The sequence below is a fragment of the Artemia sp. Qi Xiang Cuo genome, chromosome 5, assembly GCF_049724085.1.
Source record: "Artemia sp. Qi Xiang Cuo chromosome 5, ASM4972408v1, whole genome shotgun sequence".
In the NCBI taxonomy this organism is placed as follows: Eukaryota; Metazoa; Arthropoda; class Branchiopoda; order Anostraca; family Artemiidae; genus Artemia; species Artemia sp. Qi Xiang Cuo.
In genome coordinates, this window is record NC_142798.1 from 46,311,366 (window position 1) to 46,383,454 (window position 72,089).

The 72,089-nt window shown below is 37.0% G+C and overlaps 2 protein-coding genes across 2 annotated transcripts in view; both read right to left on the reverse strand.

Annotated features, from left to right (window-relative positions):
• Hydr1 (abhydrolase domain containing Hydr1) overlaps positions 1-587 on the reverse strand; it is a 175,549-nt gene extending 174,962 nt beyond the window's left edge. The window contains exon 1 of the mRNA XM_089089648.1: positions 328-587. Within this exon, the coding sequence (XP_088945774.1) occupies positions 328-438 (111 nt within the window). The 5' untranslated portion in view covers positions 439-587. The remainder of the gene's footprint in view (positions 1-327) is intronic.
• A 12,268-nt stretch (positions 588-12,855) lies between these two features.
• Positions 12,856-55,218, reverse strand: LOC148952189 (KICSTOR subunit 2-like). Its single transcript, XM_089088870.1, has 8 exons — positions 54,988-55,218; positions 51,770-51,909; positions 51,150-51,290; positions 47,049-47,187; positions 31,306-31,487; positions 28,843-29,005; positions 21,667-21,768; positions 12,856-13,068 (listed from the first exon to the last, which is right to left on the reverse strand). Exons 1-8 carry the CDS (start codon positions 55,216-55,218, stop codon positions 12,907-12,909), a joined length of 1,260 nt encoding a protein of 419 aa, XP_088944996.1. The 3' UTR covers positions 12,856-12,906.
• Positions 55,219-72,089: the final 16,871 nt, after the last annotated feature.

Here is a 72,089-nt window from a genome sequence, read left to right on the forward strand (position 1 = left end):
CAATTGTATAGACTATTGTCAATGCAGTTTGCCATGCGTCACTCTTGTTTAAAACCCAGTCACTCTTGTTTAAATTGAATCAACAGTGACTAAATCAAGAAATGGAAAGACATGGGAGATATACAATTTAGGCTATATACTTGCACATTAGAAGGATTTGGGGTAAAGTATAGTGGAATCGCTTTCAAAATTTATTAATTACAATTTTTCTGCATATTATGAACTAAGAATTGTTTTCTTAGCCCCACGTTTTACACTCAATAGCCCCAATTCTAGGCCTATCGCATCTCTGGTACTAGCCTTCACTGCCCTAAAAGTGGTGCTTACCTTGACGGCGTTAGTGAGATAATAAGTACAAAATCCAACAAGTGAAGCAACAAGAAGGGTTAATTTGCCATCCAACAAAACACTCGATGTCAACGAACTGATTACTTCCATCCCAGACCGTTTATTTATCCGTATATTCTTGGCCGACGGAGCTCCTGTCTTGGAAATCTTTCCCCAGTGAAAAAAATCAATGCCTCTGGTTCCAGCAATACAAAAAAACTAAAACATTACGTCATGCGCTACAATCTATGACCGAAAATTGATCACTCGCTTTAAAGAGCAAACTATGCGGATGTATAACTGTTGCCAACCGAATAATTTATATCAGTAGATAAAAACTCGGCGTAAATGATTAGTGCAAAGTCTACGGCACGAATCATAAGAATAAAAAGAGCATTATACAACATTGCCAACACGGTACAATTTTACCGTTGTCGGTACAATTCAGAGATCCTGGTACAGTGCGGTACATCTGGAAATTTTTTGGTACCAACAAATTTTCCGGTAGATTGAGGTTTTACTTGCTTCTGTCTTGCTCGAATATCTGTTAAAGCTTCACTTTATCGAAAGCTTTCTTCTCTTTTCGACAAATTTTTAATCTGCTGTTCAGATGGTACAAAACAATCCCCTTCGGTAGAATTTTAGTGGGAGGACTGGTACAGTTTATCCCATAACATTGGCAACGCAGGTATTATGCTACTGCCAAGAAGCGAACGCAATGACACAAATATGCTACGGTTTGTGTTGGATCAAGAATTTGACATTAGAGTTTGAGTCTAGGCATTCAGCCCCCAGACAATACCCCCCCCCCTCCCCCGCCTGCGGCTGGTTGGTCTCCAATCATTTTTTGACTTATAAAAAAAGGAATAGAACTCTCAATTTCTAATTGAATGAGTACCCTCCGGAGTTTTTGTGACCATGAGGTGGAGTGGGGATGAGGAAGGGGAAGTCCCCTTCCAATACTGAATAAATTTTGCTTATTTTGGGGTTTAGTGTTACTCTTTACTTTCATAACAACAGCTTAGACAAGAAATGTTCCCAGAAATCAAGAGAGGTTAAATATCAATTTCACATTTATGATACATTGTTTAAACCCCCCCCCCCCCACCTACCCTCCAAAAAAAAAAGATCCCGAATATGGCCACCAATCAATTTCTACCTCTATCCTTCCCTTGTCTCTTTCTTAGAACAAATTCTGTATTTATCTCAAGGCTCAATGAGAATTGGGATGTTTCGGCATTTAAAATGCACCCTTTGAGGCATCTCCCTCCCTTCCTAACTAACAAAAATATTTTTCAGGTCTAAAAAAATTTCACTGTCATAGGTAAATTCTTAGTTGTTTTGTGATTCCAAACATTTGCATATAAGGGCTTCAAACCTCTTCAGTGGGGTTCTATGATTGTTTTGTAGTTAGGGGGGGGGGGGCGGGAGATGCCTCAAAGGGTGTCTTTTAATACCAAAATATCCCAACTCTCAGTGAGTCTTCAGAAAAATACAGAATTAGTTCTAAGGAAGAGACGAGGGGAGGGTGGAGGTAGAAATTGATATATAACCCCTCTTGATTTCCGGGAATATTTCTGGTCTCCAACGTTATTGCGAAACTACAGAACAATACTAAAACTCATTTTTTCTCATGTTATTGAGAAATTAAACTCAAACTCATGCTATTTTGTCGGGTGGGGTGGGGGGTAAAAAAAATTTGAAAAACATATGTGAAAAACATTTGTGAAATTGATATTTAATCCCTCTTGATTTCTTGGAATATTCCTTACCGACGCTGCTATTATCAGAGGCAACGCTATAGCGTTGCCTCAGGGCAAGGGTTTTAAGTTATGCCCTGGGGGCAGATAAGTTTTTTTATAGAAGTCGTTGTCGTAAAAGCTTCAAAACAGGCTCAATCGCTAGGAAATTAAAGGGCTGGGCACTTTTTAATAATATACAGTTATTGGTGTGTAAATTGCCCCCCCACCCCTCCCAAGCCCATAATGCTCCCAAACTCATCCAATCACAATGCTTAGATAGCCATTTTGTTCTGCGTAGTTGATTTAAAGATAGAAAATAAGTCTTTAAAGAGGACATTCTTCCAGAGCCCTCGGGAAAAGGGATTTAAGTTATGCCCTGGGGGCATATTAGCTTTTTATAGAAGGCGTTGTCGTAGAAACTTCAAAAAAGGCTCATTCGATTGGAAATTCAAACAGCTAGCGCCCTTTTTAATAGTCAAAAGTTATTGGCGGGAAAATAGCCCCCACCCCACGCCCATCATTCCCCCAAACACAACCAATCAAAATTTTTATAGAACCATTTTGTTCAGCGTAGTTGATTTCCGCATAGAAAATATAATTTTGAGGAGGACACTCCCCCATAACCCTCAGGGCAAGGGTTTTAAGTTAGGCCCTGGGGGCATATACGGTTGTTATAGAAGGCGTTGTCATAGAAACTTCAAAACAGGCTCATTCGATTGGTAATCAAGAGTTCTAGTGCCCTTTTCAATAGTCGAAAATGATTGGAGGGCAACTAGCCCCCCCACGCCAATCATTCCCCCAAACACATCTAATCAAAATTATGAGATAGCCATTTCGTTCAGCGTAGTTGATTTCCAGATAGAAAATATATTTTTGAGGAGGACACTCCCCCACAACGCTCAGGGCAAGAGTTTTACGTTATGACCTGTGGACATTTAAGGTTTTTGTAGAAGGCGTTGTCGTAGAAACTTCAAAACAGGCTCATTCGATTGGAAATTAAAGGGCTAGTGCCCTTTTTAATTGTCGAAAGTGATTGGAGTGTAACTAGCTCACCTCCCCCCCCCACGCCCATCATTTCCCCAAACACATCCAATAAATGTTTTCAGATAGCCATTTTGCTCAGCGTAGTTGATTTCCAGATAGACAATATATTTTTGAGGAGAACACTCCCCAACAACCCTCAGGGCACGGGGTTTAAGTTATTCCCTGGGGGCATATAAGGTTTTTATATAAGGCGTAGTTGTAGAAACTTCAAAACAGGCTCATTCGATTGGAAATTAAAGGGCTAGTGCCCTTTGTAATAGTCGAAAATGATTGGAGGGCAACTCCCCCTACTCCCATCATTCCCCCAAACAGATCCAATCAAAATTTCGAGATAGCCATTTTGTTCAGCGTAGTTGATTTCCTGATAGAAAATGTATTTTGAGGAGGATACTCCCTCACAACCCTCAGGGCAAGGGTTTTAAGTTATGCCCTGGGGGCATATAAGGTTTTTATAGAAGGCGTTGTCATAGAAACTTCAAAACAGGCTCATTCGATTGGAAATTAAAGAGCTAGTGCCCTTTTTATTAGTCGAAAGTTATTGGAGTGCAACTAGCCCCCCGACCCTCCCCCCACGCCCATCATTTCCCCAAACACATCCAATCAAAATTTTCAGATAGCCATTTTGTTCAGCGTCGTTGATTTCCAGATAGAAAATATATTTCTGAGGAGGACACTCCCCCACAACCCTCAAAGCAAGGGTTTTAAGTTATGCCCTGGGGCATATAAAGTTTTTATAGAAGGCGTTGCCGTAGAAACTTCAAAACAGGCTCATTCGATTGAAAATTCAAGGGATAGTGCCCTTTTTAATAGTCGAAAATGATTGGAGGGCAACTAGAAAGGCCCCCCCCCGGCCCATCATTCCCCCAAAAACATTCCGATCAAAATTTTGAGATAGCCATTTTGTTCAGCGTAGTTGATTTCCAGATAGAAAATGTATTTTTGAGGAGGACACTCACCCATAATCCTTAGGGCAAGGGTTTTAATTTATGACCTGGGGCATATAGGGTTTTTATCGAAGGCTTTCTTCTAAAAACATATAACCCGGATCTTTCGTTTGGAAATTAAAGGGATACTCTATTTTTCATTTTGTAAATGTTTTGGAGTGACCCTAGCGCTCCCCCCTCCAGCCTCCTTCATTCCTCAAAACATATCCAATAAAAATTTTTAGATAGCCATTTTGTTCAGCGTAGTTGATTTCCAGATAGAAAATATATTTTTTAGGAGGATAATCCCCCCCCCCCATCAGGTAAAGGGTTTAAAGTTATGCCCTGGGGGCATATAGTGTTTATATTGATATTCCTGTCGTAGAAACTTCAAAACAGGCTCATTCGATTTGAAATTTCAAAGGGCTAATTTCATTTTTAATTGTTGAAATTGATTGGAGGTTAACTAGCCCCCCGCACCCCCCCCCACACCGATCCTTTCCCCAAACACATCCAATCAAAATTTTGTTCAGCTTAGTTTATTTCCAGATAGAAAATATATTTTTGAGGAGGACACTCCCCCACAACCCTCAGGGCAAGGGTTTTAAGTTATGCCCTGGGGGCATATAAGGTTTTTTATAGAAGGCGCTGTCGTAGAAACTTCAAAACAGGCTCAATCAATTGGAAATTAAAGGGCTAGTGCCCTTTTTAATTGTCAAAAGTGATTGGAGTGCAACTAGCCCCCCCCCCCCCATGCCCATCATTTCCCCAAACACATCCAATCAAAATTGTGAGATAGCCATTTTGTTCAGCGTAGTTGATTTTCAGATAGAAATTTTGTTTTTGAGGAGGACCCTGACCCATAACCCTCAAGGAAAGGGTTTTAAGTTATGCCCTGGGGGTATATAAGGTTATTATTGAAGGCGTTGTCGTAGAAACTTCAAAAAGGCTCATTTAATTGGAAATTAAAAAAGCTAGTGCCCTTTTTAATAGTCGAAAGTGATTGAAGGGCAACTAGCCCCCCCCCCCCACGCCCATTCTTCCCCCACACACATCCAATCAAAATTTTGAGAGAGCCATTTTGTTCAGCGTTGTTTATTCTCAGATAGAATACGTGTTTTTGAGGTGTAAACTCCCCCACAACCCTCAGGCAAGGGTTTTAAGTTATTCCCTGGGGGCATATAAGTTTTTTATAGAAGGAATAGTCATATAAACTTCATAAAAGTCGCATTCTATTGAAAATTCAAAAATCTAGTGCCCTTTTTAATAGTCAAATGTGATTGGAGGGCAACTAGCCCCCCCCCCAAGCCCCTTATTCTCCCAAACACATCCAATCAAAATTTTCAGATAGCCATTTTGGTCAGCATAGTTGAATTCCAGATAGAAAATATATTTTTGAGGAGGAAACTCCCCCACAACTCTCAGGGCAAGGGTTTTAAGTTATGCCCTGGGGGCATATAAGGTTTTTATAGAAGGTGTTGTCATAGAAACTTCAAAACAGGCTCATTCGATTGGAGTGCAACTAGGCCCCCCCCGACGCCCATCATTTCCCCAAACACATCCAATCAAAATTTTGAGATAGCTATTTTGTTCAGCGTAGATGATTTCAAGATAGAAAATACGTTTTTGAGGAGGAAACTCCCCACAACCTTCAGGGCAAGGGTTTTAAGATATGCCCTGGGGGCATATAAGGTTTTTATAGAAGGCATTGTCGTAGAAACTTCAAAAGGCTCATTCGATTGGAAATTCAAAGGGATAGGGCCCTTTTTAAAATAGTCGAAAGTGATTGGAGATAGCCATTTTGTTCAGCGTAGTTGATTTTCACATTGAAAACATATTTTGAGGAGGACAATCCCCCACTGCCTTCGGGTCAAGGTTAGAAAGTTATGCTCTGGGGCTATATAAGGTTTTTTTAGAAAGCGTTGTCGTAAAAACTTCAAAAAAGGCTCATTCGATTTGAAATTCAAAGGACTAGTGCTGTTTTTGATAGTCAAAACTGACTGGAGGGCACCTAGCCCCCCCACCCCTCGCAGTCCCCCCAACATGGCCAATCAAAATTTGGAGATAGCCATTTTGTTCAGCGGATTTGATTTCCAGATAGAAAATATATTTTTGAGGAGGACAATCCCCCAAAACCCTCAGGGCAAGGGTTTTAAGTTATGCCCTGGGGGCTTAAATGGTTTTTATAGAAGGCGTTGTCGCAGAAACTTCAAAAAGGCTCATTCGATTGGAAATTCAAAGGGATAGGGCCCTTTTTAATAGTCGAAAGTGATTGGAGATAGCCATTTTGTTCAGCGTAGTTGATTTTCACATAGAAAACATATTTTTGAGGAGGACAATCCCCCACAACCCTCAGGGCCAGGGTTTCAAGTTATGCCCTGGGGGCATATAAGGTTTTTATAGAAGGCGTTGTCACAAAAACTTCAAAAAAGGCTCATTCGATTGGAAATTCAAAGGGAAAGTGCCCTTTTTAATAGTCGAAAGTGATTGGAGGGCAGCTAGCCCCCCCCACACCCCTCATTCCCCCAAACACATCAAATCAAAATTTTGAGATAGCCATTTTGTTCAGCATAGTTGATTTCCAGATAGAAAATATGTTTTTGAGGAGGACAATCCCCCAAAACCCTCAGGGCAAGGGTTTTAAGTTATGCCCTGGGGGCATATAAGGTTTTTATAGAAGGCGTTGTTGTAAAAAATTCAAAAAAGGCTCATTCTATTGGAAATTCAAAGGGATAGTGCCCTTTTTAATAGTCGAAAGTGATTGGAGATAGCCATTTTGTTCAGCGTAGTTGATTTTCACATAGAAAACATATTTTTGAGGAGGACAATCCCTCACAACCCTCAGGGCAAGGGTTTTAAGTTATGCCCTGGGGGCTTATGATGTTTTTATAGAAGGTGTTGTCATAGAAACTTCAAAAAAGGCCTCATTCGATTGGAAATTCAAAGGGAAAGTGCCCTTTTTAATAGTCAAAAGTGATTGGAGGGCAGCTAGCCCCCCCCCCCACACCCATCATTCCCCTAAACACATCAAATCAAAATTTTTAGATAGCCATTTTGTTCAGCATAGTTGATTTTCAGATAGAAAACATGTTTTTCAGGAGGACAATCCCCCACAACCCTCAGGGCAAGGGTTTGAAGTTATACTCTCGGGGAATATAAGGTTTTTACAGAAAGTATTGTCTCATAAATTTCAAAAAGTCTAATTCGATTGGAAATTAAAAGGAATAGGGCCCTTTTTAATAGTTGAAAGTGATTGGAGATAGCCATTTTGTTCAGCGTAGTTGATTTTAACATAGAAAACATATTTTTGAGGAGGACAATCCCCCACAACCCTCAGGGCAAGGGTTTTAAGTTATGCCCTGGGGGCATATAAGGTTTTTATAGAAGGGGTTGTCACAGAAACATCAAAAAAGGCTCATTCGATTGGAAATTCAAAGTGATAGTGCCCTTTTTATAGTCGAAAGTGATTGGAGGGCAACTAGCCCCCCCATCATTCCCCCAAACACATCCAGTCAAAATTTTAGGATAGCCATTTTGCTCAGCGTAGTCGATTTCCAAATAGAAAATATTTTTTTGAGGAGGACAATCCCCCAAAACCCTCAGGGCAAGGGTTTTAAGTTATGCCCTGGGGGCTTAAATGTTTTTACAGAAAGCGTTGTCGTAGAAACTTCAAAAAAGGCTCATTCGATTGGAAATTAAAAGGGATAGTGCCCTTTTTAATAGTCGAAAGTGATTGGAGGGAAACAAGCCCCCCCATGCTAATCATTCCCCCAAACACATCCAATCAAAATTTTGAGATAGCCATTTCGTTCAGCATAGTTTATTTCCAGATAGAAAATATTTTTTTGTGGAGGACAATCCCCCACAACCCTCAGGGCAAGGGTTTTAAGTTAAGCCCTGGGGGCATATAATGTTTCTATAGAAGGTGTTGTCGTAGAAACTTCAAAAAAGACTCATTCGATTAGAAATTCAAAGGGCTAGTGCCCTTTTTAATAGTGTAAAGTTATGTTATTTGGGTCAAACGCACGAAAATAGATGAAAATTAACTACCTCGCAAGCGAAAAAACAATCGGTGCGAACCATATATACATTAATAAATCTTATATAGCTTTAATATATTTTGTTATTTTCCCCCCAGAACAGCTTTATATGCCACGGTTAAAAATAAAATTTTGTTAATAATAGTTGAAAGTTGTTAAAAATAGTAACAAAACTCTGGGGTCGACAGAACATCCCAGGGCTCAGGGGCAGGAAGGGATTCTCGTATAAACTTCAGAGATAGCTCATTTGATTGGAAATTGGAAGTTCTAGTCCAGCTCTTAAGAGTCAAAATTGATCGAAGGGCAAATAACCCCCACACACGCCGTTTTTCCCCACCCCTTCCTTTGAACTAATTCTGTTTATACCTGAAGGTTCAAAGTTCAAAGTTCTGATAACAAAAAACTCCGGTGTCGAAACAGCCCATCAGGGCCCGGGGGTAGGCATTTTAAGTTATGCCCTGGGGCATAACTTATTAAGGGGGGTTTATAACTTATGGGAAGGGGTTTTGTATGGGAAGAAAACATAGGAAATCTATTATAATTATCCAATTATAAGGTTAAATTACAAACTCTGTGATAGATGGAAAATTGCTTTGGCACCCAAAATCCTATTAAGGTCAATTCCAAACAGTCGTGATCCCTTTGTGTCAGCAAGTGAAATGGTCTAAACCCCCTTAATGGAACTATTTTTCAATCCATTCATTGTTGTCAATCGCTGTCCACAAGTTATGCAAGCTGTCTATTGTTCATATATAACGTTTTTATCAAAGAGGTAATCGTATTGACTTTGAAAAAAGCCTCATTCGATGTAAATTGAAAGTTCTAGATCTGTATTTTAAAGTCAAGAATAATCGGACAGTAAATACCCCTCCCCCTCATGCCATAAAAACTTGAAACTTTTTGCAATCAAAAACGAACAAAAATTAATTTAAAAAAACTTTCCGAAAAATAAGTTTTTCAAAAAAAAGTAAAGGCCATTTTAAACTTAAGCTCATGAGATACAAATACTTGTTAAAATTCAAACTCAAAACGACCAGAAATTACTATTAAAGAATAAATGAAACCCAAAACGAACAGAAATTAAATAAACAATCATAGCAAAAAACATACAACAAGTAATAATATAAATGAATAAATAGATCTTAAAGCAAGCAATGCTTGGATTGAATATGAATATCAAGCTTAAAACGAAAACAAATATTTTTTTATTAAAGTATAAATGAAACATAAAACGAACGGAAATTAAATAAACAATCAATACGAACAAACATACAATATATATTATTGTAAATGAATGTATAAATCTTATAACGAGTGAAACTTAAAATTAATATGGAAATCCAGTTTGGATTGAATAAAAATAACTACAAATAAGAGTATGGATATCGTCTGGCTGTAAGAGCGTAAAACGTACTACTTTATTGGTGCTTTACTGAAATTGAATAATATTATAAGTGTTTTCTATTTTAGCCTACTGAATGTCGAAAGTAAATATTGAAATTACAGCAAAATTTTGAACTGATTAACTTTCAGCAATTAATATCATTATGCATCAAATATTCATTCTAACTTATTATTTCTTTTCAAGATTGGTCAAGACAAATATAGTTTCACTACAAACAAAATTTGGATACTGTCCCCTTCTTTAACTGTAAAACCTAAACCCTTCTGTGTCATTGGTACTTCACTGAAAACGAATTACTCGTATATTACAAATTTATTATTTTCTAGTTCTTACAGCATTGAAAATGAAAATAAAAATTACAGTGAAAATAATCTTGAACTTATGGATTTTTCAACAATTAATATCATTATATATCTAATATTCAATTTGATTCTGTTTATACTTTCCAAGACTTTTCAAGACTCATATGGTTTTGCCATTTTTTTAACTCTGCCATTTTTTTTTAACTAATCGTGTTGGTTTGTTATGAAAACATTCTATGTCTTCTAGGTATTTCTATTTGAGCGAAAAACTGCACCTAAAACTTTGTGGAACATGCATTTTCTTGCATGAAACACCAAAATATAATAAAATGTCAAGTTTCGGAGTGTTCCACCACTCGCAAGCAATTGCCATTGGTATTTTTGAATTCGCATGGTCAATTTAGGGAGTGGAGGGTAGGCTAATTCTCGTAGCAGCCCCATTCCGTCGTGGTATGATTCACATTTTCAACACCTGGCGTCCGGACTATCGTAGAATCTACCAAGCATACAACTACCCCAAATCAGTATCAATCAATAAATGAAACCCAAAACGAACAAAAATTGAAATAAATATTAGAGTCAAACTCAAAAAGAGCATAAATTAATATGAGTAGGGTTCAAAACCCCTATGCTTTCTAAAAGCCAGTATATAATTTGTACTGTACTGAAAAAAATTCAAATGAGTTTACTGAAAAAAAATGTGCATTGTCAATTTAATATAAATATGGTAATATTTATTCCCTAAAATCCTAATTAATTTTTGATTTCTTAAAGTTACAAAATTGAAAATATTTCAAAGAATTGTTTTCAGTAAAGCACCAATGACGCTGTAGGTTTTAGGCTTCTGTAGTGAGGCGATACCCAAACTCTTGTTTGTAGTTATTTTTATTCGATTCAAACTTGATTTGCATATTCTTTTTAAGTTTCACTCGTTTTAAGATTTTTTATTCATTTACATTAATATATATTTTATGATTGTTCGCATTGATTTTATCTTTAATATCCCTTATTTTTAATTTTCATTTGTGCTTTAACGGGCGAACATTTGTGTTCGTTTTATGCTTTATATTTCTATCCAAACCGAGCGATTTACGCTTACAGTACTGGTCTTTCATTTACGGCATTACTTGTTGTAATTTTTTGCAAAGACTTCTCGTGTAATTTCGGGCCGTTTTGGGTTTCCCTCGTTCTTCAACATTAAATTTTGGTTGTTTTGTATTTGTATGTTAAAATGTATTTGTATCTACTTATATTAATTTTAAAAATGCCGATAATTTTCTTTGAAAAACTTATTTTTAGGAAATTTTTTTAAAATTAATTTGAAGAAAAGAGGGGGTGGGGGAATTGTTACCCTCAGATCACTTTTGACTCTTAAAAAGGGCACTACAACTTACGATTTCCAATCGAATGAGCCCCCTCCAAAGTTTATACGACCAACGATTCCATCTGAAGTGCCTTTAGGAAAAAAAAACAATAAAAACGTTCAAGCCTTGCGGCTTTTACTATAGGCAACGCTATAGCATTGCCTCTGATCCTTCTATTATGGATTCGATTGTTTTAAATTAACTATATTTAGTATCGGAGGTAGCGAAAACTTGATAAAGACCTCATTGGGTAAAAACTTGAATTATAGATTTAAATTAAATCTTTGGTATTCCGTTTCATACCTGGTATTTCTAGAACATCCGACATTAGCGTACATTTTTTTCGTTTAAGCCCAATTTTCATGGGTTCAGCCAGATCTTTCTCCATCCCCTCGCCCCTAGAACCTCCAAATATGCTCTCCATTATTTCTGGAAAAGTTTCCAATTGCAAGCCAAACCAAGATTGAATTTTAATAGATCGTTGTTTAATTTTAGTATTATATTTACCAACCTTAGCATACGTTTCCTTTTCCCGGAAAGTAATTTCTTTTCAGGCTACTTTTCATGCCAGATTTTTAATTGGTCAAATAGAAGTTTTGGATTTGCGTGCCCCCAGTGTACTAAGAGGTAACTTCTAATTTGATATATTATTTAATCATATGATCATTACAGGATAAAAAACATCAGAGGGTAAAGCTTTGAATTGTAGATTTAAATTAAATCTTTGGTATTCCATTTTATACCTGGTATTTATAGAACATGCCGATATTAGCGTTCACTTTTTCGTTTAAGCCCCATTTTCGTGAGTGATTTAGTCTGATTTTTCTCCATACGTTATTTGCCATAGAATTTCCAGTTGCAACCCACTCCAAATTTTAATTCTTACAGACTGATGCGTCTATTTTGAATATTATATATGCTGACCTAAGCCTAGGTTTCATTTTTTCGGTAATTTTTTTTTTTTTTAAGGCTAATTTTCATACCAGATTTGTAATTAGTCAAACCTACTTTTTGGGTTTGCGTACACACAGTGTACTGAGAGGTAACTTCTAATTTAGTATATATTATTTGATGTTAAATACATTCCAAGACCACACTGGCTATATATGACGCATGAAATCAAGAGAGGAAAGGATATAATAAATGAAAAATAGAATCAAATAGGTGAGGAAACGAGGATTTTGTCAGCCAAAATATGAAGACGAAGAACAAGCAAATATGAAGACAAGGATCTCCGCCAAGTCGTCGTCAGTGCTCATAAAAAAAAAAAATCTAACCTTTCGAAGTGAAACCTAACAAGAGCAGCATAGAGCTCTTGTTAGGTCCACTTCGAAAGGTTAGATTTTTTTTTTGAGCACTGAGGACGACTCGGCGGAGGTTTTTGTCACTTCTTTTTTGATAAGAAATGAAAGACATAGGGCAGCCTAAATTTTTCTTATAAGGGTTGCCTTTGGAATGCAGAAGCCGCTTAAGATTCAATTCAGATGTTTGAGAGTCACAAGCCTCGCTTAAATTTTTCCTCATTTTCTATTTAAATAAATTTTAAGAAAAGTGGGGCCACGCAAATACACCGCTAATAGTGAAATATAGGGGGTTAAAGCTGCATATGACTTGTGACTCTTGATTTGGACGCTCATGGCATAAGCATAGGTTCAATATGGGATTGAATTAAAGATTCAAATGGGTATATTAAGAATAAACGTTCATTAAATTTCTATATTTAAAAAATATAGAACTATCTACTATAAATACACGATAGTTATTTAAATCCTCTTAAGCTGGAAAAAATCTTCGTACATCGCAGTTGGGAAGACAGATCAAACATAAAACTTGATATGAAGTTGTCCTTCTCAGATTTTCTACCATGAAACACCACCACTAAAACTATCTTCGGATCAACACGAATGAAGAAATAACTATTCTATAAGAAAAGAAAACATATTAGAGATGGCAGTACAGTGTTAATAACAAAGAACTAATATCAGATTGATAGGATTGACACCTTGCTTGGCAATACGGGTCCCGGGATTTTATTCTCGCTGCCACAGGGTTATGTGACAGGCTGTTACATGTCTCTGCCAAAGAGTTCCAGCAACTGAAACACCGATTCGACGCCCTATGGTCCATCAATGGCTCTGGAGAAACTTTATCCTTTAAGTATTAAATTAACTAGCCTTCAGGACAGTCTTCACTGCCCTGACGCGGTAGAAAATATTAGCCACACCGAAGAACAGTAGAGAATATAGGGGTGAATCAGTGAATCACGCGGTCTTTTCCCGTACAGCGCTCGAATCGCTTTATTCTGAAGTATTCTTATCTGGTCAACCACAGACGGGAATATTCCAAGCCACGCCGAAGAGTAGTAGAGAATATAGGGGTGAATCACTGAATCACGCGGTCCTTTTCCGTACAGCGCTCTAATCGCTTTATTCTGAAGTATTCTTATCTGGTCAACCACAGACGGGAATATTCCAAGCCACACCGAAGAGTAGTAGAGAATATAGGGGTGAATCATTGAGAAATATAGTAATCTGAGTATATGGTAAGGTATATAATTTTTCAGTTTTCTCAGGATGCCCAGGCGTGAAAGTGCATACCTGCTCAACATGTTTCTTAAAGCTAAAGGTTTAATCGACGAATATTCCTAAGTATTCCACATATCCACGACGCTTTATTTCTCCTTAAGAATAAGTGATATTCTTGGTCCAAGGATAATAGTTAGGTGTACGCGAGAAAATGACAAGATTACTCTTTACGGGATTAACCTGTAGTTTCTTAAGCCTCATCCAGACACATCTGGATGGGGCTTTCTTAAGCCTCATCTCCAAAATGCAAGCAATCAAGAGATTGCTTGCATTTCGGAAGTGTATCAGCCAGACACAAAAGCGATGTATCGTCTGCAAACATAAGAGCCATCTGTATCCTTATAAAACACATTGCAGATTTTGTACTTGGATTCACTTATCGATCTACAAAGGTAATCAACAAAAATCAAAATAATAGTAGTCCAAGCACCGATCCCTGCGGAACACCACAAGTAACTGGTAGTGTTGACGAGATTGATCCATTTACAAGAGCACATTGTTGTCAATTTACATGAAATCCACGTAAATATGCTAGTGTAGGTCCTCTAATTCCATAAAACTGACACTTATGCTAAACTAACACTGTCAAAAGCTTTAGTTAAATCTAAACATATCGCAGCAACCTTATATCCTCGGTCTAATGCGGAATTGATCAACCTTGTCAAATATATTATGATTTGCTTAGTTGTGTGTCCGTATCTGAATCCAGATTGTGTAGGACTAAAAATATCACGACCCTCTAAATAACACATAATCTATTTTCATAACATTTCTCTAAAATACGTGACATCAAACAGTTCGTGGTAACGAACTGTAAGTAAGGAGCGACCCGGCTCAATAGTAACCGAAACTCCGACCCAATGTTCCTAGAATTTCGCGAAAGGGCTTATTGGAACGGAAATTAAAAGTTCTAGTGCCTTTTTTAAGTGATCAAAAATTAAAGGACAACTAGGCCCCCTCCTACGATCATATTTTTCCCACAGTCACCCCATCAACATTTTGAGATAGCCATTTGTTCAGCATAGTCTAAATATCTAATACCTATGTCTTTGTGAATGACTTAATCCCCCACAGTCCCCGGGGGAAGGGATGCAAGTTATGAACTTTGCCCATTGTTTACATATGATATTGGTTATTGGTAAGTATACTGACGTTTATTAGGGGGAATTTTTTCTGGTGGGGGGTCGCGGGGATTGGGTTACGTGGGAGGATCTTTCCATGCAGTAATTTTTCATAGGGGAAGGGAATTTCCATAAAGGTGGCACTGGATTTCCCAGTATTATTTAAAAAGCAATCAGAAATTCAATAAGAAAAATAAGTTTTTTCAACTGAAAGTAAGGAGTAACATTAAAACTTAAAACGGACAGAAATTAATACGTATACAAGGGGTTCTTCCCCTCGTCTGTATCTTGCTCTTTAGGCTAAAGTATTTTTTAGTAATTTCATAAAAGCTATGTATTCTAAATAAACGGCATTTGTGATTCAGGGTTCATTCTTAAAGAATTGGAACAAAATTCGAACTTTAGCGTAAAGAACGAGGTATTGACGAGGGGGCGAACCCCCTCATATTACGTAAATGAGGAAGTTCGGCCCCTCGTCACTACCTTGCTCTTCTCTTTACGCTAAAGTTGAAATTTTGTAAAATGACTGACGACACTAGTGACAATCACTTTGTGTTATTTTCCAGTTAGTCTTAGCACTAAATTTTACCTGAAGAAGGCGAATCAATATTATTTTTCCGTAGCATTGGGCTAAAGATATTGTATTTTTTTAGGTTGTGGTTGTTATTAAATAAAAAAAAAGTTTTTTTCCAACGAACCGAAATCATTACGTATATCTTTTAAAGATCTTTTCTTTCATTCATTTCAGTCATTTGAGAATTGTTCAACTTTTGACTTTCATTTTCTTAAAAATAGTTTCAACCTCTTTGGCGATTTTGTTATAATGCCTTGCAAAATTAGTTTCACAAATATTACTAATTTAAGTTACGTGGGAAAATCTTACCATGGAGAAATTTCTCGTGGGGGAAGGGATTTTTCCATGGAGGGGGAGCTGGATTTCTCGACATTATTTAAAAAATGATCAGCAATTAAATAAAAAACAAAGTTTTTTAACTGAAAGTAAGAAGCAACATTAAAATTTAAAACAAACAGAAAATATTAGGTGTATGAGATGGGTTGCCTCGCCTCAATAGCTCGTTCTTACGCGAAAGTTTCTTTTTTAAATTTAAAAGAGGTTATTATTCTATTAAACAGCCTTTACGATTCAGGAGTCATTATTAAACAACTGAAACAAAAATCAAACTTAGGTTATTATAAGGCTATTATTAGTTTAAAAAAAAGTAAAATTAATGTGCAAATTTCGTTTTAATTATTCATGTACGGTGAGCCAAAATCAAAACCTACATTAATTCTAGAACGTTCAGAAATTAAATAAAAAAAACAATTTTTTTTTAACTGAAAGTAAGGAGTGACATTAAAACTTAAAATAAACAGAAATTATTCCGTATATGAAAGGGGTTATCCCCTCCTCAACGCCCCGCTCTTTACACTAAAGTTTTTTATTGTTTTACAAGGTAGAGTTGAGAGAAAGAGTCAAACTTTAGCGTAAAGAGCGGGGCACTGAGGTGGGGACAGCCCCTTTCATATACGGAATAATTTCTGTTCGTTTTAATGTCGCTCCTTACTTTAAGTTAAGAAAACTTGCTTTTCTTATTTAATTCACCAAAGAGGTAACTGTGCCATGCTAGCAGATCTATTTTGTTCTTTAACGATTTTTCAAATTCGTTCAGTGGTAGTAAATAAATTGAAATTCACAGGGAAATGAAATCGAATGCGGCTTAACTGAAGGCTATCAATACTTCAAAGATGGGATGGAGTCCCAAAAACCTGGAAATAATAATTAAAAAATATGGTATTCAGTTTTAGAAATTTCCCAGCTTGATCGGAGAGAGGGAACCAGGTTTCATGACACTATATACAAATGGAACAGGGTCTGGCGTATTCCTCCCCCCCCCCTCCCCGTGAAAAATCTCCCCCAGGACAATTCCTCCCTTAGCGACGTTGTGTCATATTTCGAAGACCTCCAGGAGGAGCCCAACAGTGATTTTGCCGAGTTAACGGACTACTTCGGGGACACTTCGAAGGAGGAGCCTGACAGTGATTTTGCCGATTTAACGGAATACTTCGGGGACACTTCGAAGACCTCCAGGGGGAGCCTGACAGTGATTTTGTCGAGTTAACTCTTCGGGGAGACTTCGAAGACCTACAGCAGGACACATGGTGTGATTCTGCAAGTTAACGGACTACTTAGAGGACACCTATATATGTCGTCTAAGATGGAACCAAAGGATAACCACCACCGTTTTCTCCTGACCTATGGAATACCCGCAATTGATGTGCCCTGAGCCTCACGTGAAGTGACATGGTGGAGAGCTGGCACTCTCGGATGCATGGTTTCACTTGCTGTCACCATTTGAACTCCTGGCAGTTCTTGAAAATCCTGAAACGCGAACAGGGCTATATGAGTAATGTTGTCACTAATTTAGCCTTTGCAGTATCCCCACGCCCAAGAAAACTTATGTCCGCCTTAATCTTGGGGTTTCAAAGATTTTGCAAATATATGACTCCCAGGCGTCCTTGCCATTTTTGAAAACCATCGCCCATAACATTAGTAGATGTTTTTTTTTATTTCGCGTTAATACCCAATATTTTTTTTTAATGAACAAGGTTTGATGACTTTTTGAAAACCTTCTTCATCTAAATAAATTGCTTATTTAATTGGAATAAGTATATATAGTTTTATTTATACAAGCAATCATAGTTTAGAGTAAAAATCCCAAATAAATGGCGCTAGTACTTACAACGAAAAAAAAGAAGAAAAAAAAGAGACTATAACTGACACGTAAAAAAGGAACAGACAAATTGGTGAAACGGTTTGTTCTTGGAGTGGATAGTTGTAGTGTCATTTTCTTAACTGCCTGTGTACTAATTTTATTTTTGACAATTGATGGTAGAATCTCTCTATAATTTCCTCTGTTAAAAAGTAATTGGCTAAACGTACAAATCAAACCAAAACACCGTCCGTGGAGGGACGGTATATGTAAGACAGATAATGCCGATCCATAACTTACATATGCCTCTAAAAGAATAACTTTAAAGGCTCTTTTTTGTAGTGACTCAAGTTGATTGCTTAGGTAACTTGTGTTGTTGATTTGAGGGCCAAATATAGGGCAAGCATACTCGAGAACTGGTCGGATGTATGTAAGATAAGCCGTCTTAAGTTGGAACATAGAAAAACCGAAACAACGTTGTAAGATAAGGGTACTCATCGCACCATTCGCCTTTTTAGTGATTGTATCAACATGAGCACTAAACGAGCAGTCAACGGCAAATGTGACACCGAGAATTACAGCCGAAGATACACTAGGATATGGTGGAGGAGGACTGACAAAGTCTCTCTTAAGAGGATTAAAGCGAAGGATTTTGTTTTTTTCTTCGTTGATCTGAAGGCTATTGATAGTAGATTGGTCTTTAAAGTTGCTCATTATTGCATCGCTGAATTGGGGAACTGCCTCTGATTTTTCAATAAGATATTTCAGAAGAACTGATAAGTCGTCTACATACTTAAACCTGTCCTCAAACTCAGCAAGGACAAAGTTTATAACTGCTAAAAACAACAGAGCTATAAGCTTCGTGCCCTGTGGAGCCCCACAAGTGAGATCAGCCCATTCGAAGTTGATGTCTCCAGTGAACTGGCTATAGATACACTGAAAATGGTTTTGCAAAAAAAAAATCTATCAATAAAAGCAGAATATACTTGTGTGTACCCTTCGCACGTAAATTTATCACAGCTATGAAATAGCGAATAAGGTCAAAGGCTTTTCGGTAATCCACTAGGAGAAGATCGACAATCGTACTTCCTCGATCAAGCCACTCGACAATAAGGTGATACATTCTCACTAAGTAAACAGTTGTGCTGCTTCCTTTCAAGCATCCGTACTGATATGGGTTAAGAGAAGCAGAAATCTGTGACACTAGCTCGCGGTATATAAACGTTTCGGCCACCTTAGACGGATTCGGGGTTATTGAGATGGGCCGGAGTTGGTCGCAAGATTTGGGACCCTTCACTTTGGGTATGACGCGAACGTACGCTCTCTTCCAAGCACTAGGGAACACTTGCTCTTGGAAACACTGGTTAATAATGGAGGAGAGTGGCTTGGCAAGGAAAAATAGCGAATTCACACAACAACTTTAAAAGAAATTCGCCAGGGTAGGATGCACAGTTCCTATTCAGCTTCTGCAGTTCTTTGTAAACGGCAAACTCGGAAATTTCACCTACATTATCAATCTCTGTTTCAGTAATGAGAGAATCGATTTCTGAACTTGTGATTGACGAAAAGGTGGTACATGTGCCCACAAAAAAGAAGTTCACTTGTGGATCTGTCGTAAATAAGGGTATAATTTGATCTTTCACATAGTGTCTCCTCGCTCGCCTCTTCAGTTTGACAATATGGTTCCGTAACTTGGCTTAAACAACTGAATCGCCATTGCTGTGAAGCCGGCAGCGAGGCTTAATTAGGTCCTTGAGGTCACTTGTGATCCATGATTTATCAGTATCTGTAACCGTAATGACTTTAGTCGGGAAATAAGCATGGAACTTCTCCTGAAGTAGGCTATTTAGCTTACTCACTTTGACGTTGATTTCTAGCTCGGAGCAACTGTCATCAAATTCGTCGTTGCCGATCCAGCGACCGAACGCATAAATCGAATCTCTTGTTAGTGGTCGTAAAGTAATTTTGACTCGTTAGGTTTTGGAGATTGCTGAATTTGCTTCCCAGAAAATTATGAAATGATCGGAATTCTGGAGGAGTTCTAGGGACTGCGGTGCATCATAGAAGTCTGTAAGGTTCGTTAAGATCAAGTAAAGTATGTTGCCACTCTGATGGGTCGGTATTGCGACAACTTGCCGCAAATTCAAGACACTGGAAACCCACTGTTTGTTTGTTTGGTTAAAGTCACCAGCAATCACAAAGGTAGGAGAGGTATACTTTGGGCGTATTTTGTCTACGAAAAACTGTATGTGCTCAATAATTTCTTTCCTGTTTCCGGCACTCTCAGGGTAATAGACTGAAGCGACTATCAAATGTTGTTCTCCTTGATTATAATTTCGAGTTCGTCAATTTTATTGTTCAAGGAACGCGCGTTACACACGAGTATATTAGGCAGCTTTTGTTTAGCTGAAAAACGCTGTGGACGTAGAGCAATCGGCGTTTTGTTACAGTCGCTAATCACAACCGGTTCACTATACCAAGGAATGAGCACAGGCTGCGTTTCATGAGTAGGAAAGCAATTTACTGGTACTAGGCAACTTGGTCTACGCGGCAGGGCTTTAGTCTTTGTCCTAGTCCAAATTGACAATGGTATCTTCATCCCCTTTTTGAGCCTACTTCCACGTTTCCCGCATTGAGGGCGTTTGATAGATGTTGTGGCTATAGTAGAGCCATCTGGTGGCGCTTTTAGACGCCCAAATTGCAGTAGGTTACAAAATGTATATGGCGCCACCACCAAGCAAGGTGAATAAAGTCCAAATAGGATGATCTTCTCGTATTTAATTAGCATGAAATACTAAACAAGGCCAGGAGCACTAAGTCTTTGGTTACTTACATCATCACTGCAGGAAACTCGAAAAACTAGCATAAAACAAGCTAAACTGAGATGACAAGGTTCAGCTATTTCATAGCGCTCACAGCGCCATCCGATTTTTTTTAATGAAGTGTTTCAAGATTCTTCATTGTCAAAACATGTGGAGCCCAATTCCTGAGTGTCAAGTTCAAGCTTACACGGTTCTGAAAAGCAGCTAAAAGTACACACATGAACATCTTCCTGTTTTAGGAGACAAAAGATGGTTTGGAAATTCGATAAGTTCCTCACTGTCAGTTCCCTCTGATAGTGAGCATCTTCCATTTCTTTGCTTTCTTACTTTCTTAGAAGATAAAAACTTTCATGAAGAAATATTGCATTAGTGGAAACACCTCTCATACTGTCATACTGCGTTCGAGCATAAGGAGTAAGAATAAAAATAATGTAAAGTAAAGAATAAGGAGTTCTATCAATTTTAAATTTGCTTGGTTCTGATTTAGAATTTGCCTCCAAGCTATTTAAATAAGAAGAAAAAGGAAGAAAAGAAAGCCCCTTATCGCCAATTCAGACAGAAAAACCTTCTCATGTACCATAGTTGTCGATACCAGACTAAATCCACGAAAAGTAAACACTCGTACTTCTTAGTCCCAGCCTGTTATCTCTGTCCACTTGAATATTCAAAAACTCCCTCTTTTGTTCATTATTTTTATACGGCACATTTTCCCTTTGATGGCTCGAGTTTGCGTGTGGGGGTATTTCCTGTGAGGGAGCAATTTTTTGGGGGGATTTCCACGGGTAGGATTTTCCAGAGGAGAATCTTCCAGGGGGAGGATACACCTAGCACCAACTGAAACGACTCTTTGGCATTTCATAGGCTTTTAGCTACGCTTTACTCTAGCGGATACATGGATATCTGTAAAATTGGGGACTAAGAGTTAATAGAACGGAATATTAAGCCCGAAATGGCTATTAAGCTTGCAAGAGCTATTTTGATTTTTAATTTTCCAAGATTATAGTTGTAAAGAGAAAATATCTAGATTTACTTTGTTTACAATAAAGCTCAAATCACGCTTTGCCCTTTAAAAGGGTGAGGGGGCGGTAGCCCTACTCCTGTTTGCGGTAATTTCTCTTCATTTTAGGATTAATTTATTCATCTACAATTTCGGTAATTTTCTAATTGCGGTAAAAAGCAATCAAATAAAATCCGTCGATGTATTTTGTCCAGCTATTGTCTTCCCTAACTAAAAAAAGGAAACGAAAAGAAATTATACAAATGAAATAGCCGCCACCTACTTTGTTATCAGACAGAGGAATAATTCTATCATAACTCATACAGGAGGATGGTTTGGAAGCAAGTCCCGAGTTCAGTGTGTCCAACTGAGAGGCATCTGGTTTCTAGAAAGAGAAATTAGAGAGAAGGAAAACTAAGGTCGATGCTAAGATATCATTAATTTTGATGCGCAAAAAAAGAAGAAAAAAGAAAAAACACAACTAAAATTTTAGATTGCAATTATGGCAACCGTTGTAAGCGGGCCTATAATAAAGCTCAAAACAGAAATAAAGAATCAAAATAAGTTTGTCATTAGAGACACTTAAAAATGAACAGAAGAAACATATCTTACTACACTAATAAATCTACCATTTTACAAATTTTAAGTTTTTAATAATGTTGAATCAGGAAGATGTGCATGACTTCTCTCTGAGCAGGGCTTATTTTAGGCGCCCCTACTAGTAAAAATTAAAAGAGAGAAAAAAAGCCAAGTGACATGTACCAATCAAGAACATGGGCTAGAAATGAAAATGAATTTGAAATGAGTTTTTCATCTGATAGTTTTCAAGGTATTTATGAACAGAGTTTAAGATTATTTGTCATTTTTGGCGCTGTGATTACAGACAAAACGTCTAATGTTTTACATTACTTTCAATTATTCTTTTCCCCTTATTCTTTTTTCCGTGCTTGATATTGACAAATATACAACTTATTACGTCTAAGAAGGCTAAAAGCCTTGCAAATATTTTGGCTTTCAGTGCTCAGACAGTGTTCCTTTAATCTGTTACAGTTTTAGGATTTAGTATTCAAACAGACCAAGTTAAAACGTCTAATGTTTTACATTACATTCAATTATTCTTTTCCCCTTATTCTTTTTTGCTACGTGCTTGATATTGACAAATTTACAATTTAATACGTCTAAGAAGGCCAGAAGCCTTGCAAATCTTTTACTTTCAGAGCTCACATAGTGTTCCGTTAATCTGTTACAGTTATAGGATGTAGTATTCAAACAGACCAAGTCGACTAAAGTCAAATCTTTACTTCTGGTCATGATTTTGTTAAACAGGTATGTACTTGTAAGACGAGCTTTCAGTTAAAATTATGGTGACTGAAAACATTCTGAATATTTTACAGGAAACATTTGCGGTAAAACCGGGAAAACATTCAGCCGAAACAAAGCGGTGTGCATTTGGTTCAATGTTGATATGAAAATAAATAAGATATTTCTAGAAAACCTTAGCAGCTGCTGAAATATCTCGATTAAAATAGAAAAGCCAACTTTGTTTACGAATCCCCAAGAGGGAAACAACAATATTTGACTATAGTCTATGAAAGTATATAGCATATTGACTAAGCATATTGCCAAAGCATTGAATAAGTAAACGGGTCTCTCATGTAACATTTTTTTTAAATCTTTTATTGTTCTTGGCTACTTGGTCCAGAAAGGTTGGCTCTGGAAACTTGGGAGGGGCTACAGTGATCCGACACCGGAAGTTCTAGAGCCCTATTTAAGGATCGAAAGTAATTGGATGGCCTCTGTTCACCTTTTTCCCCCTCGGCACCTTATACCCCCCACCAAATTATAAGAAAAATTTTTTAAGAGAGCTATTTCACTCAAACTGATCACAATGTTCAAAAAATATACCTCTCAGTGGGGGGGGGGGAGGATCAACACAGCTCCAAGAGCAAGGCCTCTATCTTCTGTTCACATTACCACCCCCCCCCCCACCTCGGCATCCTATACCCCCATCATATTATCAGGACACAATTTTAAGAGAGCTATTTCACTCAAAATGATCGAAGGTTCAAAATATGCCACTCAGGGGGGAGGAGAGGATCCACACAGCTCCTAGACCAAAGGGCCTCTTTTATTAAATTGTCCCATTCTTTGCAGATTAATTTGAGTGGAAAGGGGCAGCAGGTCGCACCTAGTTAGCACTGGAATATTGCAAAGGATCGAATCATACAATCCACATAATACATTCATAGATATATGTTTGATTGGACGTTAAAGTAGACCGACGATCTCAAAACCTCCAATGCCCCCAGGCACTGGATTGGAGGGTTTTGAATTGGACTCGGATTTCTCTTATGCTTTGTAAAGTCTGAAAATGATACATATTATACCCTACATTATATATTTGACATGGAAACGTATGCCTGAGCAACTAAGCCACTGCTTGATCTGGAAGCATTCGAAATTCTTTCAGGTGCTTTTCCACATTTATTCAGCCCCACGGTTATCTTCCTAAGGCCCTTATACATGCTCCAGTTTTTTGTGTCTAGTTAGTTTTCTTACCAGGTTCAAATCTCAAACAACAATCCGAATCTTCTTACTACGATCCTAAGATCAGATTTTGTTACTTTAAAAAAATTGGTAAGTACACATTGCTAGGAGCACCATACCAGAGTCAAATCGAAGGCAGTACTCTTTTACTACTTAAAAGCAAATAGTAATACATTTTTATTTTTTCATTTTCTATTTTTTAACTTTTTTGTTTATATTTTGTCTCTTCTCGTGATTTTCTCTATTTTTTCCCGCGCATTTTTGTGATATTTTCTCGTCTGTGATGCTTCTTTCCGTGATTGATCAGTTTCTAACTCCTTTTTTTCTCTCCGTCCACTGCTCTATTTCCGGGCTATGGAGCATCATAGGGAATAATGCTAAAGTTCGTTTCTTTAAATATTTTTTGAAGCTAATAAATTGATTGATTCGCTAGCTCTATTTATTGCATAGGAAAAAAAGGTGCGAGAAAAGACCTGACAGAATTCAATGCTTCTCATCCCGACACAAAATGGTGTCCATTGTTAGAAGGGTGTTTTAAGATTAAGTGTTATGGCGAGGTTGCAGGGATTGTACATTGAGCTACCAGGGAATTCAAGTTGTCAAAGTTCTAGAGTATTAAAATCAAATTCAACGAGCTTCTGAGAATTTCTATACTAGGCATATGGCTTACCCTATCGTATTAGAGCTTGTTAGGAAAGCTAAATGAGTTCTCGGTAAGAAGGACTTAACTGGGTGAAAAGAAAATATTACGTTCGAGTGCCAAATTGATTAAGTTTGCTTTCAAAATAGTGACTATTTTTGCATCAAAGCATTTGATTGAGACTTTGTGCGTTCCTAAGGATATTCTCTAAAGACAAGGATTACAACAAAATGCCAAAGCACAGCTTAGGAAATGGACAAGAGCAAAATTTTTTGAGAAGCCAAAATGACTAAGTTGACACTAGTTCTACACACTGAAACCCATGGTGGCCGGTGTTTACAACCCCCTCGGAAAATACCCTCCGGAATTTATCCCCCCCCCCTCCGTTGAAAATAATGCTTTCCAAATTTCAGAATTATATTTGAGTTTTATTTTTTTAATATCCGTAGGGGGAAGGAAATTTGGTACTTGTGTATTATGCGCCAAACTCAAGTTTACGCTGTGTAAAATTCGAGAACACACCGGTTTTTTCGTTAGTTTCTTCGTTACTTTAAAACTAAATTTTGGCTATAGATTTGCACATTCGGGGGGGGGGGGGTAGAGTATATCGGGTCAGCATGCAAAACGTGTTTCGTACAATTATTCTGCATATTAGATAGATAGATAAATAAGTGTATTTTAAAGCAATATATGGCGACGAACACAGTAAAATAATATAAATGAAAGGCACAAATAACATAAACTTTGATCAGCGATCATCATAAAATACTTAAATGAAACACTACATTAACCTAATAATAGTCCTCAATAATTGGAAAAACGGTCAATGAAAAAAAAAAACATTCAACACTTGGAAAAAAACACTAAAATGAAACATCACATTTACTTTTTTCTGGATTTTTTTTTTTTTTTTTTTTTTTTTTTTTTTTATAGTTCAAAAAATTTCCAGATAGAAAGAATTGTTTTCTGACTTCAAACTGTCCAAATACTTTACCCCCCGGTAAATACCCCTCCCCCTTGGCACCCGCTACTGCCAAAAATTACAAAAGTTCATATCGAAGTCTTTTCAACACAAATGGATTTGTGTTTTTTTTTTCCAAGTTTGTATTCCTCTCTTTCCCGTTCCTTAGCACTTTTCAATGAAACTAAAAAAACAAAACAAAAACGAATAAAAGTTTCAAATTTAAAAACATTATTTTCCACATGGGGGGGGGGGTATTTTCCGCGAGGGTATTTTCTTAAGAGGAGGTATTTTCTACGGGGGTTACTTTCTGTGCGGGTTTTTTTTAGGGGGAAATTCTCAAGGGGGGTTAAACATCCACCTATTCACATTATTCATTTATGTTATTTTACTGTGTTCATGGCCGTATATTTGGCTTTAAAATAGACTTATTTATCTATCTATCTAATATACAGAATAATTGTACCAAACACATTTTGCATGCAGACCCACTATACTTTACCCCCCTTTAATGTGCAAACCTATAGCCCAAATTTATTTCTAAAGTAACGAAGAAACTAACGAAAAAACCGGTGTTTTCTCGAATTTTACACAGCGTAAACTTGAGTGAGTGGCGCATGATACACAAGTACCAAATTTCCTTCCCCCTACGGAAATTAAAAAAAAAAAATTCTCAAATTTGGAAAGCCTTATTTTCCACGAGGGGGTATTTTCCGGGGGGGGGGGTAAACACCTAGAACCGAAACCCATACAAACCCGGAAATCTTCTCCGCTAGACAGCTGGTATGCTCATACAAAAACCAGTAATGTACTTTCTTTTAGTTACATATATTGTTTTTTTTATGGGCTTTATCAATTTCACTTTAGAATTGACCATACAAGGCATTTTGAATATGAAAGAGTATTCAACGATCGATTCAAAAACCACCCCCTCCCCCTCTCCACTGTATCATTTTTCTGAGGTTTCAGGTTGACACCTTCTTAGGTTCCTCATTGAGTATCTCCCTCCAATTTCACTCTATGATACAAATATAATGCTAAACTGTGACAATAAACCCTCTGGTTACTGGCGCAGAAAATGCTTCTTTGAAAGATTTTATGACTAAAATTTTTAAAGAATTTCCTTTAAAAAGGAAAATTCTTTAGTGATGAAAAAATTTGTGGTAAGCAATGGACTAACGGTAGGCTGCATTTAATAGAGCATGTAATTTTATTTTACCAAATGATACGTTACTGGTCTAGTGTCCGATTCTCTTAGTGTTGGGCTCGTTACCCTTGCTCTCAAGAAGAATAAAGATTCCTCCTAGTGTGATTCCGATAGACGGATCACTGTTGCTCCTGTGTTATCGCGTAATAGCAAAGAATACGTTCCTATTTGACTTCTATTACCGGATAAAAATTAATGCATACTCCGGTCTTGCTTTTGCCGCTTTTTAAAGTTGCCCCCTAGGCGAAGTAATTTTGTGACAAGTGAAAAATGCCGTATTCCAGATCCATATCTGGCTATACAGAAATATTCAGAAGCTTTTGCATTATATGGTAAAGAATACACCTTCAGACATTTTTCTTTATTAGTGTCTTTTTCAGTGCTTATTTTCAATATTTTTTTTAATTTGTATTACTTTACTGCTGATTTTGTTTCTTTAATGTGGCCAATAAAGCTAATTCATTCATTCATTCATTATAACAAAATTCTTGAGACTTCTCTAAGGGACAACTGCTTTGACACTTTTTGATAAAATTTCTGAAATGTACAAAAACGGCGACATTTATCATTATTTTCATAAACCTTGTTAAACGCTGTGCACAAAATATATTTTAAAAGATTTTATTAGGGAATATACATGATACCAAAAATTTCCCTCAGATAGAAGCTTAACAATTGGCCGAAACTGGTAGCAAAATGGTGGAAAAGAGACTGATTTGTTTGTTCTTCTTTTTTGTTTTAACAAAAATCAGTAGCATGACAGATCTTTAGCAGTTCCTTTGTCCTCCAAACACGACATGTTTTTGAATCCCTAGCACATTCCATCTTTTCCTGAGCGTTTTCCAGCTTCTTTCCTGATTAACAGAACATGGTCACCAATAATGATGCAGTACAACTTTGAGACATGATCGGAAGATATCACTCATTGTGACCAATATACTGTCCTGGTAGTTGTAGCTCGATTGTTCTATTCTACCGTTGCTGGTTAGGTTACTTCCAGGCTTCGGGGCGAAGAAACTGCTACACAACAGTCAAGCTACTGCAACTTGTGGCAATGCTTTCCAGTAGCTTGGCATCGATTCCGAAGATACATTTTACAAATACCGGATACAAATTAAGTTTGTAGTCAAGGGACGACTTTTGAGACACTAAGCAGGATACTACACAAACTAGACACGTCCGCATAATTTTTTTTACGGGGGTCATTACTAATTTATTTTTAGCGGGGGGGGGGGCAGTAATAAAAAAAATTACTTGATAATGCGAATAAGAAGTGCCCAGAACAAAAAAAAAAAAAAAAAAAAAAGAATTTAAGGCGGACGGGACCCGAGCATCCCCTCCTCATGTGTATGGCCTTGGAATTAACCATGACCTTGAAAATAAGCTTGGTTCAAATTAATTCGTAACAAAAAAAGAATGTATTAGTTATGGTTTTTCTCGTTTTTTTTTGTATTTCCTACTTCCACTATCTACTTTATGGCGAAATTTCGGTTAAAATTAGTTCTAATCAAAATTAGCCATAATTTGTCTACATTCTAGTCAAAAAGTGTTTATTTAATTTTAGTAAAACACTTTTTGTTTCCCTACTGTTTACAATTTTGATCAGAATAAACCTCTACTAGATACTTTATAAGAGAAATGTCTATGCACATAAACATATCAAATTTGCATGCCCGTACTGTTCTGCATTAAGATGTTCAGTCGTATTTGTGAGAGACCTAGTTAGAGAGTGGTAAGGGTTCTTCCAGTAGGCTCTTACCATTTGGGACATTTGCAGAGGCGTATTTACTGTACAGGAGGTAGGAGACTCGGATAGGATAGGAGCAGAAATATTTTAGTATTTTAGCTCTATCTCTTAAGACTGCCAAACATTGTGTAATGTGGCAAAAAAAATAAAAAAATAAATATAATTTAGCTATACACTATTCCTGGAAAATTATAAAATTTTTAAAATATACAAAAATGGAAATATATTAAAAAAAAAACATCTTTATGCGGAAAGAGACAGAATTAGATGCATGCCAAGAACTTGATCTAGTTCTAATCTACTTAGGTTAGTAGAAATGTCGGAAAGCCAAAAATTAGTATTTGAACAATTACTAACCTCTGGATAATAGAATATTAAAGGGTTTGTTTCTAACACATCAATTTCTTCTTTTCTCCAAATGGGGAGCCTATAGCCAGGACCGGGAAAGTCCCTTACTTCAGTGAGATCATAGATTAACGCCACACATGAAGCCTCATATTTCTTCTGAAATGAGTGAATCCTACAAAGAAAGAAAACTGAATCTCAAACCAAATTGAAAGTGATTCTTTTTAAAACCAAAACTTTGTGCTACTTTGGCCAATCCCGTATATTCTAGGGAAAATATAACAGTTAACCACCTTCATACATCCAGTTAAATGATTTCAAACGCATAAGAGATCCACAATCAAATTGGCATGCAAAAATAAGTACTGATAAAAAAGGAACAAATTAAACAGAAACTTTAGTAGTAATCAGTATTTCCAATGGCTGACACCAAATCAAAATTTTGAGAACCCAAATAAAGTTGATATAATAGAACCTCCAATTCTAACAACTAGTTTTATTATTCTACAACACCCTATTCAAGAGTGGGCGGAAATATGACTAAAGTTTCGTTCCCAATGGAATTAAGTCTAACCCATATTCAAAGGGAGGGGGGGGGCTGTAAGTTTTTCTAACCTAGAAGATGGTCTTCACGCAGCCAATGTAACATGAAAAGCACACATTTACGTGTATTTTTTTTTATCATGGATCGGAATGAGAGAATCCGAACCCACAAAGCTTTACCCTCAGTTTACCGAAGGTAACTTAGTCTCGTTATCAAAACACATCGCCCAAAAACGATATAAAATAAATCGTCAACACATCAAGGGGGCAATCAAATTTTCTTACTCCCCGTTCTTTTTGTTTCTTCCTTTTTTTTATTATAAGCGGTACAGGTCATTTAACCACTTGAAAATCTAAGCTTAACTAATCAGACTGATTACAAGAGAGTTATATTCCTATCTGGTTATAATAACATTTTATCAACATATAATCATAAAAATTCGCTTCTCCGTCATAAAAATAAACTTGTTAAATACAACCAAGGAGCAGGGGCGGGCTTCTACCCCAAACCTCTTGTTATAATTCCTCTCCTAATCAAAAACAGTTTAGCTCCATGATTTCACGTAGCTACCAAGCAATTCTCCTTCTATCCGCCAACTAAGCTCAGTATACCCCCCCCCCCACACCACTAAAAAAGAGGAAAAGATTTTCGGAAACACCAGTCGTTCAAAATAAAACCCAATTTATGAAAATTAAGTATTTAGGCCAAATGGAAAATGCATGGTAATTGGCCTTGTTGTATCGATTGGCAACATATTTGACATGCCCCGATATCTCCTTTTTTAAGTTGGAAAAACGGTATTTGTCTCCAACTTCCGTGCCATCTAGTATCTTCAAGCTACAAGTGCTCTAAACCTGCAGTTACAAAGAATGTATTTTTATTTGGTGCGACAGAGACACCACCCTAATTACAATCGAAAATTGCTCTTCCCTAGATACAAGCACAGGGAATTCGGGTACATAAGATAATACCAGTTTAAAGTCGATCAAGATAAAAAGTGTTGAGCCTATTTTAAGGTGGCACGTACACACAAATAAACTTATTTTTGACTATTCGGGCCCCGGAGTACTCACTTCCATATATAATCTTTAAGCCGTTAGAAAAGACAAACTTTTTGAGTAGTTTTTTGGCCCCATTTTCGGGTGAACAGATATTTCTTTTTTTTATATTGTTTTGTGCATTGGGATCTTTGGCCTTGTGCATTGGTAATTATCGCGAGGAGGGCGTGTGTGTGCCTTATACATTAGGGTCCCGTTGGCCTAGGGACTTACGGATTTAAGGTTCAAGCCGTTCGAAGAAAGAAGTTTTTTAGTCTTTCTTGTGACCCATTTTCAGGCAAACCAATACCTTTTTCTATGCATCAGGGTCCGTTTGGCCCATCATAAGTAGAGTACGGTTGAGGTTATATTTTGAGAATAGCTGTAAATCCTTTTTTCTTAATGGTGTGGTAACAGATTTTCATTCTTTTTCAATCCTGTATCTTTCCTTTTTTTAATAGTCTCCCTTTTTTGATCGTCTTCCCTTTCCCTTCCTTATACTGGCTATTTAGGAAAATGCCATAAAGTTTGACTTCTTTTCAGTTATTTCTACAAAAATTTTCGTTTCAATAGAATGGCCAAAAGAAAAGAATGTATGCTTTAAAAAACAACAATGCTTGAAACAAATAAGATAGCATCATACGGATATGTATCATGAAAACGCAATAGGTTACAAAATACAAATGACAACTTTCTTCCCAGATTTTCTAATCGGATTCACCACAAGAGATACTCAAGTCAGCTCATCTATTTTAGCATTATGGACACAGTAAGTTCCCAATCTTGTCTATGCTAATCTATGTATACTTATGTTATTTCCTACAATTCCCATTAGGATAAAAGCTCGCCTTCATCTAATATGTTATATTGAAACCGTGAAATTTCTTAACTTACATGTAGATATAGTCAATCGAGTGTCTTCCGCAGAGCACTCGCATCTCGCTAACACTTGAGTTTTCTAATAAGACATTATAAAAGTACAAAGAAAATTTGGCAACCAGTGTAGATTTCCATTTATTGAGCCATTGAAGATTAGGACATATGGGTTGCGGTTTCGAAAAGAAAAGTTTCCTCGTCTGAAAAGAAAACTGTTTAGTTCAAAGCTTAAAAAATGTCATTGCGCTGACAGCGAAAGGGGATTCTTAATATGATATTAAAAACGACCAGAAATAAAATAATTTCAAAATAAGTTTTTTCCAACGAAAGTAAAGAGCAAAATTGAAAGTGACAACGAACAAAAATTGCCCAATAAATTGATAGGTCTGCCAACCAGTATTTGTTGGTTGGTATTTTCTCCGAAAAGATCAGTTTGTCTAAGAATATGTGTTAACCAAACATCCTCTCTTCAGTAAAAACAAAGACAAGAAATACTTGACTCAAATATTGCGGAGCATTTATTTAATCTTCCACATTGATAAGGCAAAAATAATTGGTATATGCGTTAGTATTTATGAAAATTATACTAAATTATTGGAATAATTGAACACAAATCAGAATTTTACCATTTTCAAGAAATCTCAAGTTTCTAATGTTTATGCTTTTTCCAGAAACGAATAAGAAAGTTAGAAGGCCTAAAATAAATGTTAGCTCGTGGTCACATTTACAGGGATTCACATTTAATTCACAGGAGGTAGGTGAGACTGGCTACACTTAGACCATAAAATATTTCGGTACCTCTAGCTTCCATCCTACTATACATAATTTTATCAACTTAATGCCAAAATAAAGCCAAATGATTAGCTATACGCTGATTTTTTCTCAATTTTTTCGATCCCCATAAAAAAATTTTTAAAAAAAAAGCTTAGAGCCTCATTTTCACTTTCCGTAAATAGTGAATGTTAAATACGCCCTTCATTTTGTACAAACCAAAAGATAGCTTTAGACAAACTAAAAAAGGATAAAATTATGTAAAGAATTTTCAGTTTTATGCTTACTGCAACTGCTAACAAAGCCATTGCCATTGCTAAACCCACAAGCACCCTTGCTACTTGTCGATGAATTAAAAAAAAGGGAAAAAAAGATGATCTACCCACTGTCTTCAAATACAGAGGATGGGTAGTAAATCCTTCTTTCAGAATGTGTGATCATCAAGTCGTTTTTCTGTCTTTGGTGTAGAATATTGAAGACTAGAGACCAAGGCCAGCACAAAAACGCCCCAATATTATCTACGAGCTTTCATTATGGTTGTACTACTACAATAGGACCTTTTTCTAATCCAATTTCTACATCATTTTTGTCTGATCTCTGGTATATTTTTTTCTGATTTTATTTTTGTCACTCAGCACCGAGTTCATGGGCATAAGTGCAGATCCATTTACACTGGCAAATAAACGTCGTTTATTTGAATTTGAAATGATTTTACAGTTGAAAAACAAGTAATACGAAAGTTAAACAGCGCTGTTTCACTTAATCGAACAAAATTGACAAAAAATTTCACGAAGAATTATCCCTTCATATCAATGTGACCTAGAATCATAGCAATAGAAAGAATTCAACATTAGAATTTTGGACAGTAGTGATCTTGACAGCATAAAAATTCAGAGATGTACTTGTCTTACAAAGAAAGGAAATATACAAAGAAAGGAAAGGAAAGGAAAAATATACAAAGAAAGGAAACAAACACGTAAATTTTCGTGTTGTTTGTTTTTCGTGCCCCATTCGTTTGTAAATTAAAAAAAAAAAATCTTGCAAGTGAAGTTTGAATAATCAACTGAAAGGTTTGAATTTTGTGTGAGACTCTGCGCTTAATTTTTTTTGTGCTATGGCGAAATGAGCCTTAATGTATCGAAATTATGCCAAAAAAGAACCAGTATTCGACCAAGGTCACCTGATAGCCTTAGAAAAATTCCAAAAAAAGGACGACACTCAGTACAAGCAAACATACGGTTTCTTGCAGTATTTATCTATGAACATCTCAAATCAGGCAGATTTGAAAAACAAAAACATAAAAAAAAGAAGGCTTAATAAAAAAAACAAAACAACAACAACAAAAGAAAACCAGTTGCTGTAGCTTCTTAAAATTTTGCATAATATTAACTTTAAAAAAAAAACTTTTTCCGCAAAAGCAGTTTTCCAAAGAAAAGTAAAGAGCTACAATAAACCAAATATGAGCAGAAATCAGGTCAAATAACTTGTCAGGCCAAAGGCTATTATAGACCACTATCAAGAAATAAATGAAACACAAAAAGAACGCAAGTTATATAATAAATAACCAAGTTAAACTCGAAACAAGTGGGAACTATCACTAAGAGGAGTAAGAATAACGCCTCCTGTACCTGCTAAACGATAGAACATTACTTGCACTTTACTGAAAACAATGTTTATTTCGAGCTATGTATTTTTATTTCTCATAACATAAACAAATCACCGTCATAACCAAGATCATAGAACGATGATCTTGTAAAGTAAAGAACGATGTTGGTAAAACATATTTTTGTTTGTTTTAGACCAAGGCACTTCGCATAGAAGGAGTTTTCGTAGAAACTTTAAAAAGAGCTCATTCGATTAGAAATGGTGAGGGCTAGTGCCCATTTTAATAGTTGAAAGCAATTGGAGGGCAACCAGCCCCCTCACGCCCATAATTTACACAAACACATCAAATCGAAATTTTGCGATAGCCATTTTGTTCAGCGTAATTACAAGGTCCAGATATTATGTCTTTAAGGATGACAACCCTCCCCCCCCCCCCTCCCTCAGGGCAAGTGTTGTAAGTTATGCCCCAGGGGCATATAAGGTTGATTATAGAAAGGGTGGTAGTATAAAGTTCGGAGGGGGCTCTATGGATTAGTAATCAGAAGTTCTAGTGCCCTTTTTAAGCTTCAAAGTGATCGAAGGGCAGCTACCCCCCCCCCCTAAGCACGTCGTACTTTCCCAAAATGCATCCAATAGAAATTTTGAGACAGTCATTTTATTTCAAATAGTCCAAAGATAATATAAAAAGGCTCTTGGGGTTGAAACGAACCCCCAGAGCCTGAGGGCAAGGATTGTGACTTTTGCCCCGGGGCATTTGAGGTTTATATGGAAAGGATGGTGTATAAACTATAGATGAGGATCATTTGGTTGAAAATAGGAAGTTCTAATTCCCTTTTAAGAGTCAAAAGTGATTGAGGGTAACTAGCCTCCCCCCCCCCCCCCCGATTACCCCTCTTTTCACCAAACGCATCTGCTTCAAAATCTGCGATAGCAATTATATTTAAAATAGTTGAAAAACATATAAAAATGCCTCATGGGTTGACACAGTCCCCTAGAGCCCTGGGGCAAGGATTGTAAGTTATGCCCTGGGGGCATATAAGATTTTTTATAGAATGGTTGGTCGTATAAACTTCAGACGGTGTTATTTGATTTGTTATAGTGCCCTTCTTAAGGGTCAAAAGGGATTTAAGAGCAACCAATTTTCAAAATAGTCCAAAAATCATATAACAAGGCTTTTGGGGTTCGTACAAGCCACCAGAGCCTGGGGGTAAGGGTTGTTGAGCGGGTTTTTGAAAAAAAAACTACTACTGCTGTTACTTTAGATTAACATGAGTAGGGCTCACAACCCCTATGCCTTCTCAATGCCAGAACATATTTTGCACTTCAATGAAAAAAAATTTAATGTTTTCACTTTTATGCATTAATAAATCAAAATTATTAAGATTTCAAGGAAAAAATATCAGCATATGTATATTAAACTGACAATGCACATTCAGTTTTATTTCTTAAGTAAAGTGCAAATTATGTTCTGGCCTTATGAAGGCATAGGGGCCAGCTTATGTTAATTTCTGCTCGTTTTGAGTTTGACTCGGTTACTTATTGTAATTTCTGTTCGTTTTGGGTTTCATTTATTTATTGATGCTGGTATGTGTTAGTTTTAATCTTGGTAGATCATTTGATTGTATTTTTGCTAATTGTTGGTTTAATGGACTTCTTTACTTTTCTTCGAAAAAGCTATTTTGTGGAAAAGGTTGTTTTTTAACTAAAACTTTTAATTTCCAATCAAATTAGCTCCTTTAAAATATGAGTGATAGAGTAGCGCTGACTATGATATTGCTTATATGCCCTTTTAATACCACCATGCATATAGTTTTTCGTCTAATTGAAAATCCCCCTAAGCGTTCGCTAAAAGTTTCAACTTAATGCCCTTAGTGTCTTCAGTTAAAGTAACCGTATAAGTAGTATTAAAAGTACAGACATAGTGTCTTCTGGCTAATTCAAAATCCGCCACAACTTACCCTGAAAGGTCTAACTTAATAATGTAAGCCGTTATTGTTATTTAACTTTGTCACTCTTTTGATAATCCACATGCTCATAGCTCGTTTTGATTTAGTTCAACATCCGACTAAATATTCCCTGAAAGCTTCACCTTAAAACCCTTAGCTTGTGTAGTAGCAATAGTTGTAGTAGCAGTAGTAGTTATAGAAGCAGTATGCACATAGCACCTTTGGTTTTTTTCCAACATCCCCTTCAACACACAATGAAAGTTTTTACCTAAGTACCATCAACCGTTCCTGTAGCCTAGCTGATACGTCCTATTGACAACCTATGTGGGTATAGTGTGTTTCGATTTAGTTGATACAGTTTCAATATTACCCAACATTTTCACCGTAATACCTTTAGCTTTAGTAGCAGTAGTAGTAGCGCCAGTAGTTATGGTAGTAGCAGTTGTAGCAATAGCGGTAGAATTAATAATAGTAGTCTTAGCTTTAATACCAGTAGCATTAGTAGCAGTAATAATAATAGTAGTAATTGTAGGAGTAGAAGCCGTAGTATTATGATGTAAATATTGTCTTTTGGTTAGTTCAACATCCCCTAGAGCAAGCCTTGTAATTTTTATTTTTACACACAGAATTATTCCTAAGATATTGCTGATATGCCCTTATGACAACCTGCATATAGACGACGTGTTGTGATTCAGTTTACCTTCCCCCCTAAAAGTTCTTTGAAAATTCAACCTTCATACCCTTAGGTATGGCTGTAATAGTAGTCACAGCAGTAGTATTAGTACTCAACTTAATGCAATTATCCATTACTATGACTTTGTCAATATGTACCTTTAATAATCTGTATATTCATATACTTCTTGAAATTTGTTCATCTTAATGCTTTTAGCCTTACAAGTAGTTGCATCAGAAGTATTAGTTGGAGCAATTGTAATAGCAGTAGTAGAACTAGTAGTAGAGAAGTAGTAGTATACACAAATCAATTTTTGTGTATATCTACTATCTCTTTTGCCATAGTGTACAAATCTCTTTTGACAATCTAAATGCACATAGTGTCTTTTGTTAGTTCGAATTTGCCATCAATATTCTCTCAAGTTATACCTTCGTAGACTTAGCCTTAATAAAGTTAGTATCATAGTAGTTGCGGTGGTAGAAGAAGAAGTAGTTGCACTGTTAGTGTTGTATTAGTAGCAGTAGTTGTAAGAGTAGTAGTAGCAGTATTAATAGCGGTAGTAGCATGTACATCTTGCCTTTTGGTCAGCTGAACATCCCTTTCATGATGACCCGGAAGTTCCACCTTGACACGGTAAACCGTTCCCAAAATATTGCTGATGTGCGCTTTTGCACCCTTTTCATCTTAAAACTCTAAGCCTTACAAGTTGGCGCAATTTGAGTAGCAGTTGGAGTAGTTTAGTAGCAATAGTAGTATTAGTAAAAGTAGCAGTGGCAATAGTGTTTGTAGGGACATGTACATATTACCTTTTTGTCAAATAAGCTTCTCCTTTAAGTATTCTCTGGAAATTCCAACTAAACACCCAAATCCATTCTTGAGATCTGCCTTTTAGACCATCTGCATGCTCATAGTGTGTTTTGATTTAATTCAAACTCCACCTCAATGTTCTGTCGAATTTTCACTTTCATACGCTTAGCCTTAGTTATACTGGTATCATAGTAGTAGTGGTAGTAGTAGCAGTAATAGCCTATTATTATTAGTAGTATTAACAGTAGTAGCAGCAGTATTAATAGTAGTAATAGCCGGTACATTTTACTTTTTGGTCAACTGAATATCCCACCCGTGATGCCCCTGAAGTTTCCTTTTGATATAATAGGCCGTTTCAGAAATACTGCTGATACGCCCATATCAGCAATCTGTATGCACATAGCATGTTTTGATTTAATCCAACCTTCCCCTTAACGTTTCCTCGGATGTTTATTTCAAAATCCTCAGCTTGGTAGAACTCGCTACAGAAGTAGTTTTAGTGATAGGAGTGGTAGCAGTAGTAGTTGTCGTAGCAGTAGAAGTAGTGGTAGTTTCAGTACTAGTAGTAGTAGCGTGTAAATATTGCCTTTTTGGTCAATTGATCATCTCCTTCATCATTTCCTGAAAGTTACTAATTAATATACTCAGTCATTCCTGAGTTATGCCCTTTTGACAACCCATATACACATAACATGTTTTGATGTATTTCAATACTCCCCTCAACATTCCTTGAAAGACTCGCCTTAATGCCCGTCGTATTTTGGGAAAGTAGAAGTCAAACATGCATACCTTTTCTCAATAGCATATATTATATGTAAACAATGAACAAATTGTATAATTTACAGCCCTTGCCCTGAGGCCTAGGGGAGGGACATCCCTAAACGCATAATTACTGAACCTTTCTACGATGCTGAAAAATATATATGTCTCATAACTTAGTTTAGTTGTTTGTTTTGGGAAATGATGGGCGGGGGGGGGGGGGGGCTGGTTGCTCTCAAATCATATTTGACTCGTAAGAAGGGCACAAACCACCAATTTCAAATCAAATGAACCCCTTCTTAAGTTCATGCGACCACCTATTCCATAAGAACCTCATATGTCCCCAGGGCATAACTTGTAGCCCTTGCCACAGGGCTCTGGGGGTTTTTGCCAACCCTAGAGGCAATTTTATATGTTTTTTGGACTATTTTGAATAAAATGCCTATCTCACAATTTCAATCAGATGCGTTTGGTGGACATGGGTAGTTTGGGGGGGGGGGGTAGTTGCCCTCCATCACTTTTGACTCTAAAAAGGGAAATTGGAATTCCAATTTTCAACCAAATGAGCCACATCTAAAGTTTATGCAGCCATCTTTTCCATAAAGACCTTAAACACCCCTGGGGGAAAACAACCCGATTCGTCTCTTTGTGTCTGTCGTCTCTGTGTGTTTGTCCTCTCTGTGTGTGAGTGGACTCTGTGTGTGTGTGTCGTCTCTGTGCATGTGTCGTCTCGGTGGGTGTGTTGTCTCTGTGTGTTTGTCGTCTCTGTGTGCGTGTCGTCTCTCTATGCGTTGTCGTCTCTGTGTTTGTGTCGTCTCTGTGTCTGTGTTTTCTCTATGTGTGTGTCGTCTCTGTGTATGTGTGTGTGTGTGTCGTTTCTGTGTGAGTGTCGTCTCTGTGTGTGTGTCGTCTCTATGTGTAAGTCGTCACTTTGAGTGTGCCGTCTCTGTGTGTGTGTGTGTGTGTGTCGTCTCTGTGTGGATGTTCTCTCTGTGTGTGTGTTGTCTCTATGTGTGTGTTGTCTCTATGTGTGTGTCGTCTCTATGTGTGTGTTTCGTATCTGTGTGTGTGTGACGTCTCTTTGTGTGTGTGTCGTCTCTATGTGTGTTTGTCATTTCTGTGTGTGTGTCTCGTCTCTCTGTGTGTGTTGACTCTGTGTGTGTATCGTCTCTGTGCATGTGTCGTCTCTATGTGTCGTTTTTGTGTGTTTGTCCTCTCTGTGTGTGATTCTTCTCTTTGTGTCTGTCGTCTCTGTGTGTTTGTCCTCTCTGTGTGTGAGTGGACTCTGTGTGTGTGTGTCGTCTCTGTGCATGTGTGATCTCTGTGGATGTTTCGTATGTGTATGTCTGTCATATCTATGTCTGTGTTGTATCTTTATGTGTGTCGTCTCTGTGTGTGTGTGTCGTTTCTCTGTGTTTCTACTATCTGTGCGTGTGTCGTCTCTTTGTGTGTTTCGTTTATTTGTGTGTGTGATGTCTCTTTGTGTGTTTCGTATCTGTGTGTGTGTGATGTCTCTGTGTGTTTGTCGTCTCTTTGTGCGTGTCGTCTCTCTATGTGTGTCGTCTCTGTGTGTTTGTCGTCTCTGTGTGTGTGTCTTCTCTATGTGTAAGTCGTCACTTTGAGTGTGTTGTCTCTCTATGTGTGTCGTCTCTGTGTGTTTGTCGTCTCTATGTGTAAGTCGTCACTTTGTGTGTGTCGTCTCTGTGTGTGTCGTCTCTGTGTGGATGTTGTCTGTGTGTGTGTGTGTTGTCTCTATGTGTGTGTCATCTCTTTGTGTGTGTCGTCTCTATATTTGTTTGTCATCTCTGTCTGCATGTCTCGTCTCTCTGTGTGTGTTGACTCTGTGTGTGTGTGTGTGTATCGTCTCTGTGCATGTGTCGTTTTCTGTGTGTTTGTCCTCTCTGTGTGTGATTCGTCTCTTTGTGTCTGTCGTCTCTGTGTTTTTTAAATTTTTGGGTCACCTGCCGGAGACTCTGGGCGGGTGGGCACCCCCAAATATTGTCACAAATTCCTCTCTCAATTTAGCACTTGTTCACGGATGCCCAGCGTCTCCAATTACTTTCCCAATAGTATCTATTCATTGTCTCAGCTCAGTTTAGAAAATCTGAGCCAATTTCCAGTTTTTCAAATTTAGGGTCACTTGACTGAGACTCTGGGCAGGTGAGGTGGGCACCTCCAAAAATTTGTCCCAACTTCCACTCTTGCCTTAGAACATATTCACGGATACCTAAAACCGTCAACGGTTAGACTGTTGCCCTAGCGGTAACCATGCCATGCTCTACACACACATACCAACAATATATTTTTGTTTTTTGTTTTCCATTTTCACAATGGGGTCCCAATTGAGCTCATGTCCATCGCTTAGCATTCAGACCTTGACAAATAAAGCCCAGATAGTCAGACCCCAACGCTCCAATCTGAACACTGACTAAGACCCCAATACTGAGCTAGTGAATTTCAACCATTCAGGCTGGTGGGCTAAGACCCCAATTCTGAGCTAGCGAATTTCCACCATTTAGGCTGGTGGACTGAGACCCAAATATTGATCTATTGAATTTCCACCATTCAGACTGGTGGACTGAGACCCCAATACTGAGCTAGTCGATTTCGACCATTCTGGCTGGTGGACTAAGACCCCAATTCTGAGCTAGTGAATTTCCACCATTCAGGCTGGTGGACTAAGACCCCAATTCTGAGCTAGTGAATTTCCACCATTCAGGCTGGTGGACTGAGACCCCACTTCTGAGCTAGTGTAGTTCCACCATTCAGGCTGGTGGACTATGACCCCAATACTGAGCTAGTGGATTTCCACCATTCAGGCTGGTGGACTGGGACCCAACAACATCGATTCTCAAGGTAAAAGTTTGAATCAAACACTTTTAGGATATCGAGTGTCCTTACTGAAAAAAACTACTGAATTAAAAAATAAATTAAATTGATCATACGACCTAAATTATTTCATCAGATACGCCAGCACTCATAAACGGTCCTTTTTGAAATTCTGCTAACAGCATCGATGCACAAGGTAAAAGTTTGAAACAAACACTTTTAGGATATCGAGTGTCCTTACTGAAAAAAACTACTGAATTAAAAAATAAATTAAATTGATCATACGACCTAAATTATTTCATCAGATACGCCAGCACTCATAAACGATCCTTTTTTGAAATTCTGCTAAAAGCATATATGCTAAAGGTAAAATTTTGAATCAAACACTTTTAGTATATCGACTGTCCTTACTGAAAAACTATTGAATTAAAAAATAAATTAAATTGATCATACGACCTAAATTATTTCATCAGATACGCCAGCCATCATAAACGATCCTTTTTGAAATTCTGCTAACAACATCGATGCTCAAGGTAAAAGTTTGAATCAAACACTTTTAGAATATCGAGTGTCCTTACTGAAAAACTACTGAATTAAAAAATAAATTAAATTGATCATACGAACTAAATTATTTCATCAGATACGCCAGCTCTCATAAACAATCCTTTTTGAAATTCTGCTAACAACATCGATGCTCAAGGTAAAAGTGTTAATCAGACACTTTTAGGTTATCGAGTGTCCTTACTGAAAAACTATTGAATTTAAAAAATAAATTAAATTGATCATACGACCTAAATTATTTCATCAGATACCCCCTCCAAAATACCTTGTTCTTTATGTTAGAGTTTGACTTTTCATTCCCAATTAAATTAAAAAATAAGCATTTTCAACTAGAAATAAGGAGCATCGTTAAAAACTAAGATGAATGGAAATTATCTTCGATTCTGAGTATTTTTGGTTTTCCCTCCAAAATTGACCCCCCCTGCCCTCAGAAATGGGGGAACGAAGGGCCTCTGAGCCTTCCCCTTGAGTCAGATCCCATTTAGTTTCTACTCTGTTCATTTTTTTTTTTCCAACCAAAATTGACCCCCCCCCCCTCCCCGGCCTCCAGAAATGGGGGAACAAAGGGCCTCTGTGCCTTCCCCTTGAGGCAGATCCCATTTATTTTCGATTCTGAGTATTTATGGTTTTCCCTCCAAAATTGACCCCCCCCTCTCCCGTGCCCTCAGAAATGGGGGAAGGAGGGGCTTCTGAGCCTTGCCCTTGAGGCAGATCCCATTTATTTTGGATTCTGAGTATTTTTGATTTTCCCTCCAAAATTGACCCCCCCCCCTGCCCTCAGAAATGGGGGAACGAAGGGCCTCTGAGCCTTCCCCTTGAGGCAGATCCCATTTATTTTCGATTCTGAGTATTTTTGGTTTTCCATCCAAAATTGACCCCCCCCCCTGCCCTCAGAAATGGGGGAACGAAGGGCCTCTGAGCCTTCCCCTTGAGGCAGATCCCATTTATTTTTGATTCTGAATATTTTTGATTTTCCCTCCAAAATTGACAACACATTGAAGTATTTGCAAATTGGGTGTTTGACAGCTTTCCCTAAAAAACCATTCCTTGAGGCAGATTCCCCTTGAGGCAGATCCCATTTATTTTTGATTCTGAGTATTTTTGATTTTCCCTCCAAAATTGACAACACATTGAAGTATTTGCAAATTGGGTGTTTAACAGCTTTCCCTAAAAAACCATTCCTAAATACGCAATTTTACTATCTTTTTTGCAATGTTTAGGAACAGGTGGGGAATCCCCGCTCGTAATTGCTAATCACCTTAACCCTTTTTCTCCATCGTCAAGTACATGCTCCAAAAATATTTTATTCAGAGATTTGATGTTAAAAAATTATCCTATCACTAATTACCCCTTTTTTGCAAATGTCAATCAACACCAAGGAACGTAATTTCCCCGAACACATCAAACTGTTTCCAAGGCAGATTATCTTTTTAAAATGTTCACGTGTAAATACAGTGTCTCAAGCATGGGTTTTTCTTGCGCAATTCCAATGTATTTTTTCATGTATTTTTTCAATCAATAGACACATTCAATGTATTTGAATGTGTTATTACGACCAAACTCTCAAAACATGCTTGACTACATTATACATTGCCAAGTTTAAAAAACCTCGACTTTAGTTTCATAACACCCATTATAGTGTGCCAACTTTTAAAGTATTCACGCGTGAGTTTAATGACACAACCATGGGTTTTTCTTGCGCAATTCAATGTATTTTTTCATGTATTTTTGAAATCAGCACTATCATTACTACTACCATTAAACTATATGAAGTAATCAACATAATTCGCTTGGTGAAAAAAGATGTTCGTATACTGCACGCAGCAGGAACATACTCAAATAATCGAATTGCATAATTGTAAGCAATTCTATGTTTTCAAGTAAATTTAATTGTAGTCGATTTTCTTAGTCCAGAAATAGTTTTAATTAAATTACAATTGTTTGAATTCTTGCAACTAATTGATCAATCACACACAAGAAAAATAATTAACCTTAGAAGAACTTAGCAACTAATTCATATTATAATGACTGTTTAATTAAAATTTCCGAACGCATGCTGATTCACAAGTTCCTAGGAGTATTTCAGAGTTCAGTCTATTTTGGCGTGAAGATAGACTGACCTATTATGCATGCTGATCAATGAAAAGGGGTCAGAAGAAACTGTCGATTGTGAATTGTGAGGAAAAAATATAAAGAAATGAAGCCTCATGCCCAGGCTACAGTATAGTAACATTTGTCCTTAAAATCGACATTATGAACAAATAAAGCGCCGATCATGTACGTAATTTCTCGCAATTTCTCTGATCCTTCAAAATAGAATTGTCATAGGCTTTTTAAACTAATTTTTTGCCATTTTAATTTTCTTCTTTCGTAATACAAGTGTGGCATTAAAATCAAGAATAAATCGGTGACATTCCTAAACCTTGCCTTTTTATTGACAGATGTGACTGTGGTGTGCCTCAGGCGTCACTCTCACGTGGACAAAAATTTCACTCTGCCAAAGAATTTTTCAAGTCTTTCAATTGATTGCAGCTTTCTCTTGGTTGCCTCAATTGGAGGATTAGCGAACTTCAAGCTTAATGCAGGATCTTCGAGAAGTGAGCGAAGGTTTGTATTTTGGGGTATAAAACAGAATAAAACCTCGTTAAAGTAAAAGTAAGAAACAATGTTTAATGAAAATACCACGGAAGATATTATCGGAAACTTGCGAAAGAAAGAGACTGATGTTTCACTAATCCTCCTGATTTAAAGCAAAGCGCTGATTTCTACAGGCATATATACTGGATTTCGTCTCTGGAAGGCGGGATTGATATTTCAGAATAGGAAGAAACAGTTTCGAAAAAACGCAATAATAGGCAAATTACAAAGGAAATATAAGCACTTTTAGAAAAAAAAACGTAAATATCTCGAGATCGGAGGGTAAAAACCTCTCCTCTCCCCTTATGTAAGCTCTCCCTCCTTTATGTGAGCTAGATTAATTATTTAGATAGTTTTCAGTAAATCAGAGTCTAACCTTGGTTATTAAGAGCTGGAACACAGTGAGGAGTGGCAGTCCCCCTCAAATTCAAGCAAACGAAGGAGGCAGATGATAGAAGTTCACGATACATTTCAATCTCAGAGGCGGAGTAGCAGGAAGGAGGATGCTGGGACAACTAAAGACAACTTTTTACTTCTACCTGCAAAACACTTTCGCCTTTTGTGATGACCGGTCAGAGAATGCCATTGACTTAATAAAGAGTGATGTGTCTTCCATGAACTATTTTTTTTCTTCAGGTCTCATTAAATAGAACGGATGATGGTAGAAATTCAGAAAAAGAACATATTTTTCATAAAATGTTTGATCATGTGTTTAAATTATTTACTCCAAGGATTCTTTGGTCTATTTAATTTTTTGTCTGTATAATTAAGAGTACATAAGACAGGGCTCTGAGGCCTTAACCCTCTCCCATAACTTCATAAAGATAGACATGTCGTACTTCGTTTATCTCAGAGTCGTCAGATATCATTCAAAGTGCATAGTTGGAGGACCCTAGGGCCCAAGCCCTTTTCCCAGCTTCTTAAATAGATATATTGCAGTTCTTTTCCCTCATGATCATTCCAAAATCATTTAGGGATGATTTTAATTGAAAAAAGTGTCATAGACCAAAAGCCGATAAGTAAATATATCAAGCTTAACGGTTGATTTGCACTGTAGTTGGTTTACAAATTATGAGGTTGCTGATTGCAAATCTGAGGCAAACATACATGTCCTATATCCAATCCACTAAATACGTACTTAACAAATAGTGTTTGATTTTTGCTTTGGTTAATATTTAAAGATTTCTGATGAATCTAATATTGATATATAGAAGTCCAAAATAAGTAATGATAAATACACATTACGGTCGTATTTCAAAAAAGGATTTTCAAAAAACCTAGTTGGCATGACCAAAGTAGGCGTGAAATGACCATTTCAGCTCAAACAGGAAAGTGTCCCCAATGACGGTAATATCCCCCTTCAAATCGATGCTTAAACTTTTCTGAGGTTTCTACCTTTCTAGATCTGAGTGACCTACATTTTTCAAAAATGTTGTTTGGTTTCAAACAAAGCTGGTATTTAAGAACTTACAAGGTTGTAAATAACAAACCTAAGGCTAAAATGACAGCTTTTGAAGTCAAAAATCAAACTTTGCTGCTTTAATCGAGAAAAAATTTTCATAAACGATCTTTTCCTTTTAATTCCTTCCCTTTCAGACGCATAAAAAATATCGTTAACAAATCTATTTAGCCGGGATAACTAATATTAATACATACATATTATCCATTAATTGAAAAGGAACATGAATTAAACATAGAAATAAAAAAAGCTGTAGCAAGAAAAGTATGACAGCAAATTGAGTATAAATTAGCCAAGATATCAAACGAGAAAAAAAAATCCACAAACAAGGGTTGATTCCCTCATATAGCCCCTAAATGCCTGAGTTTCGTTTACACTTTACTGAAAACCTATTTTGCTTTAAACGCCGATCCCTAGAAATCAAAGAGACATTCTCGAACAAAATAAAATGGTCTGGAAAATTAAAAATATGTTCTGAAAGGCCTGAAGTAAATTCTTCAGACTTAGAATCTTTCTTTAAAGCCGAAATTTTCGTGAAACTCTTGAAATAAAGAAAATCTTATTCAAGAATATTGCTTTGAATCGGGATACAGGTGAATATGGGCTGAACTCTATCTATGATAATTTATAAAAATCTCACAGAATAAAGTTCAGTTCACACAATGTAGTTGACGCCTGCCCAAATCTTAAGTCATTGAACGCTAATGAACCGAAGCCAAGAAGGTCAAGGAAGCTAGCTTCCACCTTTGCTTTGAAAAGGATTAGAAATTTAAACAATATCTTGTTTTATTTGATTTCGTATATAGACTTTTGTTTTAAATTGTTTTAGTTTAGTACTACTACTTATTACGGTCACTGTATATGTGACCGAAATATCTGGTATTTTTTGTGAATTTTCTATACACTGTCTATTAAAAAGGATTTGATCCCTATTTTGAACTTTTATTTTATCGTCATGGAAAGGCAGTGTGGTCTCCAAAATTATCTACGTCATATTTATGAGAGTGGGGTTTCAGTCCCCTTCTATTCCACTTAAGATTAGATTGTCAGTTGGGCTTTAATGAACAAGAGAAGAAAAAAAAAATCTGAATATTTATCAATTCTCATGGAAAAACAATTATCAACAGAAAACACATTTGACAATTAATTTAGCAGTATTATTTGCAAAATAATCTTATTTCCGTCGCTGCTTTGTTCCTTTTAAATGGATTCCTTTTAAGTCACTGTCAAAGCAATAGTGCTGACTTAATAATAAGGTTTTCGGCCAATGCTATATTTTCAGCCTCATCATATAGTGAATGGCCATAGAAACTCGGGAAAAAATTCATTTGGTCACAAATTAGTACACATTTCAAGTGCCAAAGCCGATCGAGAGCAGCATAATATCCTATGTGCCCGTGGAACCCCCTGTTGTCCCATATGATATGGGATTAAAATCCGATATAGCTAGTTTAATCAAATGGTCCGAATATCTGAAAATCTTGCCTAAAGAGCTGACATGGTATGTGTGATTTCAGAAGAAAGCGCCCCAAATCTTATCAATTAGTCTTATTGCAATTTTTATTGATTTTTTTAAATTTTTTTGTAAGCTTGTCTTGCATGTTCATAATTCTAGTGAGTGTTAAATGTAATACTCGTATTATTAATAACATGAGTGCATTTTCATAGATTTTCTAAAATAAAAAAAAGGTTATTTAATTTTGATAATATTTACCTCTCTTCCCTGAATCATTACATTCCATTCATCTAATTTAACTTTAGCTTCTTGTAAAGCAATTACAGATGGATAGAACTGCCATTTTTGGATGTCAAGATGAGCTCTCAATAGTTTTTGAAGGGCTTCTGTTTCAAGACTGAAAACAAGCAGAACATAAACAAAATTATTGCTGCCAAGATAATAACAACCCGGTAAACAGTAGTCCTTGTCCAGCAGAATTTTTTACTGCTGTCATTGAACGACAGCTTTACAATATATGCTTTTCTTGATGCTTATTATAAAAAAGCATTCCATAAAACCTTTGTCAAAGAAAAGACTCATTTTAGAACCAAAACGAGAAGAAATAAAGTCATGTAATAATTCAAACTTATAACGAATAGGAATTACTAAGAATGAACAAATCAAACCTAAGCAAACAGAAATTAAAATGGATATTTACATCAAGCATAAAATTAACAGATGATACTGCTGACGAATATGTGAGACCTAAAACAAATAAAGATTAAAATGAATAATCAAGTTGAACTTAAAACGAACACAACTTATTAAGAGTAGGGTTACAGCTCCACTAGACCTTCTAAAGGTCATAGGATTATTTGTGCTTTATTAAAAACGAAATATCTTTAAACATTTTCTCTTTTATAACTATAACATTGAAATAATAACAAATCAAAATACACACAAACGATTGTATGCAAAAGGTACACAAATGAAGGCTAGTCTAAAAGAGCGAAAAGGAAACACTTGATTTCATCAAAGCATGTAAAGACGCAGATCAGGGTTATTCGGCCATCCCGGATCCAGTACGGGGAGAAATTTGCTACCAAGCTTCAACATGCTTCTGCAAAGAGCTGGGGTAGAATTGTCAAAGATGATTTACCATCGTCTAAGGGAACTTTGATTCTTGTCCTAGAAGTTAACAACGGGAGTCTTGTGCAAGGTCCAGGGGCAAATACCGAAGCTCTTGCTAAGACTTTTGTAAAATTCTCACATCTGGACGACGCCGGTAAAGAATTTCCTAATTTCCCTGATCGAGCTGATAATGTCCTTGCTCGTGTGAACTAATCTGCTCCCATGTCCTTCGCATTCTGAAGCATCTTAATGTGGCCAAATCCACGGGTTTTGAGAGCATACAAAATGTTGTCTCCAAGTCCTGCAGCGCCGGTTCGAACTAAATGGACCTTTGTCATTGCTTTTCCAGCTGTGTTTTCGCCGCGAAACTTTTCCACGGACACGGGAATCCGAAAACGTAATTCCTATATCTAAACCAGATGGCTATCCAAGGACCGTGGGCTCACATGCCGATTAACCTCTTCTCCTGCATTGGAAGAGTCTACGACTGCGTTACCACTCGTGCACTCTACCAGTACCTGGAGTCGAATGACCTTTCAGGCAACCGTCAATGTGGATTCCGCCGGTAACATTTGACACTTGACGGCCTAGTGGCCCAGCACCAGGTGTGGATCAAGCTTCTAGCAAAAGCGTAGGGTAGGACATTAGGTTATCTGACATCGCTAAAGCTATCGACAGAGTAAGGCACCATGGCTTTCTAATGCAAAGCTGCGCGTATTTTGGCAGCGGACATCTGTTAAAAGTTATTGAGAGCTTTCTTTCTGACCGTTCCTTGCGACTTGTCCTTGATGGGTTCACTTCCAGCGAATATCCAGTAAAGGCTGACACAACCCAGGATAGCATCTTGGGACCTACGCTTTCCCCTATCTAAATAAGTAACATGTGAGACAACATGACAAGCCCTTTGCATCACTTTACTAGCGACATAATGACACACTTAGCCGTCCCATAAACCCGAGGACCCAAGTTAAACCTCCCTAAGCCTACAGACAGATTTTTTTGAAAACAGAAAAGTGGTCCGATGCATGGGTGCTTTATTTCAATGCATCAAAACAAAAAAAGCTGCTGATCTCCTCATCAAAAGTGCCAAGCACACAGCCCAACTTCTTCTTCAAGATTGAAGCTATAAAGAGAGTCGAAGAGCTTCGTCTCCTGGGAGTTACGGGTCAGAGGATTTCACAGGATTGGGGAGACTCTATCATCCTTCCAGTCTTCAAAAAAGGGCTAAAGACAAAATACAGCAATTGTCGCGGGATATCTCTCATCTGCATTGCTGCCAAAATATTTGCCATAGTGCTGCATAATCGTTTTCATATCCAGGGCACCGTAAAGACAAGGCCCAATCAAGCGGGATTCCGCCCAGGCACGGGAACAATTGACCAAGTATTTGTCTTAAGACAAACCCTTGAACACAGGGCAAAACACCAGAAACCAACAGTGTCTCTATTCGTAGATTTTGTTACAGCTTTTGATTCTGTTCTAAGGGTTGGAATCTAGAGGGTCATGACAGAGGATGGAGTACCAGGCAAGATAGTCAGACTTATCCAATCATACTAACAGCATACGCGAGCCCAAATTCAGATCGCTGGAGAGATCGGATTCTCCTTGAACGATTTTTTTTTCTCCAAATTATTGGGAGGGCAGTCCCCCCCCCCCCGAAACGAAGCACCTCGTAAATAGGTGATGACTGGACGTCAAGCTAAAATCCATACCCACCCATCGAGGAAGATAGAGAAACTCCCCTTTAAGATAGGTCCAGAATATTCTAAAACATGAACCACAAAACGCACTTATTCATACTTCTGGTTGCTGTATGTGAATGAACAGAGCTTATTATTCCCTCCTACAAAGGTCAGACCTTTAAGCATGGCATATTCAGGGTTCTTATTTGAGGGAGGGGGGCTGCAACAAAATATATATTTTTAACCTTTACTTTATATAGCCAAAGGGTGTGTGTCTTATAGCATTTTTCCTATTTAAGAGGGGGGGAGGGGCCAAACTTGGACATGGTTCGAATTATGTAGGTGATTTGATTGATACAAATGTTGGAGAAATTAATGAATTTTTGGAGGTCTTGAGAGTTCAAGGTGCAAGAATAGACTTGAAAAATCAATGCTATGAAGACTAAGTCACTTAATAGATATAATGAGGGCAAAGACTTGATTTAAGTTAAAACAAAATCAATCAAGTAGATAGTTTCTCTTGCCTGGGCAGTACTATTAGTGAAGATGGTAGATGCAGTGAAGATGTAAAAACTAGAATAGCCATGACACATACATTTTTTTTTTCGCAATTGAAAGAAGTTTAGAAAGATATGTCTTACTCAATGCCAAGGGCACAAGAGTCCTGGGTGCAAGAACAGGTTTGAAGATTGATGTTAGGAGGACTAAGTCGTTTAGACTAGGAATACGAGAGGGGATGTTAGGTGATGAGAAAACGATCAAGGGGATAGCTTCTCTCATGATGTAAAAAGTAGAATAGCTAGGGCATAGGGTGTTTTATTTACAGTTGAACAAACTCTGGAATCGTGGGAGCTTTGAAAAGCTGAGGAAAAAAAGTTAAATGTTTTCCAGAGGAACTGTCTAACAACAGTTTTAGAAACTCGTTTGACAGACTGTATATCAATAGGCTTCGTAAAAAATGCAACTTGGTTCCATTTTCTAGGGCTATAATGAAAGAAAGGTTGAGATGAGTAGCCACGTTTCATGATAAAAATTAAAGATTGTGCTTTTTGGCCATCTATCTAGGCCAAACAAAAAACAGGTTGTCCCTGAATGGGATAGAAAAGATCATTAGAAAGAATTTGAAAGACACTAGGAGAAATTAATGGGAGAGGTAAAGAAATAAGCTTCGGATAAATGCAGTGGAGGGGGAGCAGGTGCAGCTATGCTGGCCTTTCATGACTTGGTGCTGCAATGAGTTATTATTATTAATAGTAGCAGTAGAAATTATCCTCCCTGTAGCACCCATGCTTAGGCATGTCTCTTTAAAGAGAAAGCCAAATTGTTTTATATTTCAAAACACAACTAAGTAGAGTGTATGTTGTTCTGATTTTTTTTTTGTCATTAATTCCTATCAAAGGAATAAACTTCACCTTATATTCTAAAACTAATTAAATTAAGTAGCATCAAACAGCCTTGGCTTTTTCCAGGAATGGTACTTATTTACAGCACTGGATTATCAGTTAATGTTGTTTATTAGAATGGGATTTACAACCATATAAACTAAATTTTATTCATCACTTACCTAAAAACAGCTTTGACTTGAGTGAGAATAGGATGATAAAATCTGGACACATTGGTTTCACATATGTCAATTATAACTGGCAGCAAATCTTCTACTTTGGCTGCACTCTTAGATGATGCAATTCCTGCCAGTTTATCATAGCTAAAATTTGAGAGCTAAGGAAAACGTTGGAGGAAAATAAAAATAAAATACTATATAAGAACTAGAATGACAGAATTTTGATTTTCAGATTTTGAGTGTTAATAAGCAAATCTAAATTTTCATTTATCATCTACTAATACTATATACAATAGAGAATACTTGGGTCTAACTTAGTTGTTTATTACCAAAGGTAACAGTTTAAGCTACTTTAGGTATTCAGAGTTTTAATCATGTCAGGTTATGTGGAATAATCATAAGTGTCCATCTTTTACTTTCAATTCTGGAAATAATGACCATTTCTAATGTGACAAACTCAGTTCTCTAAGATATATTCATAGAATAATATAGTTTAAACAGTAGTATCAATATATTTTTTTTTACCAATACCATACAGTAGTAAATAATTTAACACCTCTTTTCAAAAAGTTGTGGTTGATGGCTCTAAAATTCTCAGCGAGGCCTTGGGTCATAAAGGATACAATTCCAGTAGATCAACCCGAGCAGCAGAAAAATGACTCAGTTGACCAGACAGGTGAGAAAGGAAAGAACCATCATTATGTAAGCCATCAATTCTTCTAAAATCATCACGCAAAGATTCATAGGTAGTCTTGAGTGTGCTCTAGAAAAAATAATTATGAAACCACAGATATTGACACGTTGAATCCTTTGGAGGCAGGCAGGAGAGGGGGGTAGGAGATCAAGGAATTTTTCTCACATGAATAAAAAGTACAAAAAAATACACTTTTAGGCCCTAGTTTTACATTTTCTGTTTATGAGGAGAAGGAGAGAGGGCTTTCTATTCTCTCATTTCTTTGCTTGTACATCTGAAAACATATATGTTATAAGTCATAAATTTTGAACTCATTTTATGACTTTGAAATCATATACACTCTGAAGCTATAGTGGTCAGCCCTATACAGAGGGAAGGAGGTAAGAGAATCTAACAAAGACAGGTTTAGCCAAATCTTTTTAGAAAATATATGCCTAAGAAGAACAGATTTTTGTTTTTAACCCCACAAACTCCCCAGGAAAAACTCCTGATGTTCCATCCAAAGGCTCAGGCCCATCTTGCACCAACCATTTAGTTTATCAGATTTTAATTATAAAGGCTGCCATCTAGCCTAAAAATCTTATTTAAAAGCACAGTTGTACATTGCCAAAACCTAGGAGAGCATAAAAGGAAATTGGAACAGTGCTGCTAGGGGTCTATAAGGTCAAAAGAGCTCCTTTTCATGAGAAGGTTTTCCAGTTTTCCAACAGGGCAGTCCTTTTTACTAGCCTAATTACTTTTAAAAATGTTATCTAAAAAGGAATTTAAAAAAGAAAAAGAAAAAAGTTGTATCAAAAATCTAAGATAAGCAGAAATAAACTGACATATTGAGTCAAATCTAAAGCAAACAGAAATTGATACAACTGAGTTAATGAACCAACAATGAAATGAATAATTACATCAAACCAAGAGATAAAAAATATTGATTTAGATACATCCTAAAATGGATAGAACTTAAAACAAATATTGAAGTCAAGCCCCCCAACAGGATAAATGGGTTCCAATTATGATGTTAATTTGAAGCCATCATAAATTAATTAATTTTATAAAATTGTAAATAAACTACTTTGAAATAAACTCTGGCTTAATGAGCAAGGAGTTAAGGAGAGACCAGTCCCCTTTATATACAGAATAGTTTGAGCTTGTTTAAAGTTTAAAAGTTGTTCCTTACTTTTACTTAACAATCTTTTCAGCTGTTAAATTAAATTTCATTAAATAGTAGTTTTATGAACACAATACTTTTGCTAATGCAGAAAAAAAAGTCAATATTTTAATACTGTCTGTCGGGGTTTTGATGGGAAGCAAAGCTTAGACACAAACATTTTTTGAAAGGTAATGAAAAAAAATTGTCAAGGAAAGTAAAAATTTTTTTTATTAATTATATTGCATTATATTATAGGTTTTATAAATTATTGTCAAGTAAAGTAAGACTGGAAATTTTTGATGTGTTCACAGAAAAAAAAATGCTCAGAAAACGAGCAAATTGTTGATTTTTCAAAGACATAAAGTTAATTTTATGCTTTTGGAGTGCTAACCAAACAGGAACTTTTAATACAAAACATAAAAATAATGTTACAAACATAATATACATGGTAAACCTATCTAGGGCTGAAAATCCAATGAATTTCCCTGTTTAGGGCTGAATGTCACATTTATTGATGTCACAAAGGATTAATTTAGGGGTATGGTAGAACCCATTATAGAATTATTAAAGTAGTCTTTGTTTTCTCTTCTTTTCCTAATTCTCTTATTTTAGCCTTTTCCTCTTATTTTAGATATGGTTTATATCTAGGGTAAAAGACCTCTTTTTGGGAAAAACCACTTTTCTTTGGCATTCCAGAAAAATAGCAATGGGTTTTTGGACCTTCCCTTTTTACTACAGCATGATGCAATGTGAGGGCAGTAACAAGAACCATGCCTTCTTGGTCATATCTTCACCAATAATTTGCCAGCATAAATTAAAAATGTGGTCTCTGTTTTGAAAAGCAATTGAAAAGAAAAATTATACTTAATATTTATGATTTATAGAATAAATAAAAAGCAATAAAAGTTACATTTCTAGAATCAAAAGAAAATCAGCTTTCTGCTAATATGTAAATAAAACTGAAACACTAAAAGGATATATACATCAAAATAGGATAATTGGTATTTCCAAAAAGAGGTCCCTGTAGCTAAGTCAATAAACTAATAATTTAAAGTGTTTGATCTTAAATAGTTTTAATAATAACAATATTGATGAATAGCTTAGATTTTTAATTATTTATTAATATATACAATTCTTCTCAATTCCTTCTCAAGGATATATATATACATCAAAATAAGATAACTGGTATTTCCAAAAAGAGGGTCCTTGTAGGTAAGTCAATAAACTAACAATTCCAAGTGTTTGTTCTTAAATAATTTTGATAATAACCATATTGATGCATACCATATATTTTTAGTTATTCATTAACATATACAATCCTTCTCAATTCCTTCTCAAGGATATATACATCAAAATAAGATAATTGGTATTTCCAAAAAGAGGTCCCAGTAGGTAAGTCAATAAACTAATAATTTCAAATGTTTGATCTTAAACAACTTTAATAATAACCATATTGATGCATAGCTTAGATTTTTAATTATTCATTAATATATACTATTCTTCTCAGTTCCTCTTTGGTAACAAGATGTGAGGGTTTTAGTTTTACCCAATTTTGCTCAATTGGATACTGGTTTTTTACCCTAGTGACAAAATCTAGAATAAAAAAAACATATAGGAAAAATACAACATGGGCTATATATCTGGGTTAGGTTAAAAAGATCAGATTAAAATTGAATTTGTAACAAAATGGTTTTCCAGGTATCTTAATGACACAAAAAAAACCTAGGCTATAATACAACACAATGTATCATTAGCCTACTAGACCTAGAGTCAAAGAATGGTAGGCATAATTTCAGAAAAAAACTACCATTTATAAAACTCTATCTTCAAGGCCTGAGAAATAGGCCCAGGGAAACAATGAGCAGAAAAAAAATGCTTTAGGCTATAAGGAGAAAACTTTGGTTCTGAAAGTTTCACTCACCCTAATTCAACTACTTTCAAGATATTGAAAAATCTGTCATCTAGAATTCTCATCAAATTTTCCTAGAAAAATTCTTTCTAACCTCTTTCCTTAAGAAGCCTTTTGATGACAAGAAGCTAAGACTACAATACAGCTTTTCTGAGTTGGCCAACTGAATCAACAATAAGACCATAGAATGCCATATTCCAGTTAAAACCTTGGACGGTTCTTTTTCTCTTTCAATAACATCTTTTGCCTTGTCAAAAGCAAAACTTGATAAATTACTAAAATATGTTTCAAGAACAATGTCTTTTTCTTTTGAAGTCATTGCCATTATTGAACAGTGTTTCCATCATTTGATAAAATAAAAAAAAACCGAAGTTTTTTCAACTGAAAGTAAGGAGCAATAATAAAACTCAAAACGAACAGAAATTATTCCGTATATGAGGAGGGTTCCCTCCCAAATACCTCACCCTTTACGCTAAAGTTTGACATGTTGCCCAAATTCTTTAAAAACGACTCCTAAAACACAAGGGCCGTTTTATTAGAATAATAAACATTTTTAAAAGTTTCAAAAATCACTTTTTCGTAAAGAGCGTGTTTTTGAAGAGGGGGGGGGGACCCCCACATATACGGAATAGTTTCTGTTCGTTTTGAAATTTAATGTTGCTCCTCACTTTCAGTCGAAAATTTGTTCTTTTTTATTTAATCAAATGAAAAGACGGCACAATACATGGAAATATATGATGGTTTTTCTTTCAATCGTGGTTTTGTGCCTTCTACATGACTTTTCACTGAAAAAGGGCGAAGATTAATTAAAAAAAAACATTAGTTTTTCTGAGGGAAGTTAAGAGCAAAGTTGTAACTTAAAAGAAAAAAAATTTATTACTTCACGGTCTCTGCAACATATATCGATAAAACTAATGCAAATAAACAAGCTGGTAATATTTAACTATGTTTGTAGGATTATAAGAAACTAGCGATTTAGTAATACGAAAACAAGAATATTGACTTAGAAGTCAAAAGTAAGTACGTAGTCTTACAACAACAGACTAATTTATATTACATTTTATAGTCTTACACGAGCTGTGATAGTAGTAACTTTCAGCATACAATTAAAATTATTTTAAAAACTTGGATATAAAAGTGAATATTATTTTAGCAAGTGCAAATTCATTAAACAGCGTACAAAAATAATGGATTGATTTAACCGGTATATCTTGGTCACGCCTAGTATTACTCGAAATTAAGAACAAATAAACCATAATATGAACTCTGGATATCCGGTTATTTCTCTATACAACGGAGAATTTCAAGTTTAATACAAATTCTAAAGCGAATCTATAATCCTAATACTATCAAGATTTCTTCACTACGAACTTGTTTACAAAATACACATGAAATGTCCTTTTCAGATCCAAAACGACAGCCAATTATTGGACTGAGCTCATTGTGCAGAAGTGATGCCAAATTAAACGAAAAAAAAACAAAACAACAACAATCCTTAAATGTTTTATTTTTATACTGTTAAAAGTGTCCTTAAATATTTGATTTTACCGTACCAAAATTCCTATATTGTTTTACATTTTCAGTAAAGCGCTAGTTTTCTATTATCCTACAAACATAAAGAAATATCACCAGCTTATTTATTTACACTAGTTTTGTCGATAAATGCTACATAGGCTGTGAAGTAACAATTTTTGTTCGTTTTATGTTTCAACTTCGGTGTTTACTTCCCTCAGAAAACCTTTTGTTTTTTAAAATTAATGGTTGTACTATAATGCCTTGGATTGTTGGGCAGAGCGAAAAACTTTCAAATATACGGGTTGAAAACCAGCATAATCGTTGGGGTTTTATAGGGATCATGGAAATCTAAACCTCATCATGTCACAGCCTTAAGTTTAGACACATATTAATACACTATCCCCTTCCACGTGCCCTGAAAGTTTCAAATTAACCTTTTTGACCTTTACTGATATATAACAGATACATCCCATTGAAAACCTCGGATGCACAGCTTGCATTTTTAATTAGTTTACTTAAGAGACTCAACATACCCTGACAAATTTGCATATCGCAGATGTGCCCTTTGGAAAAAACTGGATGTACGTAGTCTTTTAGTTTAATTTAATATCTCCAAAACATATCCTGAACGCAAAAAGTAATACCCTAAGTTTTTCCTGGGATATTGCACAGACATCCTTTTGACAATCTGGATAGACATAGTTATTTTGATTTAGTTTTACATTCCCCTCAACTTTTCCAGAAAGTTTCAACTTCACAAGTTTCAAAGTTTCATGAGTTATTGGATCTATGACATTTTGACAACCTGGTTTCAACAGCATTAACAGCACTAGTGGCAGCGGTGGCAGTCGCAGATAGTTACAGTTACAAGTAATCAAAGTCACATGTAGCCTCAATCACAGTTCTAAGTAGTCACAGTAACAGTCAAAAATAATCGCAAGCAGTCACTGTCACTGTGTGAAGCATTTGCAGTCACAGTCGCAAGTAGTTGCAGTCGCAGTTGTAAGTAGCTGTAGAGGTAAGTAGTTTGTACAGTAAGTCACATGCAGTCAAAATCACTAGTTCCAAGTAGTCACAGTCGCAGTCACAAGCAGTGGGAGTCGCAGTCACAAGTAGTTGGCGTCGCAATCTTTCGCAGTTGCGAAGTAGTCACAAAAGAAAACACTCACAGTCGTAAATAGCAATAGGAATAGTGATATTAGTAGTTGTCATTTTAGAAGTAATTGTAAAAGTAATAGCAGTAGTAGTAGCAATAGAAGTAGTAATTGTAGTAGCCAAAAAAGGTTCAATTTATTCCCCTCGGCCGTTTCCAAGATATTACTAATATTACTAATACGCTCTTTTGACAACCTCCATGTCTACAATGCATTTTTATATTGTTTAACATACATACCAAAGCCTTTAGTCCTACCACATACATTGCAGATATGCCCTTTAAACATCGATATTTAACTAGCATCCCATGCAACATGCTTTGAAAGCATCAAATTAATAGCTTTATCCGTTCGAAAGCTATCGCAAATACGCTCTTATGACAAATTTGAATAGACATGATATCTGTTTGTTTAGTCCAACACTTCCAATAACATGCTAAAAAGTTCCTACGTAACACCATTAGCTGTTACCGGAATATTGTAAATACGTCCTTTTGGTATTTGAAATACACATTGTACCTTTTGATTTAGTTTTACATCCCTTCAGCTTTCTCTGAAAACTCAAACTGGATACTTTATTATGTTCCTAAGACAACCCCTTCTGATCTAGTTCAAAAATAGTAGCTGTAATAGCAATAGTAGAAGCCATGAAATTTTTAACTGAATACTCTCATCAGTTCTTGACACATTTTTGATACGTCATATTGAAAACTAGCCTGCATGTATTACCTTTTGATTTGGTTTTGCAGCAGCATAAACTTTCACTGAAAGTGTCTACTTTATACCCTATTCGTGTCATAAGATGTCCCGTTTTTCCCTTTTAACAACCCGGAGGTACTTAAACAACTCGGATTTAGCTAAATGGAAAAAAAGTGGAAGTAATATTAGCAATCCTGGAAGTTTTAGCTTAATATCCTAAGGCGTTGTTAGGATATTGCTGGTACATCCCTTTAATAACCCCATATACGTAGTTTGTTTTGATTTAGCTCACCAGCAACTTCAAAATATCCTGAAAACTTTAAACTTAATACTCTAAGCGATCCTCAGATATTACTGATATGCCCTTTTGAAAGCTTGCTTGTACATAATGTGTACACAATGGATAAATATAATGTGTTTATCTTGTTTAATTAATGCGTTTTAATTATTCTTAGCATTAGCAATAGTAGTAATGGAAATAGTAGTAACAGCAGTAGGAGCATTGGGAGCAGTATTCGTGAAAACAATTGTTGTATTAGTGGTAGTAGTAGTCAGGTGAGCCGGCGTCCCCCTGGAAAATCTCCACGCAGATAATTCCTTGCTGGAAAATCCCCCCACATATCCCCCTACCCCGCGGAAATCCCCCCGAATCAAAATTCTCCCCCCCCCCTGTGGAGCATTTCCCTCAGGAAATCCCTCCCCCCGTGGAAAATTCCCCTATACGCAAAATTTTGTAGTCACAGAGAATGTAAAAAGAAAGGTACTTCAAAATGTCGATTAGATGTCCTAACGGATATCAAAAGGACCAGATATCAAAAACGGTTCTAGGACAGGGGCTGGCTGGTCGCCAATTATTTTCGACATAAAAGGGGAATTAGAGCTCTCAATTTCCGATGAAATGAAAATCCTTCCAAGTTTCCATGACCATGAAGGGGTAGTTTGGGGGAAGCCCTCCTCCTCTAAAGAATAAATTCGGCTTATTTTAGGGTTTAATGCTACTCTTTTCTTTATAAAAATGTCGAAGACCTGAAATATTCCCCAAAATCCAGAGGGATTACATATCCATTTCTACCTCCGCCTCCCCTTCGTTAGAACTAATTCTGTATTTATCAGAAGGCTCAATAAGAGTTATGACATTTATGCATTAACATGCACCCTTTTAGGTATCTGACCCTCTTTTTAAACTACAAAATGATCAGAAAACCATACTGCAGAGGTTTCAAGCTCTCATGCACAAAAATTTTGAACTTTGCATTTTTGCCAAAAAGATCACAGATGTGCATTGTTTTCCCCCCAGAGATGATGGTATCGAACCAGGGGTCTTAAAAGATCGAGAGAGGGCTCATTCCAACAACAATTTAAAGTTTAAATGCTATCTCAAGTAATCAAACACGCAACTAGCCCCCTTCCCAAGCCTCCATTTCCCCACAAGACTTTCGAATGAAATGTAGACACAAGTGTCGACTTAGGATCGAAAGAGCCAATTCCAAAGTTTATGTGACCGTCTCTTCCATATGAATTGCCCCTGGTAAAAAAATAATAATTCACTGAAGCCTTATGGCCAGTTACTATATGCAATGCTATAGCGTTACCTACTGATCTAGTTTGTCTCTTTTGCACTTTTGCAAAATTTTTGATTCAATTCATTTTCTTTTTTATTACGAAAAAAAGCTTGTTAAAATCATAGGCAGTGCAACAGCATAGCCTATGTAAAGAACGAAGTGGGCACAATGTATTGTTAATCTATTTTTTCTCCCTCTCTTTTTCTTTTCACCAATACACTTCGTATAGAAGTTGTCACAGAAACTTTGAAAGGACCTCATTCGATTGGAAATTAAAAGTTCTAGTGGCTTTTATAGTAGTTTAAAGTGATTGGAGGGCATCAAGCCCCCCTTCCACGCTCGTTAATCCCCCAAACACATCTCTTCAATATTTGGTGATAGCCATTTCGTTCAGCATAGTTGAAAGGTCCCCCAAGCCTTAAGGGTTAGAGCAATAAGTTATGCAATTAACCCATTGTTTACAAAAAGTACTTGTTATTGCAAAAGTTTGACTATTAGTGTTCAAAAACACTAAGAGCATTCAGTTAAAGCTTTCAGAGAATGTTGAGGGGAGTGTTGAACTGAACCAAAACACATTATGTTTATGTGGGTTGTCAAAAGTGCGCAACTTAGGAATGACTGAGGGTATGAAGTTGAAACTCTCAGGGAAGGTCAATTGACCAAAAAGCAATATTTGCACGCTCCTAATATTACTACTACATCTACAACTACTACCGCTAAACTATTGCGTCTGTAGTAAGTACTACAAAGGCTGAGGATATTAAGTGAAAATTTGAACTAAATAAAAATGCACTATGTGAATCCGGATTGTCTAAAGGGCATATCTCTAGAATGGATTAGGGTATTAAGTTATAACTTTAAGGGCATACTTAAAAGGGATGATCAATTGAACAAAACGGAATATGTGCAGGTACTACTAAAACCACTATCACTGCTTCTACTAATACTACTCCAATGACTACTTATATTGTAGCTGCTACTAACTACTACCAGTACTACTACTACTTCTGACTACCTCCCCCACCCCAATATATTCAAAACCGCCCACTTTACTCCCGTGCAAGAAGTTCCCATTTCCCTTAAATCTCCTTACGACATCCCCCCACCCTTTTTACGGACAGCCTGCTTTTCGTTTTGCCCTGGGTGGTTTGTCGACAAGGACAATAGTAATAAGAGGGGTGCTGGTCCAGGACGAACTCCTTATTTGGGATACAATTGGACTCCAGCCAGAGCAGACACCAAGAGAAAGGAATTTGACCTACTTTAGTGAGAGGGGCGTTAGAATTCAATTGTCAGATTACAGATACTCATACAAGAGAACTAGATCTAAAAATAGTCTCTGACGCTGGGTGAACATCACATTGTTTCTTCTGGAATTTGTTACAGATTATTTCTTCAGGCATTTGACACGAGATTCTTGTGTACACATGGATATCACAAGGAATAATTATTTAAAGAGAGAAAGACTTGTTTATCAACTAAGAGATAAATTTTAGGGATTGGCAAATCTATTAATAGATACATATTGTTTTCATTCTGGAGGGATGTTTTGAGAATAAAAGTGTGGTCGGTCTAATCCACAAGTACCGAATGAGGAGTACCACAGTAGGCAGGATAAAATATTGTGTAGTATCGGGAATATACATAAAAATAATATTAATAAAGCCGTATACATTTTACGCAATGTTACTGCAGCCATTAGTCATCCATGCCCCAACCTTCAAGGGCCCCAATGCCCCTGCCCCAACTTTTTGAGCCCCTCCCCCATTTTTTCAACTTTTTTTAAGTTTAATTTAATTTTTTTTACTTTTATTTTTTATATTTTTTTTAACATAGATATTTTTTCAACTTTTTTTACATGTCTTATAATGACATGAAACATACTTGAAACCAAAAAATTCCCATTTAATATTTTCGAAATACAAAAAGAGAATGAATTAGATATGTTAGCCGTGACTTTTACTATTAGAAAAATAGTCTTTGTAGTAGCACTTTTCTTTTTTTTCTGACTTAAATTTTTTGGAAAACTATTCAACTTTTTCTTATTATTTTTTTATTTATGTGCCTGTATTAGTGGTACTCTATGGGTACTCATAGACACTACGCGGCTGTCCCAGTGTCTTAAAATGATGTGAAAATATTTAAAACAAAAGGAAAAATCACACTTAATATTTTCGAAATACAAAATGAGAATGATATAGATATGTTACTCGTGACTTTTACTATTAGAAAAATAACATTTGTAGTAGCCCTTTTCTTTTTTCTTTTTTCTGACGGAATTTTTTGGACTTGGAAAATAAAAGTGAAAATGGATTATTCGAGGAAAGGGTATACACATGATTAAGTCATCGTTGCGTTGAATGCTGACAAAGACAGGTATTTGAATTATGAAACAAGTAGTAGTGGAGATCTTATTGGCAATATATGCGTACGTTGTCATGACAGCGAGGAGCTAAATTCCTTTGAAGTACCCAAGAATTTCCATAACGAAAATGGTGCATATGCGAAAGTATAATTTCCAAAAAGTTAGTGCTCAAAGAGAATGCCAAAATAAAAATAATAGTTGACGAAGAGGGGCAACTTCTAGCTAATGGTTCTGGTAACACGTTACCCGTTGATAGACCCTATCGTTATCTGCATACTCGTCACATCGTCTAATGCATACAGCTGCACCAATATCATAAACCATACCTTGTCTATGTGCCAGAACTGTTACCTGTGTAAAAATAATGCGATAATAGACAATGAAATTGCTGGCAAAATAAAAAGGGCATTGGACGACAATATCACTAATGAGTAAAAAGATAAATTGATGGAAAATAAAGTACAGGTGAACATTATTACTACCATTAATCATTCAATCAGTAAGATATTTTTATGTTAATATTCTACATGTCATTATTTCAATAAAAATATTTAATGCTTTACTTTTTATATTTCCATTATTTTTAGGGTACAAAAGCAAGGCAAACGTTTAGAATGTTTATTAAAAAGTCAGAGATGTAAGAAAAGGAATTTTCACACATAGATACTACTAGTAGGCTCATAGAGGTTTTATTAGAAATTGAGATAGGTTAACAGAAACAACAGGCAAAGAAAGTGAGAACTACATACAAATACAGACAAACCAACCGACAAAGACAGGCAATGGGACAAGCAAACACCCACCCAGATATACACGCAGAGAGTGAGAGAAACAAACACACATACAAATATATAGATTCATACATACAAACCGACAAAGACAAACATTGAGAGAAGCAAACACCTATCCAGATACACAGGCAATGAGAGTCAGAGAGATAAAAACACATATAATACATAGATACAGACATACAAACCCCACAAAGACAGGCACTGGTAGAAGCAAGCATCCGCCTAGACACACAGGCAAAGAGAGTGAGAGAGACAAAAAGACATACGAATATATAGATTTCGAAATAAAAACCAACAAAGACAGGCATGGGGAGAAGCACACACACGCCCAGACCCATAGGCAAAGAGAGTGAGAGAGACAAAAACAAAAAGAACTGTATAGATTCAGACATACAAACCAACAAAGACAGGCACTGGGATAAGCAAACACCCGCCCAGACACACAAACAAAGAAAGTGAGAGAGACAAAAAACATACAAATATATAGATTCACACATAGAAACCGACAAAGACAAACACGGGGATAGGCAAACACCCACTCAGACACACAGGAAAAGAGAGTGAGAGAGACAAAACACATGCAAACATACATATTCAGATGTATAAACCAATAAAGACAGGTACAGGGAGAAGCAAACACCTGCCAACACACATAGGCAAAGAGAGTGAGAAAGGCAAAAAACACATACAAATATATAGATTCAGACATACAAACCCACAAAGACATGCACTGGGACAAGCAAACACCCGCCCAGACACACAGGCAACGAGAGTGAGAGAGACAAAAATGCATACAAATACATATATTCAGACATACAAACCGACAAAGACAGACAATGGGACATGCAAACACCCGCCCAGACACACAGGCAAAGAGAGTGAGAGAGAAAAAACAACACATACGAATATATATATTCAGACAAACAAACCGAGAAAGACAGGCATGGGGAGAAGCAAACACCCACCAAGACACATAGGTGAAAAGAGTGAGAGGGACAAAAAACATACAAATATATAGATTCAGACATATAAACCGACAAAGACAGGCACTGGGACATGCAAACACCCGTCCAGACACACAAGCAAAGAAAGTGAGAGAGACGAAAACACATACAAATATATAGATTCAGACATACAAACCGACAAAGACAAACACGGGGACAGACAAACACCCGTCCAGACACACGGGCGAAGATAGTGACAGAGACAAAAAACATAAATATCTAGATTAAGACATACAAATCAACAAAGACAGACACTGGGAGAAGCAGACACCTGCCCAGACACATAGGCAAAGAGAGTGAGAAAGGTAAAAAACATATACAGATACATAAATTAAGACGTACAAACCGACAAAGACAGGCACTGATACAAGCAAATACCCACCCAGATGCATAGGCAAAGAAAGTGAGAGAGACAAAAACACAAACAAATAAATAGATTCAGACATACAAACTGACAAAGACAGGCACTGTGACAAGCAAACATCCGCCCAGACAAACAAGCAAAGAGAATAAGATAGACGAAAACATATATAAACACATAAATTCAGACAAACAAACCAACAAAGACAGGCACTGGGACAAGCAAACGCACGCCCAGACACATGGACAAAGAGAGTCAGAGAGACATAAATACATACAAATATATAGATTCAGACATTGAAACCGACAAAAACAGGCACTGGGACAAGCAAAGACCTGGGACAAGAGAAAGCAAACACAAACACATGCAAACACATGCACGAGCAAACACATGGGAAAAGACAGTGGGACAAGCAAACACCCACCCAACACACAGGCAAAGAGAGTGAGATAGACCAAAACACATATAAATATATAGATTCAGACGTACAAACCAACAAAGACAGCACTGGGACAAGCAAACAGCCGCCCAGACACATAGGTAAAAGAGAGTGAGAGAAACAAATACATTTACAAATACATAGATTCAGACATAGAAACCAAAAAATAAATGCACTGTGACAGGCAAACACCTACCCAGGCATTCAGGCAAAGAGAGTGAGAGAGACAATAGCACATACAAACATATAGATTCAGACGTACAAATCAACAAAGAGAAACACTGGGAGAAACAAACACCTGCCCAAACTTATAGGGATAGATAGTGAGAAAGGCAAAAATATATACGAATATATAGAATTCCGACATACAAACCGACAAAGACAGGCAAGGGGACAAGCAAACACCCGCCCAGACATACAGGCAAAGAAAGTGAGAGAGACAAAAACACATAAAAATATATAGATTAAAGAGACAAGCAAAAAGTTAGGTTAATTTAGGTTCACTTGGCATGGCGCGCCATGCTAAGTGAACTTAAATTAACCTAACTTTTTGCTTGTCTTTCTCGCTGTTTTTGTCTCTGTCACTCCCTTTATCTGTGTGTCTGTGCGGGTGTTTGCTTGTCCCACTGCTTCTATTTGTCGGTTTGTTTGTCTGAATCTATATATTTATATGTATTTTTGTCTCTCTCACTCTCTTTGTCTGTGTGTCTGGGAGGGTGTTTGCTTGTCCCACTGCCTGTCATAGTCGATTTGTATGTCTGAATCTATATATTTGTATCTGTTTTTGTCTCTCTCACTCTCTTTGTCTGTGTGTTTGGGAAGGTGTTTGCTAGTCCCAGTGCCTGTCTTTTTCGGTTTATATGTCTGAATTTATATATTTGTATTTGTTTTTTTTTGTCTCTCTCACTCGCTTTGCATGTGTCTCTGGGCAGGTGTTTGCTTGTCCCAGTGTCTGTCTTTGTCGGTTTGTATGTCTGAATCATTATATTTGTAAGTGTTTTTTGTCTCTCTCACTCTCTTTCCGTGTGTGACTGGTTGGGTTCCAGTGCCTGTCTTTGTCGGTTTGTATTTCTTAATCTATGTATTTGTATATGTTTTTTGTCTCTCTCAATCTCTTTGCATGTGTCTCTGGGCAGGTGTTTGCTTGTCCCAGTGCCTGTCTTTGTCGGTTTGTATGTCTGAATCTATATATTTGTATGTGTTTTTTGTGTCTCTCACTCTCTTTGCCTGAGTGTCTTGGTGGATGTTTGCCTGTCCCCATGTTTGTCTTTGTAGGTTTGTATGTCTGAATCTATATGTTTGTATGTGTTTTTGTCTCTCTCGCTCTCTTTGCTTGTGTTTCGGGGGGCGGGTGATTGCTTGTCCCAGTGCCTGTCTTTCTCAGTTTTTTTGCCTGAATCTATGTGTTTGTACGCTTTTTTGTCTCTCACTCTCTTTTTCTGTGTGTCTTGGCTGGTGTTTGCATGTTCCAGTGCCTGTCTTTGTCAGTTGTATGTCTGAATCTATGTATTTGTATGTGTTGTTGTCTCTCTCACTCTCTTTGCATATGTCTCTGGGCAGGAATTTGCTTGTCCCAGTGCCTGTCTTTGTCGGTTTGTATCTCTGAATCTATATATTTGTATGTTTTTTTGTCTCTCTTACCTCTTTGCCTGTGTGTCTGGGCGGGTGTTTGCCTGTCCCCATGTTTGTCTTTGTTGGTTTCTATGTCTGAATCTACATATTTGTATGTTTTTTGTCTCTCTAACTTTCGTTGCTTGTGTGTCTGGGGGCAGGTGTTTACTTGTCCCAGTGCCTGTCTTTGTCGGTTTGTATGTCTAAATCAATCTGTTTGTATGCATTTTTTGTCTTTCACTCTCTTTGCCTGTGTGTCTGGGCAGATGTTTGATTGACCCAGTGCCTGTCTTTGTCGGTTTGTATGTCTGAATTTATTTGTTCGTATGTGTTTTTGTCTCTCTTTGCCTGTGCGTGTCTGGGTGGGTGTTTGCATGTTCCAGTGCCTGTCTTTTTCGATTTGTACCTCTGAATTTATGTGTTTGTATCTGTTCTGTCTCTCTCACTCTATAAGCCTGTGTGTCTGGGTGGCTACCTGCTTGTTCCAGTGCCTGTCTTTGTCGGATTGCATGCCTGAATTTATTGAATTGAATTGAATTTATTTATAACACGTTGAGATACAATGAACGGAGTATAAAAAAAAATAAAAAAAAGAAGAAAAGAAAAATCAAAAGAAAAAGACGGATAATGACAAATAAAACGAAATTGAAACTCATAGCAAAATCGCAAAATCATAGTAATAAACCAGAAAATGACAACACAAACCAAAGTAACAAGCACATAGACAAACACGAATAACACAAAGACAAAACTTATGGAATAAGCACACAAGCATAATAATAAACCAAACAATCATACAGTATATATAACAAACACAAAAACAGTAAACGTGAAAGACCCATTGTTTTAAAATGGAACACCATGGGTGTCCATTTATTCCCCTATTTTAAACTGCAATGAATCTGCCGATGGTAGCATTGGGGTCAATTAGGCCGTATTTCCTATTGACCCAAGAATTACTTTCCCAGGGAGGGGGAGGCTGAGAAGATATTTACCATACCGGTAATAAATTCGTCAGAGTTGCTTTGATTCCGTTGCCAAAAAGGTACGCCAAAAATGTGCAAGGTATAAGAAATTTGGGACTGCATATGAGTTATATAATTTAGCTAGTAGCTGGCGATAAAAAAGAAGTTTATTGGAAACTATGCCACCGTAGGCACTGGACGTCCGGCGCTGGAAATGGCAAATGACAAGCTTTTTAGTTGCTTTAAGGGAGTTACCGATTGGGAAGCCAATATAATTCATTTCCAATTTAGGAGCAACCAATAATCCATTAAGATCAATATTAAATCCTTTGGGAACTGGGCCCCAGTTGAATAGTACCACTTCTGACTTTTCAGCGTTAAATTTAAGATTCATTTTTGAATACTCTCGACTCAAAATGGAAAAATTTTTCTCAAACGCCAATACCGTTTGGCTGGGGTTAAATACATCATCCGCATAAGCAATAAGAGACACATCTATCCCTTTTAGAATACAGGAAGAGACTGATTAAGGCTGTGTGTCGAGAATACAGTTGTTAAACACAATTTGGGATGTAAGGGCGCCTTGCCTTACTCCGTGACGAACAGGTATGGTTATCTTTGTGATTATTCCATGAAGCAGATTCAACATGACAGTTAAATCATTGTGCATATCATAAAAATCACAAATAACACTGTTACTGACCTTACGTTTATACAATTAAGTAAGGATATCCGCGTGAATTATCGTGTCAAAAGCAAGGCTAATATCAAGGTTCCCCAAAATAAGCGGCTCTCCAGATTTATCAGCATCAATCAAGACCGACGACAGTGCCGTCAGTGCATGAGCGCAACCTTGTCCTTTCTGGTACCCAAATTGATGTGGGGGCATATAGCAGTTATCAACCAGCCCAGTCATTATCAAATTCTCAGAAATTTTACAGTAAGTTTTAGTTACCGTTATTGGCTGGTACGGCGAACATTCATTTAGTTATTTTGTTCCTAGGGACAGGAGTAAAAAGGCCAGTTGAAAAGGATGAAGGAACAATTCCTTTTCTAAACACCATTTGGAAAATTAGGGCAAGGTGGGAAAAAACATAAGGGGTTCCATATATGAGGTGTTTGGCGCAAACATGATCTGTACCTCTTGAAAAAGGTTTCTTAATTTTACGAATTATATTATAAAAATCCAAAACTGATACAGTAAACATTAATTTATCCCCTATTGAAAGTACCTTTTCGAGTGTAACTTTGGAGGGATTTTCAGGGAGTAGGGTTACAGCTCCACTAAACCTTCTAAAGGTCATAGGATTATTTGTGCTTTATTAAAAACGAAATATCTTTAAACATTTTCTCTTTTATAACTATAACATTGAAATAATAACAAATCAAAATTCACACAAACGATTGTATGCAAAAGGTACACAAATGAAGGCTAGTCTAAAAGAGCGAAAAGGAAACACTTGATTTCATCAAAGCATGTAAAGACGCAGATCAGGGTTATTCGGCCATCCCGGATCCAGTACGGGGAGAAATTTGCTACCAAGCTTCAACATGCTTCTGCAAAGAGCTGGGGTAGAATTGTCAAAGATGATTTACCATCGTCTAAGGGAACTTTGATTCTTGTCCTAGAAGTTAACAACAGGAGTCTTGTGCAAGGTCCAGGGGCAAACACCGAAGCTCTTGCTAAGACTTTTGTAAAATTCTCACATCTGGACGACGCCGGTAAAGAATTTCCTAATTTCCCTGATCGAGCTGATAATGTCCTTGCTCGTGTGAACTAATCTGCTCCCATGTCCTTCGCATTCTGAAGCATCTTAATGTGGCCAAATCCACGGGTTTTGACAGCATACAAAATGTTGTCTCCAAGTCCTGCAGCACCGGTTCGAACTAAATGGACCTTTGTCATTGCTTTTCCAGCTGTGTTTTCGCCCCGAAACTTTTCCGCAGACACGGGAATCCGAAAACGTAATTCCTATATCTAAACCAGATGGCTATCCAAGGACCGTGGGCTCACATGCCGATTAACCTCTTCTCCTGCATTGGAAGAGTCTACGACTGCGTTACCACTCGTGCACTCTACCAGTACCTGGAGTCGAATGACCTTTCAGGCAACCGTCAATGTGGATTCCGCCGGTAACATTTGACACTTGACGGCCTAGTGGCCCAGGACCAGGTGTGGATCAAGCTTCTAGCAAAAGCGTAGGGTAGGACATTAGGTTATCTGACATTGCTAAAGCTATCGACAGAGTACGGCACCATGGCTTTCTAATGCAAAGCTGCGCGTATTTTGGCTGCGGACATCTGTTAAAAGTGATTGAGAGCTTTCTTTCTGACCGTTCCTTGCGACTTGTCCTCGATGGGTTCACTTCCAGCGAATATCCAGTAAAGGCTGACACAACCCAGGATAGCATCTTGGGACCTACGCTTTCCCCTATCTAAATAAGTAACATGTGAGACAACATGACAAGCCCTTTGCATCACTTTACTAGCGACATAATGACACACTTAGCCGTCCCATAAACCCGAGGACCCAAGTTAAACCTCCCTAAGCCTACAGACAGATTTTTTTGAAAACAGAAAAGTGGTCCGATGCATGGGTGCTTTATTTCAATGCATCAAAACAAAAAAAGCTGCTGATCTCCTCATCAAAAGTGCCAAGCACACAGCCCAACTTCTTCTTCAAGAATGAAGCTATAAAGAGAGTCGAAGAGCTTCGTCTCCTGGGAGTTACGGGTCAGAGGATTTCACAGGATTGGGGAGACTCTATCATCCTTCCAGTCTTCAAAAAAGGGCTAAAGACAAAATTCAGCAATTATCGCGGGATTTCTCTCGTCTGCATTGCTGCCAAAATATTTGCCATAATGCTGCATAATCGTTTTCATATCCAGGGCACCGTAAAGACAAGGCCCGATCAAGCGGGATTCCGCCCAGGCACGGGAACAATTGACCAAGTATTTGTCTTAAGACAAACCCTTGAACACAGGGCAAAACACCAGAAACCAACAGTGTCTCTATTCGTAGATTTTGTTACAGCTTTTGATTCTATTCTAAGGGTTGGAATCTGGAAGGTCATGACAGAGGATGGAGTACCAGGCAAGATAGTCAGACTTATCCAATCATACTACCAGCATACGCGAGCCCAAATTCAGATCGCTGGAGAGATCGGATTCTCCTTGATGTTCCAAATTGATTTTGGGGTCCGACAGGGACGTATATTATCTCCCGTCTTATTTAATTTAGCGATCGACTGGATTATCACCAGAGCAATGACGACCTTTTCAGGCGTTGTAGTATGTCCCAATTTTGTGATCACCGATTTGGACTACGCTGACGATATTTGCTTGTTAGCTGAATCTCGTTCAGAAGCCCGATCTATGCTATCGAAGGTAGCTGAAGGATCCTCTCTGGTCGGCCTGAAAATAAGCTCCCCGAAGACAAAAGTCATGGCGTCTGGTATATCATCTCAAGATCCCTCAATTTTACTAGAACAGTCACCCATAGACGAGATACATGAGTTCAAGTACCTAGGCTCTCTGGTAGACCCAATAGGAGGATGCAGATAAGAAATACAGTCAAGAATTGCTTCAGCAACCGGAGTCTTCACCTAGCTAAATCACTCTCTATGGAACCAGAAAAACGTTTGTCTGATGACAAGAATAAGGATTTACCAGGACCTTGTTCGGCCTGTCTTACTATACGGCTGTGAGACATGGGCTATGAAAGCATCCGACATTCAAGCCGTCAATGTATTTGACAATTCATATCTAAGGAAAATCATTGGCATTAAACTCCGTGATCGTGTCAGCAATGACGAACTCCGCAAAATCTGCCATCAGCGTTCTGATTTGGCCACTATAATTAAACAAAGTAGACTCGATGGTTCGGTGATACACTTTGCCGCCCTCACCATATCTTTTTAAATAAAGCCCTCAGATGTAAACCTCTTTCGGTATGTAAAAAGTGACATGGGGGACAAAAGAAAACATGGCTCGACTGCATCAAGGCTGACCTATACCAAATCGGTGGATTCAACAAGTATGGATCAAGATGGTAAAATCCTGGCTCGAATTGATTGAGCACTCGCAAACGACCGAGACTCTTGGCTTACTAAAATGACGAAGCTACTAGACGCCAGGGAGAGCGGAGATCCTTGAGTCCTGCTACGAGTACAAGTAAGTAAGTTATGGGTCATCTGAGGGCAACAAAGGACAAGTAAGAGGGGATTGTTGCCCCTTCCCTTCCCCAGATTAATTTACCTGTACGAATAGAACTACAAATTTCAATTATCGATTGACTGAGCCGCCTTTCAAGTTTCTACTACTACAACTTCCATACGAAGTGGTCCAGAAAACAGAATACATGGGAGACACGTAGAAATTTACTAAGGCAGCACTTTAGCGTTTAGCTGTGATAGTTTAATGCTGTCAATTTTCCAGAACAAAAGCTAAAATGAACGAGAGCTTCACTCAAGGACTTCACTCTATAAATTAAGAGCTGATTTCCGAATTTATTACAGTTAAGCAGCGAAAACCAGAAATTTAGAGCCATATTAACAAGATGATCAAAAGTCAGAGTCTATGAGTTTCAAGAAAGAGAAAGTAGTAGTGTCATCACGACTGAAATATTGGTTCAATAAAAATCCATCACATCAGATTAGCTGAAACTTCAAAAATCAATTTAAAAAATTAAGATTTGAGGAACTAATTCAGACAGTGGCAGGAACAGCTGTG

Excerpts from the sequence above, each read along its gene's own strand:
- LOC148952189 (XM_089088870.1), bottom strand. The coding sequence starts at position 55,218 with ATGGCAATGACTTCAAAAGAAAAAGACATTGTTCTTGAAACATATTTT. Across the intron at positions 51,910-54,987 it reads AAGGCTTCTTAAGGAAAGAG|AGCACACTCAAGACTACCTA; the intron begins GTTAGAAAGAAT and ends TATTTTTTCTAG. Across the intron at positions 47,188-51,149 it reads CAAGTCAAAGCTGTTTTTAG|TCTTGAAACAGAAGCCCTTC; the intron begins GTAAGTGATGAA and ends GCTTGTTTTCAG.